This window comes from Cornus florida, unplaced genomic scaffold (genome assembly GCF_030987335.1).
Source record: "Cornus florida cultivar Cherokee Brave unplaced genomic scaffold, ASM3098733v1 CherokeeBrave_3.0.0_Hap2_Chr03, whole genome shotgun sequence".
Lineage (NCBI taxonomy): Eukaryota > Viridiplantae > Streptophyta > Magnoliopsida > Cornales > Cornaceae > Cornus > Cornus florida.
In genome coordinates this window covers 46,313,662-46,385,750 of record NW_026775573.1, presented here as the reverse complement: position 1 = coordinate 46,385,750, position 72,089 = coordinate 46,313,662, and the positions used below count along the sequence as shown (strand labels likewise).

The window sequence follows — 72,089 nt, the reverse complement described above, 5'->3', positions numbered from 1 at the left end:
CAAAACAGGGCAAAGAGGCCCAAACCAATATCGGGAATGTTTTGTACGAGGTAAGCAATGAGCATCATCTTCATTCGGAACAACCTGCTTGGTAATCCTTCACCACATGGGCATAGGCGCCTTGATCAAGATACAAGGGCGGATGGGGTACTATAGTAATAGAATTTTTTATTATTATTATTATTTTGGGTGGGGCCCTTGCCTAGATATCAATTTTCCCTTATTGCTTGAGTGATTTTGTTGAGGACAATTGTAATGGGTGGCGGTCTTTCGAGTCGGGCGCTTGACGTGTCATAGGATGAAGGATTGAGTCTCGAGCCGGGCGCGACATGTCATAGGATGAATGATTGAGTCTGATTCTGATACCAACTATAACGGATAGGTGAATATTTGCTCATTTACTTAAAAGTTTAAATTATTGGGTAGTACTATGTACCCACTCATTTATACTCATACATTATTCTATCCTAATCTGATGTGAGACAAATTCCCACTTGTAACAAGTGCATTATGGGTTGAGGTTTTCTGTCAGAAGATGCAAACCATTCCTCCCAAATAATAATAATAACACTAATAATCTCTTTCCAACCATAGAAAGTACCATAAAACATGTTAGAAAACACCAATAAAACTCCAACTTGAAAATTTGAAATTGTAATTTATTGCAATAAAGTTCTTGCATAAACAAACTGAAACAAAAAAAACTACAAAAACATTGATACTATGTTTAGCAGTATCAAATTGACACTTTGGATTTGGAATTGGAGGAATTTCAGTACAAACTTTGTATTAAAATTCTCTCAATCCCAAATACAATGCACCAATTCGATACTTCTAAATATAACATTAATAATCTCGCTAAATTCTTCCAATTTCAAAAATAAATACAAGACACCAATTCGGTGTTCCCAAACATAACATTAGCAATGTTGTCATTTACATCTCTTTCAACGGATATAAACACTCCACATGCTTGGTGATGCGTCTTGTATCACAGGGTAAGGTTGACCAATACGGAGCACTCCTCAATGTTTTCCTTTCCACATTATAATAAAACAATTTTGATGTTTGAGATCGAAATACAATATCACCCGTATAAATGGTACCATCCGGTATAAAACCGCCACGACTTGGAAGTAGTAGGCTCTTCCTATTCCATAGTTGCTTCTTGTGGTCTTCCAGTATCCAAATTGCTGACATCTTATGATCTATTAAAGCCTAATGTTCTTTGACTTGTATCAATCAACAATTCTCAGTATTAGCACTAACAGGAAATCGAATGATCTGAAACTTCTCGCATCCTACTTCGAAAGCTATTATCATGTCCTTCGAGTCATGCTTAGATATAATATATATAACATCAGTAATGCAATAAGCCCTGGAATAATCCGTATTCAGAATTCGGGGCAGGCCTAATTGAAGCTCAAAAGTATCAATCTCTCTCCACAAGTTAGTGCCGAGCGTCAGAATCTTGAACTCAATCTTTAACTCAACTTGAGAATCTTCACTAATAAGATTAGGCAAAAATCCGCATATGGCGAGAACCTTGTATTTATTGGTGGAAGGGTCCAATCCTAACAAGTATTTTTCAACACGATAAGGTACACTGGTTCTTATAGGTGGAAGAGCTTTGATTTGTCTGGTGCTAGGATTGTATATGCGGTTATTGATACAGACCAAGCCATTAATGGATTGAAACGGAATATACAAATCCACTGTACGGGGTAGTGGTAGAAGGAAAGAGGTCGGGCCTCCCTCTGGATTACTAGACCCAAGTTGAAGAAGGAGGTTGAGACCTCCGGGACGAGTATGGGATCGAATATGGTGTTTTTGAACGAAAAGTGGATCGTCAATTATGGAGCACCAGAGCTTCGAAACGCACCTTAATCTCAGTAAAGTTTTCACAGAAAGCAATATGAGTATTTCGAAGAGAAGATCTTTTGTAACTAACAGCACCACATCAACCTTTTGCCTTTTCCACATCTCATCGCAAAACACATCACCCTTTCGCCTTTTCCCCATCGTATTACGAAACTTCCTACCTTGTCGCGGTTGATTTGTTAAAGTCTACAGAGCTAGGGTTTCTATCGGACCTACTTTACAAAGGGACCCGTGAAAACCTAGATTTGAGTTTTGTGAAAGGCAAGTAAAATTGGAAGGGAATTAATTTATTTTCACCTATTACTAATGAAAAATGTCCGCCAAAAAAAAATTACGGAATGGATCGAGAGTTTTTGGGATGGATTTTTTAACTAACTTTGTGATTCATTCACATAAGAAAAATGTAGAAAAAAAAAAAAGGAATCCCATTTAATTAAGAGATAAAAAAGCGTTGAGCATCTCAAAATACCTATAAGCCTAACAAATCCTATCCAAGAATTTTTTCACGAGACAAGAGAAAGAGAGTATTAGGCAGTTAGCTAATAATTAAACCAAGCCAAAATGTGTCCAATTACCAAGGACATATTTCATTTGGGGGCACAATGTAGTTGATTGAAAAAATAATAATAATAATAAAAAAGATTAGTGATGTGAACATTTGTAGTGGATTGTTTAATCGAATAATTTTTAATTGACTATTTATACAAAATATAATTAAGTGAAGGATTTTACTTACTTATTTGTTGCATAATTGACCAATTAAAAGAGTAGGTCAATCAATTCAGCAAGAATCATTTTCTAAAAAATTTCTAACTAGCATGACAAATGTAGATTATTTAATTCAAAAGGCAATGAAGTCAAAAATTATTACATACTTGATACATATAAGAATCATAACATTGATCGGTTATATTCCCAATATTGACTACAATTACAACTCTCTCACCGGTTTTTTGAATTTTGTCTTTATCTACCATTATTATTATTATTTTTTTTTCATAAGTGAAGTTACTAACATGACAAATATAGATTGTTTAATTCAAAAGGCAATCAAGTAAAAAAATCATTGCAAAATAATAAATACTTGACAGATGTACGAATCATAACATTGATTGGTAATATTTCCATTGATTATAATTACAACGTCTCAATAGGGTTTTTGAATTTTGCCTTTTATCTATCATTGATTTATTTATTTCTTACTATTATTATTTTTGGATAGGGTATATTCTCCCTGTACATTTTTATTTTATTTTTCTTTAAAACAAGTGTATTGACCTTATAGTACAGCATCATTTAAGTTAGGGGTGCGATTTGAAAGTGAGATCTCAAAGAACTTACTTTCCGAATTCCTGTCGACATCGCTTTGCCCCTGAGGACTACTCTCATGTACATTACACTATAATTAAAGTGCAAAGACCATTACCATGATTTAATTACCTTCAATTAGTGTAACAATGCATCATACCGTTAATAAAAAATGTGACAGAGCCATGAATATGAGGGGAGGCATATTGAACATGATAAGTGAAGTTAAATTTTTTTTTTCCAACAAACATGGCCACCAACAGTGTAGCAATACGGTAATACAAAAATAGGTGTAATAACGGTGCATTAATCAAGATTCAAATAGTAATTTAAGAATAGAAAGAGAAAAAAAAAATTACAATAACAAATTTAAATACAAAGAGGAAATGAAAAGAATAGGAAGAGGAAAAAAAAAAAAAAAAAAAAAAGGTTGCTGTATACATAAGAGCAAAAAAAACATAAAATTTTAAGAAGTAAAAAAAATAAAATAAAAGAAGAAGCCGAAGAAAAGAAAAATTGTAGAACGTACTTTGAAGGAAAAAACAGTCCGGTCTTTGCCAATTAGCATAAGACTCATATATATATATATATATAGAATCAGACTTAAAATCATAAAATTGCAATATCTTGAATATTTCAGAAACTGACAATAATCTCAGTTTTCACTTGAAGTTCTTTTACCTCAAAAAGAATCTGTAGTGGAAGCCTTTCCATTTGGGGAGGAGATCGAGCATGTACCATTTGGGCCAGTGTCCATTGGTATAAGAAAGTATATTGACACACAATCTTTAATGCCGTGAAACTATATATATAATATATACATTAGTGCAATAGAGATTAGAGAGCAAGAGTTGGTTATGAAAATATAAAAATAAAATATCACAACTTCTACCTTTAAATTCAAACGGCCATAAAACTCCAACTTGTCTATGCTATCTACAACAAAAGGGTCCAACTTGAAATTTTGAAATTTTAATTTATTGCAATAAAGCTCTTGTTTTTATCTCATTATTTTTGGCGTAATGGAAAGGCGACATATGGCGAGTTTCAATGAGCTTACCACATTAGATTGGTACTTAAAATATCCAAAAGAAGAAGATATGATGAGGAATTATTGAAAATAGATTATATATGATCCACCAATAAAGAAGAAGTACGTGGTGAGTTCCAGTGGAACTTGCTACACTGGATCACAACTCTGTTAGAATTGTGTTCAGAATATTAAAATTACGTGATTCATATCGGGATAAGTGATCCAATTAAAACACACCAAGTGGAGTCTTTTATTAAAAGGAAAGTGGCGAGTCCTATTAGAACTTGTCAACTTTAAATAAATATCCACAATGTTCTGGAAGGATTGCTTTGAGATATTTATGTAGATTCAACCTCATGCAATTATGTTATACAAGACTCATCCAACCGATCAATTTCTGACACATTGATAAACCAATACAAAAGAGCCACATGGCGAGTTCTATGGAACTTAATTAGCATGAGATATATATTTAAGGGATTGGGATCTTCTGCTGTAAACGGGTCGTGATGTACCCATGTTGTAGTGAAAAAACAAATTGTTTTTAAATTGGTAACTGTGGAGTCCAACGGAAAAATGACGTTAAAAAAATAAAATAGAAAGTAAAAAGGAAAAAGGAAAAAAGGAAAATAAAATATCCTTTCTGCCGCATCCCTACCAAAAAAAACAAATAGAGAAAAAAAAAGGAAAACAAACTTCAGAGCCTCCCTCCCTCGTCACTGTACGTCATCTCCCTCCCTCGTCACGGTGTATCTCAAAATAGCATACTGGGTACTGGGTTTTTTAGGCATCACTTTGTCCCTGTCTTGTGGCTGTATTTTTAGGTACTTACCCTTTCTTTCTCTCTTTCCCTCTTCATAAACCCTAACTCTCTCCCTCTAAAAATCACACTTATTTCTGCACAATATATCATTATACTGTAAAAGACAAATCATTTAGAATAAAAAATTCAACATATAAATTTTGTATGATGATTTTTTCTTTTTAATTTTCACGTTATTTTGGAAAGATAACTCGGTTCTTCCATATAAACTTCCCTCGTTTTTGTTGTCAAGAAGGCAGAGGAGAATGATAGGAAACCAAATTTTGGGTTCTAATCTAAATTTAATTTCCTCCCATATATCAATTTATAATGTTTAATATTCATACTGAAAATAAAGCAAATATAGATAATTGATAATCCATAAAGTAAATTAATATGCGGAATGTGAATAATTTATATATATTTTAGTTGTCATACATTTATCATCGTTATGTTTCCTGCAATTGCAATGACAAAACTAATGCAACTTGAGTGTAGTAAGAATTAGAGAAATTAGGTAATTAACAATTAGCACTTGTACTTGCGAAGATTTGTCCTAATATCATAGAACTAGAGATTAAACAAAACTAAAATTAGAATTAACCTTCAGTTTGATTGCTGGTAAAACGTGGGAAGAGAAAACAAAATCAAAATCTGAATCAATTGGAATTTCATTGTTTAATACCTTCCAGAATTAACATATCTTAATTCACGCTTCTGGCTTGAATTGAGTGAAGTTATTCAAATACTGGTTACCCAATCGACATCAGAATGAAATTTTTAATTCATTTTCCCCTCCATTTTCTCGACAAACAAACGTAGTAAAAGTATTCAATTATAGATTAGTCTAAATTATTAAAGAACGTAAAACATAATTTTAAAAAAAAACTTGTACTTTCACCAAAAATGAAGTTCCATAAATTTCTAATTGGCTCGATTATTCCCGTCAAATTCAAATACTGGAAAAGGCAAATCATTTAGAATAAACCATTCAACATATAAATTTTGTATGCAGATTTTTTCTTTTTAATTTTCACGCTATTTCGGAAAGAAAACTCGGTTCTTCTGTATAAACCTCTTTTTTGTTGTCGAGAAGGTAGAGGAGAAGGATAGGAAACCAAAATTTGGGTTCTTCTTAGATCCATTTACTTACATCTCCTATGAACCTATGAATACACTATGACTTAGACAGATTGAACACCTTTAACAAAAGGTAGTTAATGAAGTGGGGTTCTGTAGCTGAAAAGAATTCAATGTTTGATTATGGCTAACAATATAGTTAAGGCAAGTTATTTAAATTTTTAGCTAGCATTTAAAAATTGTAATTGTATCGTATCAATTAAGAACACAATTGAATTTTTTGATTGTGTTATTAATTATGTGTAGTCATCAATTTTAAAGACTTATGAGCTTGTTGGTAGTACGCGGAGAGGTTTCTTGAAAGATGTATGGAGGAATAGCTTGATGTTGTTTAAATTAAATGAAGATGAAATTTTAAAATGTAGACAGGTATGTATGATTCATTTAACTATTGATGTTTCATTTCATTATCCGTGTTCTATTTTTTATATTTATAATTATGATGTGTTCCAGTTCTTTTTCCCTACATCAAATGACAATCATTGGCTCCTCTACGTTGTTGATATTAACAAATTAACAATTTATTACCTAGACTCCCTTGATAACAAGATTAGAAGAAAATATGCTTACGTATTGGTAATGAGGTTTTAATGAACTCCTGATTAGAAGTTTCAATTTGTTTTTTTATGTTAGTTTTGAAGTTTCAATGTTATTAACTAACGTGTTTGAATATATCATTTATAATTGCAAAAGGAATTTGATCGAAGACTGTACTATCAATTATAATTCAACCCTTTTGTAATAACACAAATCATTGTAAAATAGGGCTATTGGTCGGGTAAGTCGAACCACTGGAACTGCTAGTTTATGACAACCTAGGTGTTTAGAATCATTTTTAGAATGATGAAGAGGTATAGAGATTTGTTGGTATGTCACTAAAATTATGAATTAAAAAATGCATAAAACAATAATGCTAAGAAGTAAAGAGGCAAAGACAATTAAAAAGGGAACTAGGGAAGTGAATCCACACTAAACCCTAAACACATGCTAGATCAAGACTAAATTGGGGATAGACAATATAAATGATGGTCAAGAATTATATAGCAACACATGGTTGCCCTATAATCATCGAGAAGTTCATCAAATCAAAACAAGAATGATCCATCAAAAGTTTATACATTCGAACTACCTAAACTAGGGTGTAGCATCAAATATACTATCTTAAGCAAAAGATCATCAAGCCTTTAATCAAATGATAAAGCACATGAAGCTAGGAATCAAGTATAAACCATCAAAGGGAATACCTAAGCAATGGACTATCAAGTTTCTCTATCAACATGCCATGAAAACCATTCATAATCTTATTTCCATTGTCACCATGAAAATGCAAGCATTATGATTAATATAAAAAACCATCTAAGATAAGATAATTAACTTACAAAAATCATTTATAAACATTAGAATTCATTACAAGAGGTAATATGCTCTAGATTATGAAAAGACCAAAAATTATACATTATTATCCCCAAAATAGAGCTCAATCTAGAACATGATTACGAGGGAAGGCTTCATCACCTTCCTAGATGGGGGTTTAGTTACCCATCACTGCAAGGAATGAAGAGGAAGAAGCAAGTCCACCCTCCATTTTTGTACCTCAAGGAAGCTAGAACCCAAGACCTCAAGAACACCTCTCTTCCTCTCTAGAACTTAGCTAAAAATGTGTTAGCTCTCATATGAGATCACCTTCCCCCCCTTTATCCATCCAAAACCTACTCCCCATACTCACCATCCCGAGCTCCCCCCTCTGCATGAAGCTAGACCACACAAAAGAAGGATAAGGGGACCAATATACTGAAAATCAGGGGCAGTTGAACTGCCTTCTGCAGTTCCGCAGGCACCCGCGAGGCACCGGAGGGTGCCTGCGAGGACTTAGCTTCGCGAGGGCTGTACTGGTGTGTTTGGCGGGCACCCGTGGTGGCGCGGCGGGCGCCTGAGGTGGCTCGCAGGGGCTTCTGCGGGAGCTAAATAAGGGCCCACGAAACCTGGCAGAGAGTAGAGGGATTTGGCAGGCGCCCGCGGTGGCGCGGTGGGCGCTCGCAGGAGCTTGCCACTGCAGCTTTGACAATGCTTCTTGCATGTCTCATCAAACCGGATCGTGGACATGCTTCCATCTTAGAAGCACAATGAACACTAAGCCATGGCTTCACAAAAACTGCAACATAAGAGGTTCAGTCCAAAAGATGACTCCCCAGCACGGCGCACGTGTTTCAACACAAATGATGACAAAACCGCTTCTTTGATCATTCTCCGGGATAAATACCTGAAATCAGAAAGAAATACACAAATGAATTAAAACTGTACATTATCCTCTAATAATGGACTTAACTAATGCAAGAAAGGGTGCTTGAATATGTAATATACGGCGCTTATCACACCCCCAAACTTACATTTTGCTAGTCCCTTAGCAAAACAAGATAAAGAGCTTAATGAAAATGACGACCAATGAGATGCTAACACATGCATCAATCATGAAACAAAAATATCGACGAAGCTCAACTATGATTTGGAGCACAGAAAATTCGAAGATAGACATTAGGCAGACTACCTTGTATATATGAAGCCTTAACCCACAAAATGGCACAACAAGATCAACTTTAAAACATCAATTATCAAGTTCTATATAAAAACTTCAATTGTCATCTCTTGAATAACATGAACTCTGACTTCAGTGAAAGTAAGCCAGCTTCCTAATATGTGGCTTTTACCCTCTTTTTCCAATCTCAAGAACACATTTTCACATCCTTAAATCTCTTTCTAAATGAGGTCTCCAAGGCATAACTTTATTAACTGAACAACTTTTGTTGCTTATTGACAATTTTATTGATCAACTCAAAAGATCACCTACTATGGTCGTGCAATGTCGAGAATTCATTAAGCTTTCTAACCAACCCATGTAGCAAGTGTTGGGCCAATAACTCCCAAGCTAGATGGCTTTAGGGCGCTAAGTGTAAAGACACTCCTAGGGCTTAATAACTCGAATTGGAAATGCTACGAATTTTGACAAACCATTTTTATTTATTTTTGAACAACCGTGCAATGTCTACGTTCTTTAAGTTTTCTAACCAACCCATGTAACAAGTGTTATGCCAACAACTCCCAAGCCAGATAGCTTTAGGGTGCTAAATGTAGAAACACTCCTAGGGCTTAATAACTCGAGTTGGAAAGGCTACGAACTTCAACTGGTCATTGATTTGATTTTTTTTTTTTTTTTATATGCCAAGGATATCCATTTATTAGGGTCATTAATTCAGATCACTGAGTCCCGATCAGGGTCAATTTGGGTTGCGTGCCTCACAATTAGGTTTTCGGTGTGCAAATGTGCAATGTGAAGGATAACAGAGTATGAAATCCGACGAAAATTTAATTGAAATCTTTATACAAACCGATTATAAATCAACATGCTTATTTCAAAAGTTTCTTTATTTTCAAAAATTGTCTTGGCTTCTATGCACAAAGTATTAAGCACATGCTTCACCTTCAAAAAGTTCCATGATTGCATTATCATTGCTTTAAATAATATGATTTTATTAACTTACAAGCATAAAAAATGAGCAAAAATCATTAAAACTGCAATAACATGCACATGCACCAAAAATGTAATAGCGTGCACATGCACCAAAAATGTAATAGCATGGACATGCACCCCCAAACTTGAATGTTACATTGTCCCCAATATGAGAAGACAAGGGACAAGCAAAGAGAATGAACAAAAGGGGGAAAGGAACAATAGTACCAAGTTGAGAGGATTGGAGTGGCGGTGCAAAAATAGGCCAGCTCGTGAATTCCATGAGCATGCCCCCAAACTTGGTTTCAAAAACCTATCAAAAGATATCTATATAAAGTAAGAATCATATGAATCCAAATTCAATGAAAATAACTGCAATTTATTCCACTAAAAACTATAATCCATGCAAAGTAGCAAAAGTGATGCAGTTATAAGTGCAAAAGAAAAACTAAAAACAAATGCCAAACGCGGTCCAAAATAAGTCTAAAAAGTACTACTGAAAAGGGAAATAAAATGAAAAACATGAAATCACTCCACCATTGGAGTAGAGGAGGAAGCACCAGGTGGGCCAGGTGCACGGTTAATCAATGACTAGAGCATAGCCTACAGAATCTCTTGATTCTCTTAAGTCTTCTAGACGGCACCCTCTATGGCGTCAAAGCGGAAGGAAAAGGCATCGAGACGAGCATTCAAGGCAAGATAGTCGGCGTGAGTCATGACATCCGGTGGCGGGACAAAAGGGGCAGCTGGAGAAGCGGGGGCATCAGGAGCAGGAGCCACGGGGGGGGGGGGGGGGGCCGGAGCACCCCAATCCAACTCATCACCAATGCGGGCCTGACGGGACGTCTGAAGCTGAGCTGTGCTGGACTTCCAGACCCCAAGGTTGAAGTTCAACACATCTTTCTCTTTCTGCTCACCACGGGAAGCTTGGAACCCCGCATTTTTGAGCAACCTTGTAATAAGGTATGGAAATGGGAATGCCTAGATGGTGGTGGTGCGCGACCGAACCAAGATTAATTCATTGTAGATTTTTAGCAATTGGTCCCAAGCTGTGGGACACAAAACCAACACTCATTTTCAGCATAGTAGAGGGTTTTCAGAAAATCCCCTTTGCGCTCGGAATGGCCTGGCACGGGTAGGACGTTCTTGGCCAGGACCGAATTAAGAAACCATAGCGGGCATGGTAAAAAAGATTTATTGGTGCTTGTGGTTTTGTTGCCGGTGAATTGACCATGACAGATTTCTCCTACAATGTCCGCTAAGGTAAGTTGATCGGGACCTTCAGCATAAAGGGCGAGGCCCGCCTCATCCACCGGCGAAACTAAGGGGCAATCTATAGCCATAGCAAGGTCATCCAGGTCGAACTCATAATCATAGCCATCAATGGTGGTTTTGAGTTTGTCTGGTTCCTCACATAAGTAGAACATGTTAGCGTAGAATAGACGGACCACACGCGAGTAGTTACAATGAGCGCATGGTTTGAAAAGCGAGGCAGGGCCACGGGCCCTCAATTCTCGGACGGACCATGCGGTCTCCAAATTGTTCTCGAAAGTATTTGCAATGTCGAATCGGGCTTCGGTTTCAATTGGCCATTTAGCCCAATTTGGGGTCATAGGAACATTAGAAGGGCCCTCAGATGAACGAGCACGCTTGGAAATAACCCTAGGAGCCATTGAAATGAACAAAACTGGTTCGGGAATTTCTACGAACACTTGGTGTGCAAAAGAATTGAGAAGAGAGCAAAAATAAGGTTAGAAATGCAAAAACCCCAAAATTTTAACCTGTAATGGACATTCAATCACAACCCAACAATCACTAATCCCTCAGAACAAGAATCCCATCCTTCTTAGTGCAAAAATTTAAAGAAAAAGAAAGGTAGAAACACTTACCCAAAGTGTAGGACTCAATCCCCTCAAGCTTGAATGATGGATGATGAGGATGGAGATTGGAAGATGATGATGGGAGAGATGAATGAATGAGAAGATTGGGAGGAATTCGGAGAGAGAGTGGGATGGTTTGAGGGTTTGAGAGGGATGGGGGCGAGAGTAGAGAGGGAGAAGGGTTGAAGGGAGAATAAAAGAGGGAAAAATGGGCTTGAAAGCCCATTTAAAACCCTACCAGCGAAGGCGGCGGGAGCTTGCAGAACGGATGACGGGGGTCCACGCGGCTCGGCGGGGCCCTGCGGAGGTTGGTTCGCCACTACCCACTTTGGCGGGCGCCTGCAGTGGCACGGCGGGCGCCCGCGGGGCCTCTCTACAGTTGCCTTGTGCAGCTTAAGCTTCGGCCTACAAAGGCCGGGCCAGGGTCGAAGAATATCGGATTTGAAAATTTAAGTGTCTAAGGCTCCGTGACACCTCGTAGAACCTACGGAACAGGAATTGAAGCGCATTTTCAAAAACACTAGACTTAAGGTCCGAATCTCCCGTTATCTTTGGATTTGTCGAGAAAATTACCGGAATGACCTTGCAAAAGTCCAAAAATTGCACCGAGACCTTAAAATGACTAAGAAAACCGTATGTGACTTTTGGAATGCAATTCGAGACAATTTTGTAAGAGGTCACATTTTGGCTAAACTTAGCGAATTCCCGGAATATTTGTGGAACGAGGCACTTGGAAGAAGAGAGCCCGGAAAATAGAAGAATTTCTTCCATGAATGCTAAATTTAATGTCGATAGCTTGACGAACCGGGCGTTGCATGGAGCACTAATCCTCGTAGATTGGGTCCGTCAATAAGACTTTCTCAACTTTTCGAAAAGGGACTATGCCATCGATGTAAGGTTTAAGCCGTTGGCCATTAACCTTGAAGAGAGATCCATTGGTAGGATCTTAGAGTTCGACTGCACCATGAGGAAAGAAGGCGGTGATGACATATGGACCATCCTATCGTGAACGGAGTTTACCGGGAAAGAGTCTCAATCTAGAATTGAAAAGCCAAAATTTTTGTCCAAGGGCAAAAGACTTTTTGACAATGTGATTGTCATGAAAAGCTTTAGTCTTTACCTTATAGATTTCGGCGCTTTCATATGCATCATTTTGAAGTTCCTCAAGTTCATTGAGTTGCAATTTACGAGTAGCGCCGGCTTGTTTGAGATCAAAGTTGAGCCTTTTTATGGCCCAATAAACACGGTGCTCTAGTTCAACGAGGAGATGACACGACTTACCAAAGATAAGTCGATATGGCGACATGCCAATGGGTGTCTTATAAGCTGTCCGGTAAGCCCAAAGCGCATCGTTTAGTCTTAATGACCAATCTTTGCGGTCCGGTCGAACCGTTTTTTCCAAGATGTGCTTAATCTCCCGATTAGATACTTCCACTTGACCACTCGTTTGAGGATGGTAAGGTGTGGCAACCTTGTGAAGGATGGAGTACTTGGAGAGAACGGATTTAAAGTAACGATTTCGGAAATGAGATCCACAGTCACTAATGATTGCTTGGGGCGTACCAAAATGACTAAAAATGTTGGACTGAATGAAGTTGATCACTACTTTATGATCACTGGTTTTAGTAGCTTCGGCTTCAACCCACTTGGAAACATAATCCACCGCTACAAGGATGTACTCATAGCCATAAGAAGATGGAAAAGGTCCCATGAAGTTGATCCCCCACACATAAAAAATTTCTATGATTAAGTTGAGAGTGAGGGGCATCATGTCCCTCTGGGACATGGATCCGAGCTGTTGACATCGCTCACAAGATTTACAGAAATTATATGCATCCCGAAACAAAGATGGCCAATAAAATTCGCTTTAAAGGACTTTGTCGGCGGTCTTTTTAGCACTAAAGTGTCCCCCACAAGCAAGAGTGTGGCAGAAATTTAGGACACTTGTGGCTTCATTGTCGGGAATGCATCTCTAGATGATTTGATCCGGGCAATATTTGAACAACTCCAGATCTTCCCAAAAGAAATGCTTAACTTGGGAGAAGAACCTGTCTTTTTCTTGTTTGAACCAATTAGATGGAATTTTGCCTATCGCTAGATAGTTGACAATATCCGCATACCAAGGGAGACTGGAATGGGAAATCTAAAAAAGTTGCTCATCCGGAAAGGAATCACGGACTGCAGCAAATTCAGAAGATTTTTTAATGAGTAAACGAGAGAGATGGTCTGCGACAACATTGTCGGTCCCTTTTTTGTCCTGGATTTCAATGTCAAACTCTTGAAGTAAGAGTATCCATCGAATTAGACGGGGTTTGGTCTCTTTTTTAGCGAGCAAATGCCTAAGAGCAGCATGATCTGAGAAGACAATAACCTTGGATCCAAGAAGATAGGAACGGAATTTATCCAAGGCATACACCATAGCTAACAATTCTTTCTCAGTGGTGGTGTAATTTAACTGAGCATCGGAGAGAGTCTTGCTAGCATAATAGATGATGTATGGAAGTTTTTCCACACATTGGCCCAAAACCGCACCTAATGCATAATCGGATGCATCACACATGATCTCAAATGGAAGAGACCAATTAGGCGGTTTCATGATTGGGGCGGATGAGAGAAGAGTGCGTAGTTTCACGAAAGCTTCCATACAAGCTTTATCAAAATTAAATGGAATGTCCTTGGCAAGAAGAGATTACACAAGGGCCGAGAGATTTTGCTAAAATCTTTGATGAAGCGACGATAGAAACCGGCATGTCCAAGGAAGGAACGAATTTGACGGACCGAATTTGGAGGAGGGAGATTAGAGATTAACTCCACTTTGGCTTTGTCAACCTCAATTCCCCTTTTTGAAACGACATGTCCTAAAACAATGCCTTCTTGGACCATAAAGTGACTTTTCTCCCAACTTAGAATGAGATTTGTTTCCTTGCACCTTTGAAGTGCAAGAGATAGATTTTGGAGACACGAGTCAAAGGAGGATCTAAAGACGGAGAAGTCGTCCATGAATACCTCTAAGAATTTTTCAACCGTATCCGAAAATATGGACATCATACATCTTTGGAACGTGGCCGGTGCATTGTATAGCCCAAAAGGCATGCATCTATAAGCAAGGGTTCCGAAGGGGCATGTGAATGTGGTCTTCTCTTGATCTTGCGGATCAATTGCCACTTGGTTATAGCCAGAATAACCATCAAGGAAACAATAGAAGCTTTGGCCGGCTAACCTCTCTAGGATTTGATCAATGAATGGGAGTGGAAAATGATCCTTCCTAGTGGTAGAGTTAAGTTTCCGGTAGTCAACGCACACACGCCAACCAGTGGTGGTGCGTTGTGGCACGAGCTTTCCCGCGGAATTTTCAACAACGGTGAGGCTGGATTTCTTAGGAACAACTTGAGTGGGACTCACCCATTTGCTATCAGAGATAGGGTAGATGATTCCTACATCCAATAGCTTGGTCACTTCTTTCATGACCACTTCCTTCATGTTAGGATTCAACCGGCGCTGCACCTCTCTAGAAGGTTTAGCGTCCTCCTTTCAAATCAGCCACTGCCCAGCCAATAGCTTCTTTATGCTCTTGTAGCATCGCTAAAAGGCTAGTTTCTTAATCCTTTAAAAGGTCAAAAGTAATGATGACCGGAAGAGTTCGATTTGCACCAAGAAACACATACTTGAGGTGAGCCGGGAGCGGCTTTAGCTCAAGTTGTGGAGGAGGCTTCAAGGAAGGGACCGGAGGAGTAGAAGAAAGTTGAGGAAGTGGTTCTTTTGGAATTTTCCAAGGAGGAGTATCCATGACAGTATTAATGTCAAGCAAGGAGTTTACTTCTTGGATTGATTGGTCAATATCAAAGTTTGAGAAGTCGAAATGAGACATGCAAGTTTCCAAAGGATCTTTGCTTAGAATGAAGGGAAGAGATTCTTCGACCATTTCATCTACCACATTGATAAGGAAACAATCATCCTCATCGGAAGGATGTTGAGTTACATGGAAGATGTGGAGTTTGACTTGTATATTTCCAAAGGCGATATCCATCACCCCGGTTCGGCAATTAATTGAAGCGTTAGCTGTAGCTAAAAATGGCCTACCGAGGATCATAGGAATATACTTCTTTGGGTCATGGACCGGTTCCGTGTCAAGAACCATAAAGTCTACCGGGAAGTAGAATTTGTCCACTTTAATAATGACATCCTCAAGAATGCCTCGTGGGTGCTTGACCGATCTATCGGCAAGCTGTAAGACCACGGAGGTTGACTTTAGATCTCTCAACCCAAGCTGTAAGTAAACTGAATATGAAATCAAATTTACACTAGCTCCTAAGTCAAGGAGGGCCCTTTCTATCTTATTGTCACCAATGACACACGAGATAGTTGGGGCGCCCGGATCCTTATACTTTGGAGGAGCACTGTGTTGAATGATTGCACGCACATTTTCAGTTAATCTCACCTTCTTTGGCAAATGATTTTTGGAAGTGCGCTTTTGAGTGCACAAATCCTTGAGAAATTTTGCATAGGGAGGGATTTGCTTTATAGCATCCAAGAGAGGCAAGTTGATTTTTACTTGCTTGAAAACTTCCCACATGTCTTGAATTTTGCAATTCTTGTTCCCAATATGTGTCGACTCTTGGAGATGTTGAGGAAACAGAGCTTTAGGCTCATAAGAAGTTTCCACATTTGGGGTGACAAACTTGGGATTTTCATGAGTAGGATTTGGATTAGAAGAGCTGGTACTTAGATTTGGATTTTTCGAAGGAGAATTTTTTTCATCCTTGTTTCCATCAACCTTGTTGTCAACAACATGACCACTCCTAAGGGTTGTGATTGCTTGGACTTGTTCATGAGTTGGCCTACTCGGAGGAGGGGTTTCGTCAATCACATGTATCCCTCTAGGATTTTCAAATGGTTGAGTGGGAAGCTTACCCTTGTCCTTTTGGAGCAATTGATTCATGGAGTTAGCTATTTGGCCCATTTGATTCTCAAGCTTAGTTATGGACTGAGTATGAGAATGAACCATTTGGAGAGTGGGTTACAAAGATGTCAAGAGTTGCTTGTTGGAATCCATCATTTGCTTATTCAATGATTCCATCATTTGCTTGTTTGCAGCCACGATCTCATCAGTTGGGAACACATGGGGTTGATTGGAGACACTTGGATTGTATGAAGGACAATAGCTTGAGGAGGCCTGAAATTGCCTATTTTGAAATTGAGAAGAGGGCTGATTTTGTTGCCCTTGATTTTGAAAATTTGAGTTTTGTGGGGCTTGTTGCCACCACGAGAAATTCGGATGATCTCTCCATCCCGGATTGTAAGTATTGGAATATGGATTATTTCTGGGCCTTGAGAATATTGCATTTGCTTGCTCTTGATTGGAACTAGGAAATTGTTCCGGTATGGGACAATCTTCCGAGAGATGTAATGGACTAGTACATGATGCGCAAACTGTACTTGCCGAATTTTGAGACAAAGAAGGGGAGAGATGTGGTGCCATCAATTGATAGAATTTATGAGCTATGGCATCCACCTGGGAGGATTCCTCCCTCAGTGTTTTTGGTTGACAAGGGTTTGTGTTCTTTGTATTGGTTGAGGTTGGACCACTACGAGAGTTATGCTGCAATGAATTTTCACTCAAATTTTCAAGTAAGGTCCATGCCTCATCCGCACTTTTAGACATAAACATCCCTCCACAAGATGAATCAACCATGAATCTATGTGGGTTGGTTAACCCAGCATAGAAGGCTTGCACTAATTGCCATTTTGGAATTAAGTGGTGCGGACATGTCCTTAAGATGTCTTGAAATCGCTCCCAAGTCTCATGGAGTTGTTCCCCCTCGCTTTGTGAAAAGCTAAGAATGGAACGCCTCATTAAATTGGTTTTACTCACTGGATAATATTTCTTTAAGAATTCTTGCTGCAGTTGAGCCCATGTGGTGATGGAATTAGCAGCAAGGGAGTTCAACCAATATTTTGCCCGTTCTTTTAATGAGAATGGGAAGAGATGCAATTGGAGAGCATTATCAGGAAAGCCCCTCAGCTTGATGGTAGAGTATATTTTAAGGAATTCAACAAGGTGCTTATAAGGGTCCTCATTTTCAAAGCCATGAAAAGATGGAAGCATTTGGATGGTGCTGGATTTGATTTCATATTGAGCGGCCTCAATATTTGGCATCACTATGCAAGAGGGAGAAGCATAAGTGGCAGGGATGAAATGGTCCCTAAGAGTCATGGGAACCACATTTGGAATTTCGACCCTATCATTCTTAATCCCCTCATTTCCGACATTTCTTACATTTTCATCCATTGTGTTAAATTCAGTTTCAAGCTCTCTTATATGAGAAGATTCCCTAAGGGTTCGTCTAAGAGTTCTTTCAAGAGAATTTATGTCAACTGGCGATTCTAGAGTTGGTAAGGAGAGTGATCTACGGCCAAACATCAACAACACACCCCACAATCAATACAATAATTCATCACCATCAACTCCACATACGATGTTCCCTTTCTCCTCAATTATCAAGATAGAAATTAAATGGCCACAACAAGGACCGATGCTTTGCAATTGAAAATGAACAAGACAATAGCCTCGACAAGGGCTTCACAACTTAACTATCACCAAATTTAACACATGCATAATATTAACAATTTCGAAACTAGAAGGCCAAGAGACTTACCTGGAGTCCTCTAGACTTACAAATTTGCTAGCGTTCCCTCAGTGAGCATCAAGTCCCTAGAATCTCACAAACAATTTCCAACACCAAGATGGTCAAAACCACACAAGAAATATTCACAAATCACAATATTGACAATCAAACCAAAATTAACCCTAGAACTTCGGTTGCTAAACCATGTGCAGTCCCCGGCAACGGCACCAAAAATTGATCGAAGGCTGTACTATCAATTATAATTCAACCCTTTTGCAATAGCACAAATCATTGTAAAATAGGGCTATTGGTCGGGTAAGTCAAACCACTGGGACTGCTAGTTTATGGCAACCTAGGTATCTAGAATCATTCTTAGAATGATGAAGAGGTATAGAGATTTGTTTGTTTGTCACTAAAATTATGAATTGAAAAATGCATAAAACAGTAATGCTAAGAAGTAAAGAGGCAAAGACAATTAAAAAGGGAATTAGGGAAGTGAATCCACACTAAACCTTAAACACATACTAGATCAAGACTAAATTGGGGATAGACAATATAAATGATGGTCAAGAATTATATAGCAACACATGGTTGCCCTATTATTATCGAGAAGTTCATCAAATCAAAACAAGAATGATCCATCAAAAGTTTATACATTCGAACTACCTAAACTAGGGTGTAGCATCAAACATACTATCTTAAGCAAAAGATCATCAAGCCTTTAATCAAATGATAAAGCACATGAAGCTAGGAATCAAGTATAAACCATCAAAGGGAATACCTAAGCAATGCACTATCAAGTTTCTCTATCAACATGCCATGAAAACCATTCATAATCTTATTTCCATTGTCACCATAAAAATGCAAGCATTATGATTAATATAAGAAACCATCTAAGATAAGATAATTAATTTACAAAAATCATTTATAAACATTAGAATTCATTACAAGAGGTAATATGCTCTAGATTATGAAAATACCAAAAATTATACATTATTATCCCCAAAATAGAGCTTAATCTAGAACATGATTACGAGGGAAGGCTTCATCACCTCCCTAGATGGGGGTTTAGTTTCCCATCACTGCAAGGAATGAAGAGGAAAAAGCAAGTCCACCCTCCATTTTTGTACCTCAAGGAAGCTAGAAACCAAGACCTCAAGAACACCTCTCTTCCTCTCTAAAACTTAGTAAAAATGTGTTAGCTCTCATATGAGATCACCTTCCCCCCCTTTATCCATCCAAAACCTACTCCCCGTACTCACCATCCCGAGCTCCCCCCTCTGCATGAAGCTAGACCACACAAAAGAAGGATAAGGGGACCAAAATGCTGAAAATTAGGGGCAGTTGAACTGCCTTATGTAGTTCCGTGGGCGCCCGCGGGGACTTGGCTTCGCGAGGGCTGTACTGGTGTGTTTGGCGGGCGCCTGTGGTGGCGCGGCGGGCGCCTGAGGTGGCTTGCAGGTGCTTCTGCGGGAGCTAAACAAGGGCCCGCGAAACCTGGCAGAAAGTAGAGGGGTTTGGCGAGAGCCCGCGGTGGAGCAGCAGGCGCCCGCGGGAGCTTGCCATTGTAGCTTCGACAATGCTTCTTGCACGTCTCATTAAACTGGATCGTGGACATGCTTCCATCTCAGAAGCACAATGAACACTAAGCCATGGCTTCACAAAAACTGCAATATAAGAGGTTTGGGCCAAAAGATGACTTCCCGACACGGTGCACGTGTTTCAACACAATTGATGACAAAAGCGCTTCTTTGATCATTCTCCGGGAAAAATACCTGAAATCAAAAAGAAATACACAAATGAATTAAAACTATACATTATCCTTTAATAATGAACTTAACTAATGCAAGAAAGGGCGCTTGAATATGTAATATTCGGCGCTTATCAGAATTCATGGAAGTTTTATTTAACAAAAAATTCAAAAAATTCAAAACTGTTGATGTGAAAGTCCCAAAACAATCCAATGGGTATAAGTTTGTTTATTTATTTATTTTTTTTTAAAAGAAAATTAACTTGGGAGTATTTATTTTGCATTGCGTTAAGTCGGTTACAGGCGTTTGGGGCCCTAAATTAGCTGTTTTAAGTGATTAAGTGGGAAGCGGGACCCGTGGTTTGACCTTTAGCATAAAAGGATGACTTAATGGATTTTTTGGACCACAAACTCATTTTTCTTTCTTCTTTTCCTAGCCAGCCATGACTTTCTCTCTCTCTCCATTTGTTTTTCTTTTATTTCACTATTCATTTTATATGCTTTGAACAAGGTTTCGATCTAGCTTAGGTAAGATTTTGACGACGTCGTAGAAGGGAAGCTCGACGACCACGAGGAAAGTTTCAAACCCATGGTTTTGGATTTTGATTTGGAGCATTTTAGAGTTTTTGGGTGAGGCCCGAGTTTAGATTTTGGAGGTGCCATAGAAGGATTATTCACTTTCCTTTGCTTCCTATTTCATCCTACAGAGCCGGTTTTGTAAGGGGTGCATGTCGGTTTCGGTGGAAATTAGTATTTTCATTCTAATTTGAGGTAGGGGTGTCTAATTCATGGAGTCCTTGGTGATTTGTGAGTATTTTTGTGTTGATTTCATGATACAACATGCTATGTATCCTTGATGTAGTAATTTGATTTACTATATGAGAATTCATGTCATAACATGGTTAATGATGTTAAATACATGCCATCTTTGTGAAAGGGATTATTATTATGCTTAGCATAAAGAATCGTATCAAATTGTAGACTAAGATGATTATATGAATGAATTGCTAGCATGACTTATATGATGAGAATGTGCCAATCTTGTATGCAAAGATGGTTATGTGAATGTTTTGTGAGCATGCTTAAGAAGTGGAAGTTAAGCTAGTTTAAGTGCTAAATGTTAACTCTTGAGAAAATGGTAAATATTATAATATGGCATTGGTAATGTTTATGGGTAACATGAATTGAATGTATCTTTATAGACTATAAGCATGCTTGATGTTGACAACTTGACAATGTGAAGTAAATTGTTGAAATTTGTGTTAAAGAAGCTTGGTTTTGTAACATGGTTATGATGGTATTTGATGATATATTCATTTCATGATACTAGCCCGGTGCATTCATGGAAGTATTTTTTGCTCATGCATTGGGTAGAGAATATGTGAATGAAAGGGTGATGTGAGAAGGATGAAATTCAAGTTCAGGAAAGTTTGTGATGGTTGCAAAATAAGCGGTAGTCTTATTTCCAAGATTTCGGTAGCTAGGCCCCAAATGGTGATGAGCGGTGGTCTTATGCCAGGGATAGCTAGCCGTTAAGCCACATGGTGGACAAGTGGTGGATTTGTGCCATTTGGACTTTGTAGACTTCGGCGAGGATGGGTATGAGGATTTTGGTTTGATTGAGATGGTGCAAGTGTGCCTAGAAAGAGGTTATGGGATTGGCTAGGATGAAGTCGATCATGGCATTAAGCTTGAAACATAAGCATTAATTGTATTAATAATGTTATAATGGACTTGTGTATATGAATGTGGTTACGACTATATATTATTGCTAATGCCATGTGTTGATTTTATTATTTTCCCCGTAAAAGCATGAGCCCTTGTCTTGACCTCCTTTTTTTATGTGTTTGCTCACTTGGCTTTAGGATACATGCCGGCATACTCTACTGAGCGGTGGTGCTCACCCCTTTATTTTAAACATTTTCAGGACTTGAAGTGACGAAGAGGATGAAACACCTTCACTTGCTTAGACATAGTTAGGAAGTTTAATCTTTGTTGTCTTATGTATTCATTTTGCTGCAATATACTTTTTTTTACCTATTTGCTTGTATTTTTTTTATGGATGAAAATAGTCTTGAGACCATGTTTTTACCTTTTGTGGTCTCATTATGATTCCAATCCTTTGCAATATTCTATAATCATTTAATGATGTAAACATAACTATTTTGACAATTTTTGAAGTAATAGAGCTTACCTTGTACATGAATGACGTAACTGTAACTAAATTAATGTATGGAGAATGTTTGTTGTTGTATATATATACTATAATCCATGTTTTGGCGAAGGTTTACTACACATTCAAGCACACAAATGAGCCATGAGGGTGTCCAAGGCTTTAAGTACCCCAAAAAGGCCCATTTTTCAGCTCCTAGGGAGTTTCGGCCGGCTGGTGATATAAGCCATCCAACCAACAGTGTAATTTTTGTCCGAATAAAATGTTCGCATGCTGAAACATCATTTCAGCCAGCTGACCATCACTGTCAACTTGCTAATCATTTAGTTTCAGCCAACTGAAGCCATCAGCGCACCAACTTTCTTGACCTAACTTCAAACAGTTATATCTCCTTCATTTCTTAACCAAATTAGGTCAAATATAAGTCTAAATTCAAGGATTTTGAGTCATCTTTCCAATGGTACCAATCTCATTCCAAAATTCCAACTGTAGAGGAATTTATGATCATTTTAGTGAGGATTGCTCTGGAAATCTTCTAAACCGTAAGGGCCTAATTAAGTGAGATCATTGTCTTTGTATTTAGAATTGCACCAAATGAGTTTATATGGCTATGATGACTTAAATGGACTCCCCTTGACTCATTTAGAGTCAAAATCATTATTTCCTTCACCTTGTAATGACCTTATTACCCTTGGGCAGTGCTGGGTCGGGATATGACTCGGATAGTGTTTTGGACCCTCCGGTTTGGGTCATTACAATTTTGGTATTAGAGACTCAGGTTTGAAAACCTAAGGACGATGGGTAGGGTTGACCTAGGTGCAAATTGGAATTTGAATTGATGCTATTACATGCTTAAGTGCTAAATGTTTATTAAGTTGAATGCATGCCAAATTGCTATGTGTTATATGCAAAATAGTTATGAAATTAATGAAATGGTTATCGAATTTAAGCATACTTAATTGTGATTGGTTTATGTACAAGTTAGTTATGTGTATAGCAAGGTGATTGATGTTCTAAAGCATGTTTTGGTTTGGCTAAGTGTGCACTCGTTAAATGAACATGATATATATGATATATTTTTTTTTAGACATGTTTATACGTTGAGGTGTATATTATGGTTATTTGTTCATCAGTATGTTGTTTTTTTCATAGCGAGCTCGTTATTGTTGTTGTCGGGATTATATATATTTAGGCCGATGTGGTGTATTAGTATGTGTAAGGTTGTGACCTAAGGAAGTGAGGATTTTATTCATTTTTGAGTTGGCATGTGTTTTAGTCCCTATTAGACGAGTAGTGTGAGTATCTTCGCTCGTGGATTTAGCTATTTAATGTGATCTCACTTTGACCATTTTCTTGCTTTTATCGTACCATGCTTGAGGACAGCGTAAAGAGATGGATCCGAGTAGAGTTGGAGAGAGATTAAATTAGGGCAGTCCCTACAAGATGGGATTCCATTGGGACAAGGCCAATATGTAGAAGTGGATGTTAATCCACAAGTACCGGTAGATGAGGCTTTGTTAACGAGAGCTTTGACCTCAATTTTTCAGAGCTTGGCACGTACCATTTTTCCACAAGTGGTACAATGGCAAATTCCTCAACCATAGGAGACGGATATGGAGAGGAACCTTCGTTACATCATTCATTTTGATAAGCTTATGAAAGAGTGGCTTGAAGGAGGTTCAGACCCATGCATTGGTTGCGGATAATTGGTTAGAGCAGGTCGAGAAGCATTTTGGGACAATAGTTGTGCCCAATGATTGATTAAAGATTACCTTAGTCATGTATAAGTTCACCAAAGATGCAAGGATATGGTGGAATACCATGACTAGTGCCCATGACATTGACGGTATGAGTTGGAATACTTTCAAGGACCTATTCTTTATGAAGTATTTTCCAATGACAAAAATGAGGGAATTGAGAATAAGTTCACTTCTCTTTCACGCTTTGCTATAGAAGTGGTAAGGGATGAAAAGGAGAAGACAATACAGCTAATTGTGTTAGTTTTGTAACAGTGTTTTTTTTTTAAAAAATTAAATTTGTATACCTTAACAGTATAATGGGTAAAATTGCCATTTTTAAAATACAGCATGGGTCACACAGACAAATCCAACCGGAACAGTGTCACCTGGTTTTTTTTGCAAAAAATTGAATAGTTTAGGGGGTTTTCTATAAAAATAAAAGTTCGGGTTTCTTAAGAGAAAGTAAAGCTCAGGGGTATTTTTTGTACTTAACCGAATTTTTATTATTTTATATAATGAGGGTATATTGGTGAAAAATATATAAAAACTAAACAAAAAAAATTATCTCCACGTACATCCTATTTACTATTCATTCTATTCAATTTCAACCAAACATAAAATGGGAAAGAAACCTCCCTTTCTCTAAGAATTTTTTATCCATTCATTTTTCCATTCTGCAACGAAATGAAACGTAAGGTACAAAAGAATGACCAAGCTATAATTTTTTTCTTATATTTTCTATTACCAGGATTGAAGTTTGAGAACTCGCAAAGTGAAAAGTTCAATTCACACGTGACCTCTCTAGTCACCCAATTGAGTTTTTCATTGAAACAATCGTGTTTCATTTTGGAGTCGTTTTGTCAAAAGATCTATAATTTGGTTAGTGGAAAAGCTTTCCAATCTCCACCTCAACCATTGACAATTCCCAACAACTAACTTGTTTGTCTGGGTCTTAGTACGTCACTCGTAACGAATGATAGACAATTTTGTTGAAAATTTACAAAGTGACAAAATGGTAATAGAATCGTCAATTCTTATTTAGTCCTACAAAGTGACAAAATGGTCCTAGAATCGTTTAGTGTTACACGGCACGAAGGAGCCGCCAATGCAGACTACATATATATATAGGACAGCGTTCTGTGGACCCCACGCTCATACCTCCCAATTCTAAGAGACTTCCAAAGCCAAAAGTGTTTTAACATTATCCATCTATCTATTTTGTGTGTATATAATATATATATATATATATATAGTATAATATAGCAAAGATCTCTGAACTCTCACACAATTAATTTGGCGGAGAGAGAAAGATGAGCAACAAGAAGCAGTGGCAATGACAGAGTCATATCCGATGAATGGTGGAGATGGCACTTACAGCTACACCAAGAACTCCACCTACCAGGTACTAGATTACATGTATATATGTGTGTTTATCAGCATCTGATTATTTTGTTGAATAGGTACTCTTGTTCTATAAATTATTAGATTTGCCAAGGCTTATGGTGGTGATGAATTTAACATTTCACTCAATTGGGTGACTTATTCACTCCAATAAACATAATTCTTTCAGTAATTCGTAAGGGAAAAGAATTCTATATTTTTTTTGACATAAAAGTATTCAAATTCCAAAAACAGGGAAAAAAATATATATTCAGAAATTTGTATCCATACAGTTTGCCCCCTAACTGGAAAATGTAAAACAGATACTGATAAACCAAATAAACTGATGGCTGAAGTATAAATCTTGAATTTTGGTTTTTATTTTTTTTTTTTATTTTTGTTTTTTTATGATTAGTGTGTGGAGGTTGTTGAAATTACTAAATCAGTTCGTGAGTTAGTACTGTTCTTTGTTGTCTATCAGTTCATGTTTTGCTAAACCTAGCAATGGGATACTTTGATTTTTGTTTTTGTTTTTTTTTTTTTTTTTTCTTTTTTCTATTATTTCTTAGTTGGTACTCTCACACATGTCCACACATGTCCCTTCAAGCTTAAACCTTTGACCTTCTTTTGGGAGATAACGCTAGGCTACTGACTCGTTGGTTTGGCAATGGGATACTTGAATATGTTATATCCTTTATTTTCCATCTTCTACGGAATATACTTGAATAAGCTATAAAAACGATAACTGTTGCTTGAAACATGAGGTATACATACATTACAGAATCAATTCAACCATAATTTGCAAATTAGTTGGTTCTCTACCATGTTAAAGGCTATATTGGTATGTTCAGCCATCAGATACACTAACCTAAAGATATTGGAATGCAACTAAATATGCACAAATTTTTATACTAATCGATTATTTCCAAGGATACGATGGTATTCTATCATACAGAGTCCAATATGAGTATTTCATTTGTTTTTGGATAATCCATATTAAAACAAACATAAAAGAATGGTTTTATGAATAATTATATAGAGAATGTGAATTTTAGATATATATGTGGATGTCCAACAGATATGTCAAACGCATATTCAATATTATACCCAGGTTTTCAGCCTCATTTTAAAATAGTTCTATTATGGATGCCCTTCTCTCAATTTGAATAGCATATTTCAAGAACTATAGCATAAATGAGCTCATATATTGAAAGGGGGAGGGAGGGGGGTTAATTTCTCAGTTCACTTGTATAATATTTAGGCTATAGTAATACCATCCGGTATAACAGATTCAGTCATGACATATAACTAGGTTTCGCCATCTCTGAAGTGGATCAAGTAGTTTTTACTATTCCATGCACTAATTGGATTTGTTAATGATGATCAAAGCATTCCGAATCTGATAGCAGTGACAATGATGATTATAGCAACAAGAGCAGTAACATCTTTTTTTGATTTTACAGATAGAAACTATAAATTATGCTCAAGAAATGATCGATGAAGCAATTGCAAAGAAGCTCGACATAAAAAGCCTCATTTCTAATTCAAACACATTGCGCATAGCAGATTTGGGATGTTCAGTTGGGACAAATACCTTCATTGCCATGCAAAATGTACTAGAAGCCATGGAAAAAAAAGTGTCTTTCCCAAGGCAATGTTTCTAAAGCGCCCGAATTCCAAGTGTTCATCAACGATCATGCAGCCAATGATTTCACTACTCTTTTCGCATCCCTTCCTCATGATAGGCAATACTTTGCTGCTGGAGTGCCAGGTTCTTTCTATGGCCGCTTATTCCCGGAGTCCTCTCTCCATTTTGTGTATTCCTCCACTGCACTCCACTGGCTCTCTAAGTTGCCTGAAGAGTTGCTTGACAAAAAATCACGAGCATGGAACAAGGGAAGAATTTACTACCCAAGTGCGTCGGAGGAAGTAGCGAATGCTTATGCAGCTCAATTTACAAAAGACATGAAGAACTTTCTGAATGCTAGAGCTAAAGAGATTGTGGCTGGAGGGATGATGGTAGTGTTCATGCCTGGTCTTTCGGATGATATCCATTATTCTCAGCTCTCGGCAGGTCGGCAGTTTGATTGCATTGGGTCTACACTCATGGATATGGTGAATGAGGTAAGTCAATGTTCAGCAGGAATATCCATTCTGCATTACATTTTGATAAATATATGTTGCACTTGAATCATATTTCCATTGTAATTCTGTGTAACATCTTAATGCAAACCGCTATTATAGGGATTAGTAAGTGAAGCTCAAGTGGATTCATTTAACATTCCTGTGTATTGTCCCTCCCCCAAGGAGATTGCACAACTTGTAGAAGAAAACGGGTGTTTCAGCATTGAGAGAATGCAGATGATGGATTCGAGGTCAATGATGAATGCCCCACTTGATGCGCACACATTTATAATGCACCTAAGAGCTGGCATGGAAGGAGTTTTCACCAAACATTTTGGAAGTCAGATTGTTGGTGAAATGTTTGACAGAGTTTCTCAAAAAAGTGCAGAGTTTTCCTGCCTGCTGGACAAAGGCTACAATGAAATAAATCAAGTATTTTTTGTTTTGAAGCATAAATGATGTGAGTTGTGATGGTATTGGCCTCATTATAAGGGTAATTTACATGCTGTTGCTATCTTATCCCCCTCTCCTTTTTTTTATTTTTTATTTTTTTATTGTACTTGGATAAATAATATAATGTTATTCAGGAAAAAAAAAAAAGAAAAAGAAAATAAATAATCAATAAGAAAATGGTTTAAACTCAAGCATGGGACTTATTTATTGTCAACAATCAATAAGAAATTTAGATTTTGTGCTGAAATCCAGAAATTGGCAGATTTTGAATTTGATTCTGACAATATCATAGTTATGCTGACTGATGAATTGAATACATTGTGATGCGATTTGAGTTCAAATGGAAAACTACATTGTGATGTACTTCTGCAGTGACAATCATCACCAAGATAAATCATATTTGCTTTCTCGGCAGTTACATCCTGGTTATCATAATTCGACCTGCCTTTTTTATATAGATTATGGGACTAGAAGACCTAATAGATATGTAAAATAAGCCTATCTAGGAAAATGAATTGATATTGGCACTCTAAGAGGAGTCTTAGGCACAAACTATGATATTTGGATTTAAGCAGTGGAGTGTCTCAGAATGTTTCCTTGGAGCACCCATATATCTTCTGTAAATAAATGCTTTGAACGCAATTAAAAAAATAAGTTTTGGAGTGTGGGTGAAAAATGGACCAAACTTAAGGAAGTGTGAGTGAAAAATGGACCAACCCTAACGGGAATGTCACTGAAATTAACCTTAAAAATAATTAAGTCAGCTTCGGCCAACTAACTTGGAAATTTACATAATACAACCTTAACAAAGTGCTTTTATTTTCTTAAATTTGGCCCTACCGATTAACTAAATTGTAGTACTCTTAACCATGAGGTGGCCACATAATTAGACCTTAGAGTACACAGAAACTGTACGTAACCTTCTTTTAGTTTAATTCAATAAATTACTTATTTTCATGTTGTTTACACCCTTTTTCTCCCAATGAAAAAGTAGACACGTGGAAGGAATTTTTGACTGAGCCGGTTTGTGACATGTGAAAGGAGTATGGGTAAAGACTAAACTCAAGGAATTTTAATTAGAAGTGGTTGATGGTTTTTGCTTAAAACAACTTCTCCAATTGAAATAGGACACGTGGCGCATGGGTATGGATTTATTTGACAGTTGAATTGATATGGAAGTCTATCACTGGAGAAGCTACGTAAGAGCAAGATGACATGGTCAAAGGAACGTGTTAATTGTTGAATTTTCAGACGTTGAATTCTAGTGCCTAAAAATATGAAAGTTGATTTCTTCAAAAAAAACCACAATATAACAGAAGAGTTTTTAACGTAGGCCATTACCACCACCATCAGGAGTAATGGCCATTGTTCAGACAAAGAAAATTGTGCGATTTGTTTTTAAGATAACGACATCAAAGGACACGATTGCATGATTCACTACAACATATTAGACTTTTATCAGCTTTCTTTAGAAGAACGAGGTGTAGAGCACTGGTATAAGTGCAATTGTCCCAGCAACCTAAGGTCTTTAGTACCAGCGCTCCTAAAAGCTGGTAATAGTCCTTCCATTCCCTCCAATATTTCCCTTCCCTCCAGTTTTTCCCACTGCTTGATCTGCATTTCTCAGCTGAAGTCCTTGATTGATGTTTACTAACCGGTCTCTCTTTCGGCTTTATCTCATCTGAGATTACAAAGTTGAAGCCCTAGGTTTCTCTTCAGGCTGTCTCTTCACGTTCTCACTAAAGCCTCTCTCAGGTACCTCTCTGTTTCATTTTAATTTCTTCGCGCAATTCTAGGGTTAGTCGTGCTTGTTTTTGATTCAGCAGACCCCATAGAATGATGGGCCTATTTTAGTTTTACAGGAGGATGGGTCTTTTTTAGTTTTACAAAATTCAATCTGTTGGATTGTCAGACAATTGAATTTTATTGTGGTTCATCAAATTAGGGTTTATAAAATTTTCATCTCAGTAGTAAGCAATATGATTGTTCAAGATTATTTCCATTTCTAAGCTGAAGACCTTGATTGATCAGGCCGTTTCTCAGCTGCAAGGCTAACCCGTCTCTCTTTGGGTATTTCATCTGAGAGTACGAAGTTGAAGCCCTTGGTTTCTCTTCAAGCTGTCTCGCCTTTGCTTGTTCTCCATAACTCTCAGGTAACTTTTTTTTGCTTGTGATGGTTGGGGAATTTTCTGCCCCTCACTCTCTATATGTATATATAGTTACTTTAGAGAAGTTTTATTAGTCAAAGTCTTTAAATTTTTATATTTCAAAACTATATTAGGAGTCATAGTCCTAAAAGCTGTATGAAATTTCTAGCAAATTTACACACACTTAGATTCTCTTTTAATTTCAGTAAAGATAAGTTTATTGAATTTTCAGAAGCTATTTTAGTTCTTCTAACCTTCGTTGTGATGCCTAACTTATTTATTTATTTTGTTATCATTATTATTATTTTTGTTAAAGTTTCTGCACTTTTTTTTAGCCCTTGCAAGAGATAATCAGACTTGTTTACCCTTAAGATCCTATCTTACAAGGCCTAACCCTTCCATAGTCAATTATTCAACTGCTGTGCACATAAAAGCTAATATTTTCTTGTGGGTTACTAGTCTCAGTCCTTTAACTCTCCCTTTTTCATCCCCAAACTCTTTTGTACCAGCTCAAAATCAATTTTAACCCTTTTTCTTATCTTTAGGCCTTCAAAATTATACTTAAATTCCACAATCTGTCCAGAATTTCCTGCAACCTTCGCCTCTTGAACCAAGTGATTTTCAACAGCTCTTCATGAAAACTTCCTATTTTTCAACAAACTAAAGCCATAAATATATAAGATTTCCACGAATTAAGCCCACAGTAAAATCAATTATTCGGGGTTCTATTACTACTTTTACAGTGCTGTTCTATATCAACTTTGCTGTCATAGTTTGTAGGATAGTATTCTCTACACTTTACAACAAAACTATTTGGTAGAAGCAAATCTTAGTCTTGCATAGAAATATATAAATGTTAATTAATTTATCCTCACTATTTTTAGTGGGATGAAGTTTTGTAGATGTGACATGAAAATGTGATTATGAATATTCTTTTTTTTGGAAATTGAAGCAAGGGGATTTTGAATATTTTGTATATAACCTTGTAGTCTTATTGCAACAATTATTTACTAATGTTAATCTATTACTGTACGCTTTCCTCGTATGTTTATAAGCTTGATACAGCATAAGACTATTGATAGTGTCCTTGCACGTGGTGAGAAGCTGGACAGTTTAATTGAGAAGAGTTCAGATCTCAGTGCTGCTTCAAAGGTACATACTTGTAATTTGTGCATACTTGCACTAGCACAACATCTGTTTGTTCAAACTTCTGTTCACCATAGAGCATTTACATAGCATATGTCTTTTTGGTTTACTTATATTCTTTATTAATGATCACAATGTGTCCATGTTGAACCTTATTGAAGTTTATAATATACTGCATCCATGTCAACTGTTAGTTGTAAGATTATCAACGCAACTGATCAGTGTGTGGGGTTGCATCGTTATTGTGCTTTTTTTTTTTACTTGTTTCAAATGTCCTTTATTCTTGCAATTTGGGTCATGGCTTCGATCTATAACTGAATGAATGCTTGCCTGCATCAGAAGTTCCAATTATTGGGATATAAGCTTTCTTTAATTACTATTAGTAGTATAGGAAAAAATCATTGATTTCACTTGGTGGAACACTGGATGCATAACATTTTTAATCTAGTTTATGATATGAAAGGGTTTTCTGCAAGAGGTTATCGTTGGTCTAAATTTTTGGGATTTGGAGTTGCTTATTGGTCTTCTTTGAGCACTATGAAATTTATTATTATCAGCCCTTATTTTTTGGAGTTCTCTAGGTAGTGATTGAGATATTACTGTAGGTTTTAGTTTCAGAGAGTTTCGGTTTTAGTTTCAGAGAGTTTCAAGTACAAGGTCTGATAGTTTTAGTTATGTTTAGGAGGAGTTATATTGTGATTAGGAGAGGTATGTAGTTTGATTTGTTATATCCTTTTCTTTCTTTCTATATTTTATTGTTTTCTCTTTATTTCTCCTATTTTGAGATATTTTACTGGAATTTTCTTTTACAAAAAATAAAATATAAATATCATTGAAAACTCTACAAAATATCATATATTTTACAATTTATCCACAAAACAGAACCTTCAATTTGTGATGTAAAAAGGAACCGGTTCATTCTTAGGAACCCTAGCTACATTTTGTTGAGGAATTTGTTTTTATGGAGTAGTCATGATTAATTTTGCTGTTCCTTTTTTGTTCTTTTTAAATACATTGACTAAATTGTTATCATGTTTACCAATAATATATTTTTTGTCCATATATTATATTTAGGTTATCATGGCTAGAAGTTGGATAACTTAATCAAGGTACTTCAGATTGTAGTTTGATTAGGTTACTTAATCTAATAACTACAGTTTACTCAATTTGATTTTTTATATGCATTACCATGCAACTAGGTTAAGTTCAGCATACTTGTGTGGAGTTGAAGAGTTTGAGTTGGGAAGGATGGGCGTATATATTGTCTTTGTACTGATTGTGGCAATTGTATAAAAAAAACACGTTCTGAGGTGAGAGATGATTTGGTATGCAATAAGTTTATTCAGTCATACACAACTTGGTTTTATCACGGGGAAGAAGTGCCGCCATCTTCTCAGCAAACTGATGTACACACAACACATGAGGATATCAATGCAAACAAAAATGATGATATGCATGGACTCTTACATGAGGGTTTTGGTGTTCCAACTGAAGGGAAGGAAGAGACCAATGGAGAAAATGATCAGCATCGAAGGGTGTCAAATGAAGAGTTAGATAAATTTTATAGGCTATTGGAAGATGCAAACCAAGAGTTATATCGTGGGTGTAAAAAGTTTTCAAAGTTATCCTGTGTAGTGAAGCTATATTTAGTCTTCACTAAATATAATTGGAGTGACAAATCATTCACTGATCTGTTAAAAGTGATAAAAGATGGATTACCAGATAACGAGCCATTACCAAAAACCTTCAATGAAACAAAGAAGATGATTGGTGACCTGGGTCTTAAATATGATAAGATTCATGCATGTCCCTCTGATTGTATGTTGTATTGGAAGGAGCACTCTAATGATGAAATGTGTCATAATTGTGGCAAGTCAGGGTGGAAAGTTTTTGATTCAGAAGATTCAAAATGAGAAAATATAAATAACGGAAGAAACGGCGTCAAAAACTGAGTTCTGAGCAAAAAGTTATGCCCCGAACAAGTTCGGCGGCAACTAGGCCAGAAACCCTGAAACTGAGGGAAAACGACCAGAAGACAATTCTAAGAGTACACGACTCAACGAAATGTGAAAATGAATCCCGTACAAGGATCCAGGCTCAAAACAAAGCATTTTTGCAATAACTTTTATTAATTGCACTAATGACCTAAAATGAAAATATCTTCAAAAAATATTTTCTTAAAAACTCCTGAAATAAAATATCTTCAAAAGATATTTACGAAAAATACCCCAAGAAAAGAAAAAGATTCTGAAAAACTAAGTATCCATGCCCCTATGGACACCGGGAGCAACCTGAGGGCAATGCGAGTACATCATCCTCATCAACAAATAAAAAAATTCTTGCTAAAGTTATACGATATTTTCCTTTGAAGCCAAGACTCCAAAGATTGTTCATGTCAAGTAAGACAGCTTCTTCTATGAGATGGCATGCCGAAGAGCGAATCAAGGATGGATTGATGAGACATCCCGTTGACTCCCCAGTGTGGGATAGCTTTGATAAAAGATACCCAACATTTTCTAGTGATCCTCGAAATTTCAGGCTTGCATTAGCAACTGATGGGTTCAATCCATTCAAGACCATGAGTGTTGCACACAGTACATGGCCTGTTTTGATACTCGTGTATAACCTACCCTTATGGATGTGCATGAAATAATCTTATTTTATTCTATCAACCTTGATACTTGGCCCTAAGGGACCTGGAAATGATATTGATGTCTATTTGCAGCCTTTGATAGAGGAATTAAAAGAGTTGTGGGTTGATGGGGTGGAAACTTATGATGCTTCAAGAAATGAGATGTTCCGCATGCATGCAACATTGTTTTGGACTCTTTCTGACTTTCCTGGTTATGCAATGGTATCCGGTTGGAGTACAAAAGGATATTTGGCTTGTCCTACTTGTAACAAAGACACTTGCTCTCATTTCTTAGATCATAGTAAGAAAATATGTTATGATGGGCATCGTTGTTTTCTTGAAAAAGATCATAAATATAGGCGTTGTAAATCAGCATTTGATGGCACTGAAGAGGTAAGGTGTGCACCGCCTATGTTATCTGGAACACAATTGTTACATGAATGAAGAGTGAAGATCGGACGCGTCCGCTGCACAATTGGAGAAAGAAGAGTATATTCTTTCAATTACCATATTGGAAGTATAATCTTCTGGGTCATAATCTAGATGTGATGCATATTGGAAAAAAATATATGTGATAATATACTTCACACATTGATGAATGAGTGGAAAGGGAATGATGGATTAAAAGCAAGACTTGACCTACATGATATGGGAGTAAGGCTTTCACTTCACCCACAAGAACGTGGTTCAAATAAATTTTATTTGCCTCCTGCAAGTTTCACGCTATCTTCACTTGAAAAGAGCACATTATGTCGAGTGTTGAAAAATGTTAAAAGTTCCAGATGGGTATGCATCTAACATTTCACGTTGTGTGAAATTGAAAGAGCGTAAAATTAGTGGGTTGAAGAGTTATGATTGTCATATCTTGATGCAACAACTTCTAGCCATAGCCATTCGTAGGATATTGCCTAAGAATGTTTGCTCAGTACTTGTTGAGCGCAGTAACTTTTATCGAGAGCTGTGTTCAAAGACTCTTCGGCCTGAGGACTTGGATAAATTGGAACACCGGATTGTTTTAATACTACGTTAGTTGGAAATGATATTCCCACCTGCCTTCTTTACCATAATGGTACATTTATCTGTTCACTTGGCTCAAAAGGCAAGGATTGCAGGACCAGTGCAATACCGTTGGATGTATCCAATTGAGAGGTCAAGATTTTTAATGAATTTTCATTTATAGCTTGTTTGTTTTTCAATAATTCTGATATTATTAAATTTCATACTTTATATTTAGGTACCCTATGACTTTGAAAAATTACGTGTGATATAGAAGTCATCCCGAGGGTTCAATAGCAGAAGGTTATTTAGCGGAAGAATGCTTGACTTTTTGTTCACATTATTTGACAAATATTGAGACGAGATTTGATAGGCCCCAAAGGAATTCCGATAATGTGCTTGATGGAGAGGAAGTGAATAATTTTGGTGCACAAGGTTGTGCCTTGGGAAAACAAGAGTTCATTAATCTAGATGGGATGACTTTGGTGCAAGCTCATCGGTGTGTTTTGTTCAATTATAATGGAGCAGAACCATTCATTGAGTAAGATTAAGTTCCCCAATATATTACATGATTATATTCGTGTCAAACTTCATTTAGTTTAATAGGCAATATGTTTGACATTATATTTTCACAATGCAGAAAACATAAGAGATTTCTTAAGATGAGGCAGCGCTATTTAAAACCAAGACAATTAGAGAAGACGTCTCATGATTTATTTCACAAATGGTTTAATGAACGTGTAAGTATTTGACTTTTGTATACGTGTTGGTGTATTATAGGTTTATGAAAAATTACCTTATTATATAAGTTATATCTTTATGAATATAGTTGCGAGATACTGAGGATCCAATTCCTAATGAGCTGAGGTGGCTAGCACAAGGTCCAAACCCTGTCGCGAAACGGTTTAAGAAGTTTGTGATCAATGGTTTGAAGTTTCATGTTAGAGATGTTAAGAGACAGAGAAAGACTCAGAATAGTGGAGTTGTCATAAAGGCAGTGACATCTAGTTATGCAAGAGCCACCAATTAAAATCCCGTTACAGGAGATATTCAGTACTATGGTGTGTTGACTGATATCATTGAGTTAAATTGCATTGTAAATAGGAGGTGGTATTGTTTAAGTGTGATTGGTTTGATGTTTTATCCAAGGGTAGAGGAATAAAGGAGGATGATTTTCGATTTAAGCTTGTTAATTCGTCACGATCGTTGGGAACAGATGAGTCTTTCATTTTAGCATCTCAAGCTGTACAAGTATTCTATGTTGATGATCCCATTGACAATGAGTGGAAAGTGGTTGTTGGCACAAAACCGCGAGACCTTTATGATATGCCAGAGCACGATATTGAATCTTATCAAGTTCAGGAGCCATTTCATGCACAACATGTGGATAACGACTTGGATGTACCTGATGATAGCACGTTTTGGACAAGAGCTGATTTGCTTAGAACAACTATAGAAGAAGATGATGATGTTGATGAAGATGAGATTTAGGATGATTCCATATCTACTACTCAATGGATGTGAAACGCCTTTTTTGGATGTCAAATGTCTTTTTTGGATATTATAAGCTTTGATTGATTATATATATATATATATATATATATATGCAGCTTTGACAATAATATTGCAGTATCATATTTTGTAGCATGCACATGTACGCTTCCCATGAAAATTGATTTAGTGTTTTTGTGCTTATATATTTTTAATATGTTTTGATCTATTCTTGGCACATTATTGTATAAGTGCAATCAAGGATTTTACCAAAAACAGAATGGTTTTATATAATTTCCATTGGACAACCAAAAATATCCTAAAGTTTTGAGGTATTTATTATTTCTTTTTATTGGTTTTACCTGGATTGTGCACCGCCTTTTTTTAACAATTTGATTACATTCTCTTAAATGAATTCTCACTTTTTTGTTTGCTTTTCCAGGAAGGATAAATAATAAGCTGACAATGAAACGAACGGTTAGTGAAGTCGAAAAAGTGAGTGAACAAAATACCGAAGCTTCAACTTCAAAATCATCCCATCGCCGAAGAAGAGACGGGGCCTGACCGATGCAAAAATGTCGTAAACACGACAACCTTATTACCATTAAGGTACATATATATAGAGATCATCTTATATAGTTTACATAATTAGACTATATTCAATATGAAGGAGAAAAAAGGATATCTATCTTTATTTTTGTACTAAACATTTATAATTGTTAATTTTTGTTTAAGGTTAAGTGGACAGCCGATCGGCCTTGGAAGTGGTACATATACTAATTATTTGGCAACACTTGCTCGGAATGGTATATTAGCTCCTTTGTGCTACAAAACTTGGTGGGAGATGCCTAAATGGCTTAAAGAGGATGTGGAACATTGTAAAGGTAAAACCCTTCAATGACATTAAAATAATTTTTATAGAAAAAGTGGATTAATATGCAGCAATTATCACATTTTCAGGGAAAGTATGATGTGAGAATCATGTCAAAACAGTGGACATTATCCTCCATCGAAAAAAAATGGAGGGGGCATAAGTGTGAATTAAAAAGTGAATACTACTCGGTTAGGGATACAAATGCAGAAAGATTGACAAACCCACCACCTAATGTTGAAAAGGAGCATTGAGAGTTTTTGGTTAGGCATTGGGGTATGCCTATTGCGAAGGTAATCCTCCATCTATCAATTTTGTTTAAAGTCAATGAGTTCAATTTATAGTTTACTTACTTTCAGTCATTATTTTAGGTGGAATGTTCTTTACTCAAAGAACGTTTACTTTTTCTCACTTTTTGTAGGAGGTCAGCGAAAAAAACAAAGAACGTCGTGGGAAGCAGACAATGATGCATACTACAAGGACAAAAAGCTTTGCACGTGTTTCTGCTGAGGTTAGTTGAAGTTTTGGTAATATAAATTATTTCAATTCCTATATCGTTGAATGATTATAAATGTTAGTGGTAAATAATATATATCACAATGTCTATGTTTCTTTTATAGATTGAGGAAAAAGAAGGTATTTAGCTTTCTCGTGCAGATTTATTCATTCGCACACATATAAATAAGGATGACAATGCTACTGATGCTACTTTGGAGATGATTGTAAGTTTTCATGCTTCCATTTTGTAAAAAGGGGGTCATGTGCCTTGAAGTGACCAATTTTTAAACTCTTTGCGGTGTAGTAGGGGGTCACATGCCTTGAAGTGACCAATTTTTAAATCATCAGCCCATGTGGAGGCATTTTAATTTCATTGTTTATCATCGGCCCATGTGGAAGCAATTTACTTTCTTGTATTTGTTGAAAAGCATGGGAGTATGGGATCAATGTATGTAGAGGCTTCTTGTTGATTGATTTGTGTTGCGGAGGAGAAGTATTTGCTATTTGTTGTTTGTTGTTTGTATTAATTTCTTACTCATACCAGTGCAATAGTCTTTTGAATGTAGGCAACTTCAAATAGTAGGAATAAGGCTTTGTTGAGTTAAGCTGAATAAGAGTTTTTGGTTATGCAACATATTCTTATGTTTTGCACAAAAGAGGCAGTTATTATTCACATCTGGCTTTCTCCACTTCCCATTCAACTGTTATGTGTGTCTACAACCCAATATATCACTGCTTTGAATCAATCACACTTTGTCTTGGAACCCATTCTAGCCCTTGTTATTCCATTAATTAATCTTGAAACCCTTTTCTTTCTCTCTTCAGTTATGAAATTTCATCTCAAGGATCTAAATCAGCTTTTTATTTAAGAATTTACTTGAACTTTAGGTAGAGCAGTGAGATTGAAAAAACAAAGCAAGTTGAAAAACGAACTTAGTAAAACTGACCGGAACTAAAGATTTAGCAGATTTGAGAGGTGACTTGCCCAGAGAATACTTGTATCACTTTACAAACTTTGTTCTCTCAGTTGTGAGGAAACAGGTATTACAATTTTGTGTGACACACAACTATATATTTAGAAATATGTAGTTAAAAAAAATTCTCTAGCAAAAACTAATGTAACCTTGCTATATGGAACAAGAGCTTTGTATCAGGTGTCTTCAGGCCTTAAGAGTCATTGAATGGTAGAAATCATATATAGGAACACATTCAAATTAAAATGTACAGAGACTTGGAATCTTAGTAACTTTCATTCATATGACCCCTTCATATTTAAGTACAGGGTGGTAGAACATCATTGTTTATAATAACTTGGACCATAGTCAGCACATTACATGATTTGGTTCCAAATGTCCGAGTGTCAGCTGTACGTAAGGTGTGGCTCAGCTGAAATCCTTATGCAAGGTGTGCCCTTCGGCCTTCTGAACAGTTGCACCTTGTGCTCGAACCTGTTTATATCTTGATTATTATTCCTCTATGATCCAGGGTAACTACAAAATGTTGTACTTTATGCTTACATTTCCTCATTCTCCTTGTATCATTATGTTGTTTCATTCCATTATGCCCATGTTTTGAAACTCAAGGAAAGCCATGTTATGAGTGTCTCACCAACATTGTTCTTTCCAAGTGACTATACTGAGACCATACTGAGGAGAGACCAGGAGGCAAGGGAAAGTGATCAATTATTTTATTTTATTTTATTTTATATTTGCACTGAAGACTTACCCTAGTTTGAGTGGTTCTTTTCTCTTCCCCCTTCTGTCCCCAAAAATCCTTGTCAGCCCGCGCCCACGATTGGACAAGTAGCTAGATTTATGTTGCCTAAATCCTTAGTCTTGTAAAAATAGAGTAATTAACTTTGGACTTTAACCTTTTATATAGCTAGAAAATCTCAATTTCTTGCATTTGGACTAGAAATTTAAAAAATTGAGTCCATTTTTCACCGCTGCTCTTTCACATTACTCCAGAATCTCCCTCCATTCTAAAAGTTAGGTATACTACCCAAATTTCATTTATGGAAACTTGATACAGCTGAACAATTTGACATAATCTTTGATTTACTTAGTTACCTGGAGCTGAAACTAGATTAAAAAGCAAAGAGCCAAAAAAAAAAAAAAAAAAAAAAAAAAAAAGGAAAAAAGAAGAAAAGGAAATCAATGTTTTCGGATTGTTGCAGTTTTGTTGTTAATACTTATTTCAACAATTTTAATGTTGTACGAACCTACTTGTGTAACTAAATCAATAATGAAATATTTGAAATATCTATATTTTCTAGCTGATATAGTTAATTTATTTTACAATTACAAATGTTGGATATGAAGCATTTTGTTTAATTTATTTTCTATACATTCATTATTATTATTATTATTATTATTATTATTTTTGCAGGAAAACATAAAAGATCTTCAAAAAAGTTACTCTGACTTGCCTATTGGCAGTTCTAATGATTTGTTCTCTATTGTGAGGGGAGAAGAGAGAACTGGTCATGCGGGGATGCTTGGCTTGGGGCTTATGCCAAGTGATGTTTGGGGGCCTTTCTTGGTAAAGCTGAACTGATTAATAATGTCAAAAAATCTGATGAGGAGGCATGTGCTGCACGTGTAGAGTTGCAGGAGACCATTTCAAAAATGCAAGCCAACTATGACAAGAAGTTGGAAAATTTACGAGCCAACTATGACGACAAGTTGGAAAATTTACAACAACAGGTGGCTATGCTAATGTAGATGCAATAGCAAAATTGTAGTGGACATGTATATTTATTATTAGTTTTACTCTTTACGAAATATATGTTTACTTATGCCAATATTTCATGTATTTTGTTTTGTTATTTTGAAGGGTTTTGATTCTTTAAATGCTCCTCCTAGAGTATTCCCAAATTCATTTTTTAGTCATGATGCCAATTTAGTTAAAGTTATGAACTTTTAATTTCTCTTATATATTAAATTTCCATTTATTATAATGTGCGCTTAATGAATTTATAAAAAATGTAAGGTAATTCAAATCAAATGGGCAAGAAGACTTGTTGAAGTTGAAGTTGAAGCTGAAGATGGGGTCGTGGCTATGCTTTCTGAATTTCCTTTGCCTTGGTTCTTTTTGAAAAACTTGTACTACATTTGTCAAAAATTCTTTTTTTTTTTTTTTGTGACATTTAATAGCTTTATCTAGACAATTTGGATGGTATTTTCATATTGGCAGGTTAACTTGTGGTTGTATTAGTATACATTTTGGCGCTTTGGTTGACATTTACTAGCTTTATCTTTTAGTAGTCAATTTCAATAATATTTTTCATATTGGCAGCAGATTAACTTGTGGTTGTATTATGTTAAAACAATTTGGATGGTATTTTTATATTAACTTGTGTTATATTGGATGACATTTAGTAATCGTAAAGATATTTTTTTCCAAAAACAATAAAGGGGGAAATATATATATATATATATATATATATATATATATATATATATAATGACACCTTACTAGCGCTCTTTTAAGAAGCGCTAGTATAGGGGGGAAAAAAAAAATTCAAATGACCCTTTGCTAGTGCTTTTTCAGAAAGCGCTGGTAAATACCCTATGTCAGCGCTTCTGAAAAAGCGGTGGTAAAGGGTATTTACCATCACTTTTGAAAAAGCACTAGCAAAGGGTCTTTACCAGTGTTTCCGAAAAAGTGCTGGTAAAGGCCTACTGACGCTGGATTCACCAGCGCTTTTTCAAAAGCGCTGGTAAAGCGCTAGTAATTACTAGCGCTTTTTAAGACTTTTTACCAGCATTTTTGAGAGCTGGTGAAAGCCATAACTGTTGTAGTGATTGATTGTATGAAATGCTGGTGAAAGCCATAACTATTGTAGTGATTGATTGCATGTTTGGAACGTGGGAGCTTTAACGGCATCAAGGGGCATGAGTGCATGATTGATGGCACGTTTGGAACGTTGAAGATCCAAGGAAAATCAAGACACGATTCTATGTTTGTAACGTGGAAGTTCCAGAAAATCAAAGCACGATTGCATGGTTGGGACTCTAGGAGAATCAGGGAAAGCACGATTGTATGGCTTGGACACTTGGAAGCATTTGGAAGCATCAATGGAACTGTTCACAACTGTTATTGTAACTAATTATATTTTCATTCTATAAATAGGTCATTATGTAGGCCTGCTCAATGCCAAATAAAACACGCATTTCAATACAATTTTACTTTTAATTGAAATACACTTTTAATTTAATTAGTTTCAATCCTGCACTTTACTTTCCATTAGATAATTCCTTTACTTTCATAAGTAATTTTATAGTTCTTCCTAGCCATTTAACCATCCCGAAGTCCTTTATCAAAGGTAAAAAGAACCTAGAGGTGTTTATTCTAAACCTCTTCACAATCGCTTGGTTTCGCAGTCTTCCTTCTAGAATATTGTTTGGATCTCTCTTTGAAACTGCTGCAGTTCCTGGCACGCCTATCCGGTTCTATCAGAACCAGCGTCCATTTTTTTCAGGCCAAACATAGTGGCACGCCCGGCAGGACATTCTGAACGGAGTGTTTCTATGGCGGGAGGAAAAAGACACGGCAAATCTGTTCAAGATCCTGCCAAAATTGAAGAGGAACAAGCTATTGGACTTTCTGATGAAAGTTCATGTTCCGTTCCTAAAGAAGGAAAAAATATGATTGCAATGATCGTCGAAGCAATGACGAATGGACCAATCTTGGATATGACACGTTTGATGAGTCGTAATCACGATGAGGCCATTCGAGCACAAGACAAAATGACCAGCAGACTGGAAACTATGTTTAAAAGGTCTTCTACAAATATGGCCAGTCTTCCTCAAAGCATTGCCAATCTAACTCAAAGCATGGCCGGTCTTCCTCAGAGTATGGTCAGTCTTTCTAAAAGCATGGCCAACGTTCCTCAAATTTTGGCCAGTCTTTCTCAGAGCATGGCCGATAGGCCAAGTAATTTAGAAAGTTCTCAGCAATCGGCCATTCCAATGAACAGACCAAGTACTTTTTCTTTAGGGAAGTCCATCTTATCAACCTGTGAGTACCATACCACAGGCACAGACAGTGCAGGTGCCACCTGTACAATTGATGTCCATTCCAGTGACCCAGTAAATTCAGAATTCAGCTCCAGTGATTACGCCTCAACAGGTATGTCATGAAGTTTTTACTAACAATTTGCATCAATTTAGGTCTTCTTAGGGTATAGCTTAGGCAGGTCAATTAGGAATTCAATCGTATTTTCCACCCAATGTTGGCCAGTAGAATGTTCAGACACCTTTTACCATCCCTCAAAAACCACCTCAGGTTTTTCCTGTAGCAGGTGGGTGGTAGAACATTCAAAGGGAGCATCCTGAAGAAGGAGGCAATAGAGGTCACTGAAGGAATAACCTAGACCCAAACACATTTCCAGTGACGTTTGGGGGGCAACCCATGGCCAACCAACCACAAAGATGGCCAGAGAATTACCAACCACAAGTCCAGTTACCTGAGATGTGGGATAGATACCAACTTACTGAATTCTTTCAGCATGAATTTGGTTTGACGAGAAGGGGTGGAAGACCTGTCTATAGGAAACCATACCTTGAGTTCGTAGATAATGTTGAATATCCAGGGAATTTCAGAATTCCTGAATTTGCCACTTTCAGTGGCGAAGGCAATCAATCCACCGTAGAACACATAAGCCGATTTACGGTTCAATGCGGCGAAGCAGGAGGCAATCAATGGTTAAAAATATGGTTGTTTCCTAATACCTTGACCGGATATGCCTTCAAATGGTATACTAATTTGCCTACAAATTTTATTAATAGTTGGCATCAGTTTTAAGAAATGTTCCATGCACATTTCTATCGAATTAAGCCAGAAGTTTCCATGGCCGATCTTTCTAGGCTTAACCAGTTGCCAGGAGAATCTGCAGAAACTTTTCTATCCAGATTCAGAAAGGCAAAGCACAAGTGTCATGTAGATCTTCTAAAAATCGAGTATGTCAAAATGGCTGTTAATGGTCTAGACCTTGAATTGTGCAATAAATTCGAAGGGATAGAATTCTGTGATCTCTTTGACTTGGTGAGTAGAGTTGCCAAGTATGAAGGGTTACTTTATGAGGAAAAGGATAGGAAAGCTTCCTCAAAAGGAACTTACTATCGCAACCCAAATTATGAAGTCTTTGCTGCTGACCTTAACAGTGATTTTGAGGTCCATATGGTAGACTTAAACGTCAAAAAGCTATATATTTGTGAGGCACTTGTAAAGTCAAAATCTGTAGCTACTACTAGTGCCCAAGCCACTTCCACTTCAAATAAGAAAGGGATACCTGATTCCACCAAAGGATATTCCTTTGACATTACCAAGGCTGAGCAAATATTCGACTTGTTGATGGTCGACAAGCAGCTAATTCTAACTCTTGGGCATAAACTCCCAATTCCTTACGATTTACTTGGGGAATATTGTAGGTATCACAATTCATGGAGACATTCAACTAATAATTGTGTTATTTTTCGTAATATTATGCAGAAAGCGATCAAGGAGGGGAAGATGAAATTTCTAGAGAAAAATGAAGCAATGGAAGTAGATGGGAATCCTTTTCTAGCAGTGGTCACTACTAATGTAATTAGTATCACTGTTGACCATCCTAGAAAGAAGGTGGACTTGGACGAAGGAAAGGCTAAAAGAAAAACAGCTGTTGTGCCAGAGTCAATTCCATTGGAAAAATCTGTGGCAGAACTGGAGAGGCAACTCTGAAAAGCTTAAATTGCCCTCATTCAGCAAGGGTGTTGTCCTCAGTGCAATCGATGGGCAAGAACAAGGAGGAGTAGACACCAAGTGAGGAGCGTGGTCAGAAAAGAAAGGTTCATGACAGATTGGCTTTTCGACAGCTGGTAGAATCGTTTATTGTAACCATTCCAGCCAGAGAAAGGCATGTTGACAGAAGGCCTATTAATCAAAAGAGACCTGAATATGTAGAAAACTTTAGGTTTTGACCACGAAACCTGGAAGCAAGGGATTATGAGAAAAGAAGCTTTCTTCCACCAAAGAAAAAAGATTCCAAATTTCATGAAAGAAAGGTGGAAAAACCTACCAGAAAAGATAAGGAGTTCGTTAATGCTTCTCATGGAAAACCCAGGGTCACTTCAGAAGTTTGGGTAAAGAAAGAAACTAAAACCCTTAATCTAAGGATGGTCAAGCCCCCAATTCCTCATTCAAAAAGGTGGAAAAGGGTGGACCATCCTAAGTTTCCCAAATATAGAGATGCAGCTTACACGCGAACACAAAAACGTCGTTTCCAGAGGAGAAGAGCAAAAGGAAGAAAGCTGTGGGAGGAGGATCATGGTTAGAAAACTAAAAGTGAAGTAAGAAAGCCCATAGACCTGACCGAGAAATTGGCAAGGGGAAGAGATAGAGTCCCAGATTGTTTAGAAAACTTTGCTTCTGAGCTAGAAGAGTCCCTTGTGGAAGAGGGCAAGAAGCAAGAAGCAATCCCAATAAAGGAACTAGAGAGTTCTTAGAGCTCATTCAGTTTGAAGAAAATCCGTTTTGGGAGCTTTCCAAAGGAAATGCCATGCAATATGGTTGTTATCCTTCCATTGGTTTTTGAATCCAAACCAAATCATCCATCTTCAATGATAGGTGATGTTGCTGATGATGAGTCAATTCTAGAAGAAATAGAAATTGCTGAATTAGATTTAGCTCCAGAGAAAAGGATTGATGGTATACACATAGAAGAAATTACGGAGGAATTTTCAGAAGAAGAAGCCGAGGCTTTCCAAGAGCCTTATGAAATTAAAATTCAAGATGATGTACTTCCAACTCCAAAGAAGGTGGTTTTGGAGAAACCCCTTGTTGGAATAACTCAGTAGTTGAAGCCACTCTATATAAAGATATTAATTGAGGGTCGTCCACATTTAAGAGTCTTGGTGAATAATGACTCAGTTCTGAATATTGTTCTTATTAATGTCATAAGGAAATTGGGCAAGACAGCTGAGGATGTAATTCCTAGTGATGTGGCTGTCAACGGTTTTATTGGAGGTTCGGTGGAAACATAAGGAATCCTTCCATTAGAATTGACTGTTGGAGATGTTACAACCATGACATCATTCTTTATTGTGGAATCCACAGCGGCCTATAATTTATTATTAGGCTGCGAATGGATACATCCCAATTTTTGCATTCCATCCACGTTGCATAAAATGCTAATTTTTTGGGATGGCGATGAAGTCAAGATTATAGAGGTGAACAACAAACCATTTATTGCTAAATTGTATCATGCAGATGCTGAGCTTTACAATGGAGAGTTCGTGCCAGTGAGGTTCATTGGAAAAAATAACAAGGGCCGAACCAAGTCGGCGACAATACGGAAAACTCTTACAGAAGAAGAAGCTAATGAGTTGTTCCATGAGATGTTAAGGCCAACAATCCTCTCATAGGCTGACGTCCAATGCCTTACACTTTGAATGGTTTAATAGAAGATGCTCACAATAAAGAGAGGGCAAGAAGCCAGGCGGTGAAAGCCTAGCAAGATTAAAAGCACACCTGGCCGAATTACGGCTAAAATGAAGTAGATGATGTACCGAGGTACTTTCCAGTAACTTGGTAGAAACTACACTAAAAGAAAAAAAGGGCTTCTACGAGGGGGCAAAAGCGCCGTGAAAACTTATTCACGGCGCATTGTAGGCCCTCGTGTATGAGGGTTTCGTAAATACTTAATTTTTTTTACTAGAAAAAATCAATCTCGTAGAAAAATAATAGAATCGCCGTAGAAAACAATTTTGTCTATATATTAAATTTATTTACGATAGGGATATTTTCCCGTTAATAATTAATTTATGAGATTAATGCATTTGAATATTCACGAGGCAACGATGCATGTCGTAGCGGCGGATTTTAACTACCGTAAATAATATAAACATTTTCACGAGGTGTTGTGTATGCCGTAGAAAAGTTTTTTATGGCAGATTGTAACTACCGTAAATAATATAAACATTCTCACAAGGTATCGTGTATGCCATAAAAAAGTTTTTTATGGCAGATTTTAACTACCGTAAATAATATAAACATTCTCGCGAGGTGCTGTGTATACCGTAGAAAAGTTTTTTACGAGGATTTTCACTACACGTAAATAATATAAACCATGCATGGACTTTTATTTACAGGGTTTCAAGCTCCCCGTAAATAATATATATATATATATATAAAATAAATAAATCACCCTTAAATGCCAGTTAATCACTCATCCACGACCTATAATTGACATCACTTTAAGTTATCATTCAATTCAAAAAACATATCAACACATCCTATATGGTAATGCTAATTGCTATAACCAAAACAATCTCTTGAAATACCCCATTAAACATATCAAAAGAGTTAAAACATTTTTACAATTCATCATTTATCAATGTGCTAAAACAATTCAACATTTATCTATGTTCTAAAACAAGAACTAAATCCACTTTTCAAGAAAATCATCAGTTTCCTAACACTTCTGTTAAAAAATTGATAAATCTTCTAGTACTTGAGTTTCAGTCTGCGCTTGTCAAAAAACCACCTCACTATCCATGGTACAAAATCCAAGCAAATAGCTGCATCACACAAGTCTTAAATTCATAATGCTAATAACAAAAGGAAACAACAAGATTATCATTTATGAATCAAACACAAACAAAATGCAGCCAAAAACTACTACCAAAAAGTACTAACAAAATAACATACAGAAATAAACAACTGACCTGAAGATTAGATATCAAAAAGCCATGCAACAATTAATAGACATGAAAAAAAAAGTAGTAATATCAACAAAAATTTAATGGGAATGACATATATTTACATGAGTAACAATATCAACGGAAATTCAAATCTTCAAACTAAAAATATTAGGTCTTACATCATCAGGGGTTTTACACTCTTAATTTGGGCATAATTGTATACCATCCACCTTTTTATTTTATTTTATTTTATTTTATTTTTTTCTTTTTCCAAAAGAACAACAGAGCAATGAACTCCTATTGTTTTTAGGTTGGTGTCCAAATATAGGGTCTCAAAGTAAGCAAGAAATTTTGCAATAAAAATATAATGAAACTAATGAAAATTTTCTTCTTAACCATTTATCAGATTTCTAAGTTAGGTCATGATTCATTTACATATTTGGCCATTACATGAAGAATCAAATAGTAGGTCATAATACTCAGAATCATGATTTTTAATTATTGTTACTTAATGTGTATGTGTGTGAGAGAGAGTATATGAAAAGACTATGTTGCAGAGTTAGTTCATAGCAAAGAGAGATGAATTTTATGCACTGTGTCTGGATAATGCCTCACTTATCTAGATGGGAAGAATATTGATACAATTATATACATTTTGACTTTTTTAATGATCCAATGAATATATTATGCTTGACTCCTAGTTGAATATCCAACTGGCATGGAGTTGAATGATTTTGAAGCTTAACTGAAAAAGTGAGTGAATTTGGTAGACATCATGGCATTTGAAATACTACTAAATGTGAACTTAGAATTAGAAGAGAGTTGAACTCAAAGCTATATTAACTAGGCATTAATTGGATAGTTTTTTCTTTTTCTTTTTCTTTTTTCTTATGTAAAATGAAGGAAAGTCATTTTTTATTGTAAAAAACAATGTAGTCGACAAATGCAATAATCAAGTACACAATCAAGATACAAAAATTTACTTAATTTAGTGTAAGAAATTATAAACTTTTTAATCTTAATTTAGTGTAAGAAATTATAAATTTACTCGCGTGATTCACGCAATCCAATTGAAATAATCATAGTATTGATATTAGAGTTGACTGTGATTGAGCATGCTACACGGTCTTTATTGTGCTGTTCATTCTTAAAAATTAAAACACAGACAGCAAGTGATGATATGATACATTCATTATATTAATCTTACCAAATTTAGCACACTTATCCAACTAGTGTAGGCTGTTATTAATTTATACAAATTAATACCTGAAAACCTTATTATAATCCTTATTTTGAAAAAAAACCCTATTTCACTTTTATCAAATCAAAGCTTTAGAGGGCAGATATGTGCATAACTTTACCCATATCCTCCGCACAAGGCGCATGTTAGCCATCTCTGTTGTTGTATCACCGCCATTGACCCCCTCTGCTTAACCTAACCAGCCTCATCTTTGTTTCAAATTCCCAAATTTCTCTCTCACACACATACACACATAAAACAACAGAAAAAAATAAAGTTTAGTTGGGAACCCTCAAACAAAAGATCCATCAACTACACAGAGCATCAACATTTTTCAAAGCTTCAAATACAGTAATCAAATAGCAAAATAAATAGTAAAACTATAAAAGTGCTTAATTAATCAGAAAGTAGCAAAAATGGTCACTTAAGGCACGTGACCACCCCATACACCGTAATATGTGATGAATGAAAACCAAACTCCATCCGCAACAATTTTCCGACCTCCATTTATGCACAATAATAATAATAAAAATGGTCACTTAAGGCACGTGACCCCCTAAAACAATCAATTAAGCATATAATGCATTGCCATGGTGATAATGAAAATGAAGAAGCATAGTATTTGACCTTTGTTGTAGACTGGAATCATAGAAATTCTGATTCTTCTGCTCCTAATGAACTGGTGATAATCAATTATGTTAGAAAGAATATTTAAAAAATGTCATGCCAACAAATACATTAAAAATCAAATCGTATGACTAATTTAAAAATAATAATAGTAAGTTAGTGAATGAGTAATTGACCTCTGTAATTTTCACATATTTCTTAGGCCATACAATCGAGCTTGTGATAGCATCACGAAGATAAAAATTTCCATGTTGATACGGGCAAATCAACCCTTTAAGCCATTACAAACTTGTCAAAACTAATTTCATGTTGATGCGGGCAAATCATAGATCCCTTACCTTGATGGAGTAGTCCTTTTAATTCAATATCAAGGGAGATAGCAAATTTTATAGGGATGACTAGAAAATTATTATATTTTAATTTTTACAACGAAAATTCACAAATACTATTTCCTATGTGAACATAAAATCATTTTACATCTTTCGAGTAGTTTTCAATCCTTTTACAAAAATACACAACTTGTATATATATCACTATATTAACTAATAGACAAAAAAATCTATTACTATTTGCTTACTATAGTACTTTTCATTGTTAACATATTTCTTACTACGGCAAGACAATGACCCAACAGAAAAGTCAGCCTCACCACTATAACTTATAAGGATAACAACAATTTATATTTTTTATACTGTATTAATTTGCCTTTGTATTCATGTAAGGGCCATTTTTTTTTTTTTTTTTCCTTCAAAAAACTAAGAAATAAAAATGCTTGGCACCAATAATACTAAAAACCTTATAAACGTGGCATTATATAGAAAATTAACATGTCAACTTCTTTTCCATTTTAATAATTTGAAAGAGAAATTGACATTTTCTTAATCAACTACAAAGGGGCGCAATTTAAATCCTGATTAGTGATTACAAACAATAGAAGTTGATTTTTCCAGCATATATATATATGCATGTTGCACTCTATCAATGAATATTGGTGATGACCTCTCCGTTTTCTTCTACAATATTTTAGTTGTGTTATACGAGTATGAAACTATCTTAAATTATTTTTTCTTTTAAACACAGTTGCATAGCTCCCATCTCAAACAGTCACTTCTCTCTCTCTCTATATATAAATCTATATATATCATGCATAATTACTTCTAGCTAAAGTTAGTTCATTACCCTTATCATTTTCTCTTTTACAAAGGAGTTGCATTTACCAATACCAGTATAGGTGGTGCTGTGATACTTTAACCACTTTCTACAGAGCCATGCTGTTCCTTCTCAACACTTTAAAGAAAGGTCATTTTCAATGCTGACCCCAATATGCAGAGTGATTAGGAACTTTATTCAAAATATATATTTTTATTTTTTTAAAAAAGAAATAAACTCCTAAAATTTACTTAATTTAGGAAGAAAAGGGTCTTTTCAAAGAGTAAGTTGGTAATGAAATAATCATTTGCATATAGTTATGCTCTTTGGTCTTCTTAGAAGGCTGCTTGCATTCATGTGTGTGTGTGTTAGTGTGTGGAGGCATACATGCATGAATTTTTATATTCTATGCCAGTTTATTTTTACCTTCTTAATATAACATTTAAGGGCCATATTGGATTATTAAGGTAGCCAATGTGACACCCAATACTAAATTTAAAATTTAAAATAATACCATGCAGAAAACAAAGAATTTAAACTAAGACTTACCTACATGAGGAGACCTATTCCATTTCACAAGTTTTACAACTGCCCCGAGATCTTGGAAATGCTGAGCAAAATTGCAAATGACTGAAATTTTAGCAAGATTGTCACTTTCTGAGCATAGAATGAGATATTGTGCCCCAAACTCTACAAGGAGAAAGAAAAGGAAAATTCACATTAACCAAGAAGAAATAGACTTTCAAAAACTTTTGAGGCACTACAGACCATAGAACTCACAACTGAGTAGAGAGCCTCCTAATAATCAGTACCCCCGGGATCCAAAACTTGTGAGAAATAGGGCATCCAGAACAGAAGCAACACGTTTTGCAACCAATGACACTTGTTTGGCTGAACCAGGCATTCTGAAAATAGTGGGGTGTAGAGCAAAACGGGCACCAAAGTCACTGGTAAAATTGACTGGACCAGAATCATATATGTGAGCGGAGATGCAGTTCTTCACCAAACGATTATCATCCTTCAAAAGAAAAGGAAAAATAAAGGATGGAAAAATGTTGCAAAGCATGGACTATAAAAAAGATCATATGCATTGACCAACAAATAAGATTACAGTATTCTGCATTTACAAATATATATATATATATATATATATATATATATATATATATTGACTCACTAAATCATAAGCAGCATTCACGAATAACAAAGCATACCAGATTGAGCTGTGCTTCACATGCGCCCTCAATAATCTGCATCAGGTGTAGGCAAATTATGTTATATATACACACACACACACATTTGACATAGCTGAAACAGAAGATTTCATATTCCCGAATCATTAGAACTATGCATTTTTTTCATAGGAAAACTTTCAATTAACAGCTAACACCCCTATGGAAGCAGTTTGTGCCTATCCAAAATTTTAATTAACTCCTTATAAGCTCTATTGGTGAGCTCTTGCAAATTTAAGCATGATTACTTTGTTTTCTTATTCTTTACTGAAACCGTTTCTTTTAGCAGCCTCAATTCCTTTTTTTTTTTTTTTTGGCAAATTCCCAAAGATTTTGTTATATAATAGTGAGAATATAAGCTATAACGTCATAATAAATAAATTTCTGATACGAGCTACAATAATAAAGAAAAATGGCAACATAAAATCTATTATTTTTCCATCCACTGATAAATACAATAAGAAGAAGTACTGTTCTTTTTAATTATTCCTGTCTTGAAGAGACATGATTTGTAATGACCCCGTTATTTTCCTCCCTTTCTTTTTCGGTGATTTTCTTTTTTCGTCTTTTTACTATTTTGTCTTTTCCCTATTTCGTCTTTTTCCCATTTATCATTTTTCTTTGCATAACCTCACTTTTTGTGTTCAGATTTGATTCCGGCTTTGCATGCATTCATGATATTTGATTTCCATAACATTTGAATTTTTACTTTTGTAGAATATACGTTCTAATTGTTTACTTTTTCGTAAAAGGCATGGATGCATACTTTCTTAAAAATATTTTGACTTTTAGGGTTTTATTGTAATTATGTAAAGTAATTATTTTTCGTCTTAAGGATCTTTTTACAATTTAATTTGGAAGATATTTTGAAAAATGATCTTTTTGCAATTTTTGAAAAATGTGACAAGTGTCACATTCTCATGATGCCACTTGTTGGCATTGGGGTGGAGTGACTTGGATGCATAATCTCTTGACATTTAGAGGGTGGAGATTCACCCACTTGTTGGCCTAGGATAGGTGCACTTGTTAGTTTGGATGGTTGACAAGTGTAGGTGTGGGATTAAGCCTAAGAAGGAGCCATTGATTTGTGACAAGTGTAAGCTCACATTTTAGTCTTGCATTGTGTGTGAGAGGTAGTGTAAGAGCACATAGTGAATAGAGGAATACTAGATCCTTTACTTACCATTTTTCACTTCATCTATTTCATTACACTTGTTCTTCAAAACCCTAACCTAGCCACCATTGAAGAAAAACTTGGTTAATAGTTTATTTCTTCATTTTGGCCTCCTTCCACACACCTTAGACCATTAACCTTGGTAGACAAAAGTTTCCTCTTGCTCTCCTCTACAAAACCCTAGAATTGTTTTCCATTTTTAAGCTTGGTTGCTTAGATTATAGAGATTCAATTTTCTATTGAGGTAGGTTTGGTAGTATATTTATGTTTTAAGTGTTTTATAGTCCTTTGGGGTTTAATATATATTGTATATATACTTTAAATATGATAGTCTTGCATATTTATAGGAAACCCTCACTTCTTAACTTAGGGTTTATTGATTTAAGTATGTATGATATGTATATACCATGCATAGAAGGATTATATAATTTAGTAGTATGCTAAATTCTAGTATTTTCACATATGGTAGTGATATAGAACTCTTGTAGAATTATTAATGTTATATACAATTTCTATTGACTTGAATTACTATATTTATGGTACTGATAATTCTATAATCGTGTTGATGATTAATAGTGATTATTTTAAAAGCTTATTGTTAAAATGTTAAGATTTAATATATAAAGTTTATTGTTGAGGCATGATTTAAATTGATAAGTTGGTAGTATTTTATTATGCATAATATCATGATGAGGACTTGTCATTTGGTATGTCATTTTAGACTTGGAACCTTAAGACATGGTTTGTGTGGTTTCAAAATACTTGTGCATTGAAGGTGGTTTATATGCTTTAATTATAGTGTATGAGTTTTGAACTTGATTTTTGGATTCTCTTGGGACATTGTTACAAGTAACATGGCTAGAGTTTGCCTCTAGTGCGGGAGGTATGAGGTCTCGCCAATTGAGATAGTGCGCATTAGGGTGGTCTACCCAACGGGTTAATGCCCGGAATAACCGTTTTGATCTTGGTTTAGTCCGAGACGTGATGTCCAAGTCTTCCACTAATTGATTTCGCATTCAATTCCAAGTTGACAACCAATGCTTAATTGTAACTTGTAATTTTTGTTATTGGCGAATTGATGTTGTTAAGTGCATTGATATTGATATGTGTTGTTAAAGAATCATTTAAGTTAGCTTAAGATGATCCCTTAGAACACCTTGAACATAGACGTTAAGTGGAATGATCCCTTGTATTCGTCTATATTGATCTTGCAATGATATTAGAACTTTAGGGTATACGCATATGTTTCTTCATACGAGTAACTTGATTACTCACCCTAGTGGTTTGGGTTGTTTTACAGGTAAGGAGACTATGTTCTTAGATGCTCATCATCCTTAGAAGCTTATGAGCAATTTGAAGCATTTTTGTATATTGATATGCAAGTGTTTAGCATGCCTTACTTTTGATGTCATATTTTGTATACCATGGGTGTATGGTATTTTAGAAGCTAATGTAACTTCCTTGATGTGTAATGATACTTAAGTACTTACTTTAGACACTATAAGCATGTATGTAATGAAGCCAAGGGCTAAGCATGTTCACTTTAGTACTTGTATCCAATTGGTATCAAATTTTGCTTCAAAAGTGTATTTTAACCAACTTTGGAGGTTTGGCATATGAAAATTTTATAAATGAACATGTATAAGGCTATAAGTTGTTGTAATCCATTCAATTATTCATTTTGAGGTTGTTGACATGTCCACATATTCACATCTCCTTGAAAATCAGCTTGAAACCCTTGTTTTCGAACCAATGTATGATGGGAATCGAGGCTTGGGTTAAGCCTTAACACTTTTGGTGCATAACAGGCCATTTAGCAGTTTTTCGAGTCATTTCAGTCGTTCGAAATGCTAGTTCGGTCGATCGATGGCTATTGGAAACTTCAATGAACAGTAAAACACTCATTCCAGTAGCCATTTTTGCTTTTTGGGTTTATTTCGGTCGACCGATGGCCCATTTCGGTCTACCGAAACAACCTCCCCTCAAAAATATGTTTTCAGAAAAGTTTCTGTACATTTGGGTAGTCCAAAACTCCATTTCGGTAGACCGAAATAGCCCTCATGCACCAGCCTTCCAAGTTTTGTTTCAGCTTTGATGTTCCAACTTCAAAGGGTCATAACTCCTTCATTTCTAATCAAAATGGGGTGAATCTTGAGCCTAAACTCAAGCATTTTGAGTCAAATTTTCAAAATTGTGAAATGATTAGATTAGGTTGTATTCACCTTGTTTGACTTGTTTAGAGTCAATTCTCTCTTTTTATTTGTGAATTGACCATTTTGCCCTTAATTACGGATTTTGCCTGTTTTGACACTAGTTTTCTCTTTTGCTCTCTTTAACTTTCATGACTTAATGGAATGTCACATTGGTGTCTTAGAGATAATTTATATCTCAAAGGATTATGGTTTTATCTTTTGCTTCCGCATTTCGGATCCGTTATCGGGTCAATTTTTGGGTCATCATTGACGCACCAGGTTGAAAAACTTGGGCCGTCACATGATTAAGTATTTCCAATCATGCAAACTATTGTAACAACTAACCCACTAAATAATGAGGCAAATTCAATTACCCACATTATGAACTAACCTTACTGGTAATTTTAAGTTTGTAACTTTGTATAGATCTGGGTTTTTAATTCAAATTAAGATTGATCATTTGGATGCAGAGAAAATAATAAAAAAAAAAGAAGCAAACTTCATGCATCAAATGAAACTAATAAAGCAATATATGTTAAGAATTCGAAGATAAATTTTCATAAAAAAAAACCCTAACCTGTTCTTTAACTCCTCGCTTAGCTCTAACCTCAAAATCGCATCAGAGTCTTGTATTCCTCTCACAAACACACAAACATACACACACACACACACACACACACATATACAAACATATGTGCATAAAAATGTATAGAGATAGAAAAAAAATTGTGAAAAAGACTAGACTGATAATGGTCAGGGTTATTCCCTAATTCTCAGATCAAAGAGATGAAACATTCTGAAAATAAGACTAAAAAGTATTGAAAAACAAGATAAAAAAGTGTTGAGAATAAGATTAAGTTAAAGGTGTTGATAAAAAGATTAAAAAGTGTGAAGAACAAGATTAAAAAGTGTTGATAAAAAGATTAAAAAGTGTGAAGAACAAGATTAAAAAGTGTTGAGAATAAGATTAAAAAGTGTTGAGAAAAAAAGATTAAAGGTGTTGAGAAAAAAGATTAAAAAATCTTGAGAACAAGATCAAAGGTGTTGAGAAAAAATACTAAAAAGTGTTGAGAACAAGATTAAAAGGTGTTGAGAATAAGATTAAAAGGTGTTGAGTTAGAGATTAAAAAGTGTTCAGTTAAAGATTAAAAGTGTTGAGAATAAAATTTAAGGTGTTGAAAATAGGATTAAAAGTGTTGAAAATAAGATTTAAGGTGTTCACAATAAGAATAAAAAGCATTGAGAACAAGATTAAAAGTATTGAGAAAAAGATTTAAGGTGTTAAGAATAAGATTAAAAGGTGTTGAGAATAAGATTAAAAAGTGTTGAGTTAGAGATTAAAAAGTATTGAGAATAAGATTAAAAAGTGTTGAGAATAAAATTAAAAAGTGTTGAGAATAAGATTAAAAGTTGTTTAGAACAACATTAAAAAGTGTTGAAAAAAAGATTAAAAAGTGTTGAGTTAGAGATTAAAAAGTGTTGAGAATAAGATTAAAAGTGTTGAAATTAAGATTAAAAGTTGTTGAGAATAACATTAAAAAGTGTTGAGAAAAAGATTAAAAAGTATTGAGTTAGAGATTAAAAAGTATTGAGAACAACATTAAAAAGTGTTGAAAATAAGATTAAAAAGTGTTGAGAAAAATATAAAAAAGTGTTGAGTTAGAGATTAAAAAGTGTTGAGAACAAGATTAAAAGTGTTGAGAATAAGATTAAAAGTTGAGAATAACATTAAAAAGTGTTGAGAACAAGATTAAAAAGTGTTGAGAAAAATATTAAAAGTGTTGAGACTAAGTTTAAAAGTTGTTGAAAATAACATTAAAAAGTGTTGAGAATAAGATTAAAAAGTGTTGTGAAAAAGATTAAAAAATGTTGAGTTAGTGATTAAAAAGTATTGAGAACAAGATTAAAAGTGTTGAGAATAAAATTAAAATTGTTGAGAACAATATTAAAAAATGTTGAGGATAAGATTAAAAAGTGTTGAGAAAAGATTAAAAGTGTTGAGCATAAGATTAAAAGTTGTTGAGAACAAATTAAAAAGTATTGAAAATAAGATTAAAAGTGTTGAGAATAAGATTAAAAACTGTTGAGAACAAGATTAAATATATTGAAAATAAGTTTAAAAAGTGTTAAACTAGAGATTAAAAAGTGTTGAGAACAAGATTTAAGGTGTTGAGAATAAGATTAAAAGTGTTGAGAATAAGAATTAAAAAATTTTGAGTTAGAGATTAAAAAGTGTTGAGAACAAGATTAAAAGTGTTGAGAATAAGATTAAAAGTAGTTGAGAACAAGATTAAAAAATGTTGAGAATAAGATTAAAAGTGTTGAGAACAAGATTTAAATTATTGAGAAAAAGATTGAAATGTGTTGAAAACAAGATTAAAAAGTGTTGAGAACAAGATTGAAGGTGTTGAGAATAAGATTAAAAAGTGTTGAGAATAATATTAAAAGTGTAGAGAACAAGATTTAAGGTATTGAGAACAAGATTAAAAGGTGTTGAGAAGAAGATTAAAATGTGTTGAGTTAGAGATTAAAAAGTATTGAAAAACAAGATTAAAAAGTGTTGAGAATAAGATTAAAAGGTGTTGAGTTAGAGATTAAAAAGTGTTGAAAAACAAGATTAAAAAGTGTTGAGAATAAGATCAAAGGTGTTGAGAATAAGATTAAATTAAAGGTGTTAGTAAAAAGATTAAAAAGTGTGAAGAACAAGATTAAAAAGTGTTGAGAACAAGATTTAAAATGTTGAGAAAAAGATTAAAAAGTGTTGAGAATAAGATCAAATGTGTTGAGAGTAATATTAAATTAAAGGTGTTGATAAAATCATTAAAAATTGTTGAAAAAAAGATTAAAGGTGTTGAGAAAAAAGATAAAAAAATGTTGAGAACAAGATCAAGATCAAAGGTGTTGAGAAAAAAATACTAAAAAGTATTGAGAACGAGATGAAAATATGTTGAGAATAAGATTAAAATGTGTTGAGCTAGATATTAAAAAGTGTTGAGTTAAAGATTAAAAGTGTTGAGAATAAGATTTAAGGTGTTGAGAAGATTATAAGTTGTTTAGAACAAGATTAAAATGTGTTAAGTTAGAAATTAAAAAGTGTTGATAACAAAATTAAAAGGTGTTGAATAAAATTACAAGGTGTTGAGTTAGAGATTAAAAAGTGTTGAGAAAAAAGATTTAAGGTGTTGAGAACAAGATCTAAAGGTGTTAAGAATAATATTAAATAGTGTTGAGTTAGAGATTAAAAAGTGTTGAGAACAAGATTAAAAGGTGTTGAGAATAAGATTAAAAGGTGTTGAGTTATAGATTAAAAAGTGTTGAGAATAAGAAGAAAGATGTTGAGAATAAAATTAAATTAAAGGTGCTGATAAAAAGATTAAAAAGTGTGAAGAACAAGATTAAAAAGTGTTGAGAATAAGATTTAAAGTATTGAGAAAAAGATTAAAAAGTGTTGAGAACAAAATCAAATTTGTTGAGAATAATATTAAATTAAAGGTGTTGATAAAACAATTAGCAAATGTTGAGAACAAGATTAAATATGTTAGAGAAAAAAAGATTAAAGGTGTAGAGAAAAAAGATTAAAAAATGTTGAGAAGAAGATTAAAGGTGTTGAAGAAAAAGATTAAAATGTATTAAGAATAAGATTAAAATGTGTTGAGTTAGGGATTAAAAGTGTTGAGAATAAGATTACGGTTTTGAGAATAAGATTATAAGGTGTTGAGAACAAGATTAAAAGGTGTTGAGTTAGAGATTAACATGTATTGAGTTAGAGATTAAAAAGTGTTGATAACAAGATTAAAAGGTATATTGGACAATTAATTGTATGTATATGGCTTTATGAATTTTAAATTTCTCACATATTTTAAGACTTGCCAAAACTGCCTTGATTGCTCTTTACAATGGGCAAAGATTCCATCAAAAGTAGCACATTCAAATGAACTAAAAACTAAAAATTCATCACATTTTAATGTGCTTCCATACAATATCAATATTCAGTTACATCAGTTAGTTCCCATTCCATCAAAAGTAACACATTCAAATGAACGAAAAACTGAAAATTCATCACATTGAAAATTTGCAACCATTAACAATAATGAGAGCAATACTAAGAAAATGAGGAGAATAGCAGTAGGTCATCCCGTAGAAGTCCAAGCACAGATCTTAATTCCAAAACGTCCAATCAATGAAGGAATGATCTCAAAAACCTGCAAATCAATACAGAAAATTAAATAAATTTTCTTAACATAAATCAGAAATCCATATTACAAAAAAATCCTTAGAGCAAAAATAGTCATGAAGCAAAAATCTTTTATCGTTTTAGAGTTTATCCCAAAGGTGAAGCTGCAGGTAAATAGATATTATATTTTCAATATCCTTGGAATTAGAAATACAAATGTCGGTAGCAACAAGTAATCCAATCCCATTTCAATAGTTTCAATATATGGGACACTTGCTGAAGCAATGGGACAGAATTGGTTATTAGCATTTTGTGCCTAAGATGAAAAAAATAAAGTAAAAATTATAACAGAGAATTCTTTATAAAAATAAAGAGAGAGCATTTTTATTTCACTTACCCACCGTACCATCTACTTCATCTACAAAATTATTGCCCGGGGGGGGGGGGGGGGGGGTGTAGAGCAAAGGCCTGGCAGATACAAAAAAGAACGCCATATATGTTTTCTCAACTACAACTTCAAGAGTTTAGATGAAAGGGTTGCATTTTAAAAAAAACACAATAAATAAAAATAAAATATGTATTACCATAAATAAATAGCCAATTACGATTATAAAAAATAAATAAATAAAAGGATAGACTTACCCAATCACCGTTTAGATTTTCTGATGTAGTATCTTTTAGCATAATTGGTTCTCTCATTAACCTAGCCACAAGAGTGTTGTATAAATAATTGTCATAACTGTTTAAACAAACAATAAAAATTACAATATAACAATTGAGAAATAGGTAATAACCTGCTTGATAAATGGACAATGAGATGATTAAGAAGCAATATTCACTTCTATGGTGGCTTGTGACAAATCACAGTTCAATATTTCTGTGCTTGTTACACTATCTTTATCACACTGATTAAGAAATTGAAGCCTCTAGTAGTCGTAACTCCTTTGCAAGTTAGGGCTTGGGGGTAGACTGGGTGGTATGGACATCCATGCATATTTGCTTAGAATTTCAGCACCCTAAAAAAAATAAAAATAAAAATGAAAATCCAATTGTAGTTAAACCGGTATGTTTTAAACATTTGTAACATATTAGAGTGCTACTCACCTTATGCTTCACGTATGATTGAACGGGTTGTTTCAAAGATTTCTTTCCCTTTTTTGTAGGAATTTCAAATGTTGATTTGAGTCTTTTTTTCCCTCTTGAAGTGTCCTATTTTTTTAAACCATTTACAGTAATGTCATGGCCACTTTGCTCGTAAGTGACATGAATTTGATGCCCATTGCCAGCCTTAGATGAGTATTCATCATTACGTTGCACCCGCTTTTGCCTTCTCATTTTTTTCAGAAGCTTAAGCAAATGTTCCCCGTGCATAATGGATAAATTAAAAAAAATCTTCACCCTATGATGCAAATGAACTAACGCGAGTGAATAGATAACACATGTCTCTATATCTTTGTCGTTACTGAAATTTAGGATCCGTTTGCACTTCATGGCCAATGAAATCCAACGTTACCCCATCTCTTGCCTCTCGCGTCCACCGTTTCAGTACGTATTCCTTAGGTAATTCAGTTTTGTGTAGCACTCTCTCATGACCTTTAACATGTGTGAACATGGAATACCATCTATTCCAAACATCCAACAACTGCATGTTAAAAAGTCATTTGTTTTCCTTCTTACACACCATTCTTGATTATGTTTTTCAAGCGAGACCACTTTGTATGTAACTTCTCCATCCTGCTGAATTGATTCTTTGAAATAGAATTCAACTGTACCTTGAATTTCTTTTTGAAATAACTGAAATATTTTTTTCGTGTAAATCTCACCAACTTTGACTACCATCGTGCACGAAATTTTAACATTCGGCTCTTGGTGAGTCAAATCGTACTCTGCCTTTAGCTTAATATACCTTTTCTCAGTGACCATCCTATCAAAGTGTTTAAAAAAATCAGGAATATTATGGTCAGGCTTAGCGAATTTTTTCAATCCGAAATTGAAGCTTTCACTAAGTTGAGTGCTATGTATACCAGTACACCAGTGATTTTTCACAAATGCCTTTGCCCATTTAGTCCTTTAATTATACGTTTCAGATAACCATTTGTTGTTATGAACACCACATTCGGTTAGCATGGACTCCCAACATATTTCAAAATCATCTTCGTCCTCATGTTTTTTCATAAACTCAGATAAAATTCCTGTTATACCCACCGGACCATTGATAACATTACCTAAATGCTTCGTACCATTTTGCATATGGTGGTGTGTCTTGGGCATCACCAATGCTAATGCCTTTGTAATAGCCGCATCTTGGTCACTTATAATTGTCTTCAGAAATTTATGAGACATTGCCTTTAGAAATGTTTCAAACAACCATACAAATGAATCAGATGTCTCATTATACATCAAAGCACCTCCAAATATAACTGTTTCTCTATGATGATTCAGACCAACAAAAGCGGCAAATGGTCAATTCACATTATTCACCTTGTATGTTGTGTCGAACGACACAATATCTCCAAAATGACCATAGTCAATAATCATCCTTGCATCAGCCCAAAATATATTGGTTATAAAGTCATCTTTGTCTAACTGAACCGCATGAAAAAATGAGGGATTTTCTAACATCTGGGATTGAAAATACTCAAATATGGATCCAGCCTCTCTATATTGTAATTGTTTTTGTCTCTTGGTTCTCAAATAATTTTTTTGGTCTACTTTTGTAAACCCAAGCGCTTCTCTTGCCCCGGATTGTCATCCCATTAGTTCATATGAAGAACTAACTGGTAGTCCAGAATCATCAGCCAAGTTGACGTCAATTGCTTGAGGTATAGAGATGTTTCGTTGTGAAGGTATCAAATAAGTGCAATCTTTTCTAATAAGTTTATGGTTGTGTTTCTCTTCAAATCTGTTTATGAAATAGATTTTTCCCCCCCTTTCAAATTTTATATGCATGAATGCACCACATTCGACCCTTGTTTCCGCCCTAGCTTCTTTTGTAAGATGGCCTCTCTTGTCATTTACTCTGTAACCCTCCTTGCAACATACAAATTGGGCAGAAGTAATTTCTCCAGTTTAAATGTTTTTATTAGAATAATCTATTCTCACACTAAATCTAACTTCAAGTCCGTATGCATTGTAAAAGCCGTATGCATTTTCAAAGGACTTTAACATCATTCCAATTTTGGGTTTATGTCCTCCTTCACCTAATGGACTATCCATTTAAAACCACCACCTATAATAAGATAACAAAGTGTCTTAGAGAATGCATGAAACCTCTTGTTTACATGTCTATTTGTTTGTGTGTCTATTTATTGTTCACAAAAACACACATATATGAAGAAATCTCAAACTTTCATTACAATATCCCAAGCAGAATACAACAAAGGGGTTTATGGCCTCCTTCACCTAATGGACTATCCATTTGAAAATTGGAGAAAAAAAAGAAAAGAAAAGAAAAGAGCACAAATGATAAGAACTATCTTACCTTTAAAGTTCAAATCATGACATTTAAACCCTAAAACCATTAGGATACCAAAACTTTGTTTCAATTCAAAGCTCTTTCAGGTCATAATTAATAACATAATAAAAAAATTCAATTTTGTTTCTTAAATGATACGATACAATTTCAAATTTTAATGCTAGCTAAAAATTTAAATAACTTGCCTTGACTATATTGTTAGCCATAATCAAACATTGAATTCTTTTCAGCTACAGAACCCCACTTCACCAACTACCTTTTGTTAAAGGTGTTCAATCTGCCTAAGTCATAGTGTATTCATAGGAGGTGTAAGTAAATGGATCTAAGAAAACCCAAATTTTGGTTTCCTATCCTTCTCATCTGCCTTCTCGACAACAAAAAAGAGGTTTATACAGAAGAACCGAGTTTTCTTTCCGAAATAGCGTGAAAATTAAAAAGGAAAAATCAGCATACAAAATTTATATGTTGAATTTTTTTATTCTAAATGACAGGAATAATCGAGCCAATTAGAAATTTATGGAACTTCATTTTTGGTGAAAGTACGAGTTTTTTTTTTTAAAATTATGTGTTGCGTTCTTTAATAATTTAGACTAATCTATAATTAAATACTTTTACTATGTTTGTTTGTTGAGAAAATGGAGGGGAAAAGGAATTAAAAATTTCATTCTGATGTCGATTGGGTAACCAATATTTGAATAACTTCACTCAATTCAAGCCAGAAGCATGAATTAAGATATGTTAATTCTGGAAGGTATTAAACAATTAAATTCCAATTGATTCAGATTTTGATTTTGTTTTCCCTTCCCACGTTTTACCAGCAATCAAACTGAAGGTTAATTCTAATTTTAGTTTTGTTTAATCTCTAGTTCTATGATATTAGGACAAATTTTCGCAAGTACAAGTGCTAATTGTTAATTACCTAATTTCTCTAATTCTCACTACACTCAAGTTGCATGAGTTTTGACACTGCAATTGCATGAAACATAACGATGATAAATGTGTGACAACTAAAATATATATAAATTATTCACATTCCACATATTAATTTACTTTATGGATTATCAATTATCTATATTTGCTTTATTTTCAGTATGAATATTATACATTGTAAATTGATATATGGGAGGAAATTAAATTTAGATTAAAATTACCCAAAATTTGGTTTCCTATCTTTCTCCTCTGCCTTCTTGACAACAAAAAAGAGGGAGATTTATACGGAAGAACCGAGTTTTCTTTCCAAAATAGCGTGAAAATTAAAAAGGAAAAATCAGCGTACAAAATTTATATGTTGAATTTTTTATTCTAAATGATTTGTCTTTTCCTGTATAATGATATACTGTGCAGAAATAAGTGTGATTTGTAGAGAGAGAGTTAGGGTTTATGAGGAGGGAAAGAGAGAAAGAAAGGGTGAGTACCTAAAAATACAGCCGCAAGATAAGGACAAAGTGACGCTTGAAAAACCCAATACTCAGTATGCTATTTTGAGATACACCGTGACGAGGGAGGGAGATGGCGTACGATGACGAGGGAGGGAGGCTCTGAAGTTTGTTTTCCTTTTTTTTTTTTCTATTTGTTTTTTTTTTTTTTGGTAGGGATGCGGCAGAAAGGATATTTTATTTTCCTTTTTCTTTTTTACTTTCTATTTTATTTTTTTAACATTGTTCCTTTTTCCGTTGGACTCTACAGTTACCAATTTAAAAACAATATCTTTTTTCACTACAGTATGGGTACAGCACGACCCATTTACAGCAGAGGATTCCAGTCTATATTTAAGAATTGTTTGTTTGTTATAAAGATTTCTGGGCCAAACATCGTGTATTCCTCAAGAGAAGGAGTTGACCAAGCCAGAAAAAGGAGAACGTGGGGGCTGGATTTTCTCCTAAATTTAAGGAGGCTTCAACTAGCTATTTTTGGATAATTCAATGTGGCTAAGAAGAGGGAAGTTGGTTGAAGGTTCAAAATAGAAAAAATATATTTCTGGATATATATATATATATATATATATATATATATATATATATATATATATATATATATATATATATATCAGACATAACCTATGACGAGAAGTCGCTGAAATTAAGGAGGCCGGTGCCATGATTATAAAGGAAAGTCCAACAAGCAGAGTTTACTTGAAATCAAGGAGACGTGGGTCTACAGAATAACATATAAACATATATGCATGTATATATGAAATTATAGGGTGTGCACACTAACATATAAACATATATGCATGTATATATGGAATTATAGGGAAAGAATGATTCTACAGAAGGAAGAAGAGATTACAAGAATTGTGGGATACTTAGCTTAACACAAATAAGTGAGTTAAAAGTGGTGCTACTTCATATGGTAACTGCCACTAACTGAGGGAAGTTGTTAGAGATCATGGATGACAAGGCTAATCGTGTCTAAAAGAAATCTATGGCAGAAGAAGAAAAACATGGAGACGTGGGACACATGTCAATTTGTGAAGAGTACATAAGCTTAAAATCATGGAGGACGCAGAAACAAAGAGAAAGAAGAAGATGGAAAAAAGGAAGTTACAACCGCCAGGACACTTGGCAGTCTGAAGTCTAACGAAGTGGAAGCTGCCAAGGCTGCCACACACTAAATTATTGCATAGAAAAAAGTCTATAAATAAAGCACTTAGGCTTAGTTTGCAAATCCTGTTCAAATCACACAGCAATACAGCACTTTCAATTACTTTATTTCATATATCTTTACATTCCTGTAATGTATTTACATTATGTTTAATTCAAGTCTAGCACTTATCTTTCTTACTTTCCAGCAAGTAGTCCCTGACTTTATTTCAAAGTCCTGCACTTTCAATACCGGTTTTCTTTCTACTAGGTATTGAACAGTCCCAAAATCATTTTTCAAGGCAAAAGGAACCTCCGAAGGTGGTCATTCCAGTCTTGCGTTTAATCGCCTGATCCCTACAATCTCCTACTAGAATATTGTTCGGATATCCATTTTGAACGACAGCAGTTCCTGGCACGCAATCCACTCTCCTTTCCACATTTGAAAAGGACTGCGCTTTTTGAGAGCCGAACATCTTGCATAACTAAGAGCAACAAAAAAAACTGATAAAAATATTTAGCAGTCTTGTTATTTACATTTCTTTCAACCAATATATATAAACACTCCACATGCTTCGTGATGTGTCTAATTGATGTATCATAAGGTAAGTTTGAACACTTCCTGGTCCATAGTTGCTTATTTTAGGATGAAATCGACATACGGCGAGAACCTTGTATGTGTAGGTGGAGGGATCAAATCCTTATGGGTGGAAGAGTTAATGTATACACAAGACCAAAAAAAAAAGAAAAGAAATAGGGAAACAATAAAAGAAGAAATCGATGAAAAGAAAAGAAAAATGAGAAAATTTTAAAAATAATAATAAAAGAAGGTTCGGTCCTTGCCAATTAGAATAAGACTCCAATATATATATAGAATCAATCTTACAATTATAAAATTGCAATACCTTGAATATTTCAAAAACTAAGAATAATTTCCTTTCACATGAAGTTGGTATAATGCCACAAAATGAATCTTTCATGGTAGCTTATGCCATATGGACTTACTCGCCTCCGGTCGTCATGATATTATTGCCCCATGTCCTGAAATTATTTAAAAATTCTTTATTGCTCCCTCTCACATGAGTTTTTGTTCGGTTCCTGCCCCTTAGTGTAAGAAAGTAAATTTACACAAAATCTTTAATGTCATCAAACTATATGTACATGAGTGCACTAGAGATCAAGAGTTTTTTATGAAAAATAAAAATATCACAACCAACCATTAAATTCAAATGGCCATAAACTCCAACTTCTGTCTATGTTTTCTACAACAAAAGGGTTCAACTTGAAAATTTAAAATTGTAAGTTATTGCAATAAAGTTCTTGCATAACAAAGAGGAACAAAAAACTGATAAAAATATTTCGCAATCTTATTATTTACATGTCTTTGAACCTATATAAACACTCCACATGCGTGGTGATGCGTCTTGTCTCATAGGTTTAGTTTGAACGCTCGGACCAGCCCAATGCTCTACTTTTCACATTATAATAACCCAAGTTTGGTGAAGCAAATTGAAATATAATTTTACCGGTATGAATGGTACCGTCGGGTACAAAATTGGCACACGGTGGAAGGATCAAACTCTCCCTGCCCCATAACTGTTTCTCGTAGTCTTCCAATATCCAAATTGCTGACATCCGAAGATCCATTATAGCCAGACGTTCTTCGACTTGTATCAATGAACAATTTGCAGTATTAGCACCATCCGGAAATGGAATGATCTGGAACTTCTCGCTTCCTACTTCGAAAGCCATTATCACATCTTTAGAGTCACACTTGGATATAATATATATAACATCAGTCATGCAATAAGCCTTGGCATAATCTATATTTAGAATTTGGGGTACGCCGAATTGAAGCTCGGAAGTATCAATCTCTCTCCACAAGTTTGTGCCGAGAGTCAGAATCTTGAACTTATAAACTCGAAAAAATCCAAATATCACAAGAACCTTGTATTTATTGGTGGAAGGGTCAAATCCTAGGGAGTATTTTTCATCATAGTAAGGTACACTATAACTCGTCCTTACAGGTGGAAGAGTTATGAGTTCTCTGGTGCTAGGATTCAATATGAAGTTATTGATACAGAGCAAGCGGGTGTTGGCTGTAGTTTCAACCAACTAAATAATTTCTAAGTGAAGAGAGGAGAAGAATGAAGAAATAAATATTTTTGTGTATTGGATTGAATTCTTTGTTGTGTTGATATCTTAACAAATCCCTTACACTATACATACTATTCTCTTATAGACCTTTGAACTTTTCAAGACAATTTTCAACCACATACATAATACATGCACTCACTTAATACATGTATATATTTGATACATGTACCCACTTGATACATGAATAAACTCAAGATGCATAATGAACATGGCATTAATTTATTTTTAACATAACCCTCTTAATGCCATGTTGTGACACCCAACAATTCTCTAAAGTATTCAAACTTACATCTTGGAAGTGCTTTGGTGAAGATGTCCGCATCTTGGTCTTTAGTCTTGCAATACTTGAGTTGAATCTCATCATCTTCCTCTTCTTCTTGAATTTCTTCCTTGCCACTTCTTTAATTGCATTTTCAAACTTCTTCGGCTCAATAACACAAAAATTGCAACTTGCATACACATTACAAAAACTTTTCATTCTTCTTAGAGTTGAACTTGGAGATAAGGAATTTGAGTTTGATGGAGAAGTTGGGATTGATTGTAAGCTAGATACGGGAGACATTTCTTGTTTGAAATTTCAAAAAAAATCTTCATTTTCATTTTCTTGATTTCTAGATTCTTCATTGAAAATGGGGATTTGATCTTGAACTTTCTTCTCTTTCCAATCCCAAGCAGCCTTCTTATTAAAGAGAACATCTTTACAAATAATCAACTTATTCTTCTTCAAATTAAAGAGTCTATAGACCTTTGATTTTGAGCTATAAAAGATGCATTTTTCACTAGCTTCATCAAGTTTGTGCCTTACTTCTCTTGGAAAATAAGCAAAACAAATACACCCAAAAACCTTCAAGTGGTTTAATGATGGCTTCCTTCCACTCCATGCTTCAAATGGAGTTTTATCCTCCACCGCTTTTGTTGGACTCCTATTTATCAAGTAAATAGCCGTATACACGGTTTCACCCCAAAAATGATTTAGGTAGCCCTTTCTCATGAAGCATTGATTTTCCCATCTCAATTATTGTTCTATTTTTTCTTTCTGCCACTTCATTTTGTTGTGGAGTGTACCCAACCGTTAATTGCCTCTCCAAGCCAATATCTTCACAAAACTTTTCAAACTCATTTGAGTTGTACTCTCCACCTCTATCACTTCTTAATACTTTGATAAGATGGCCACTTTGCCTTTCAACAAGCTTCTGAAATTTTTTGAAAATAGAGAACACGTCTGATTTTTGTCTTATGAAATAAATCCATGTTATTCTTGAAAAATCATCAACAAAAATAATAAAATACTTGTTAACCGCTTGAGTTGGTGTTGTCATCAATCCACACACATCGGTATGAACAAGCTCCAATGGTGCTTTAGCCCTCCATGTTGATGAGTACTGAAAAGTGCGTATTTAAACCCCTTAAGCTTATGTATTCTAGGACCTTTATCTATCTTATTTTCCCGTCTTAAATTGATTTCGTGTTATTTCGATTTTCAGGTACTTATCCCCAAAATAAGCTAACTCAGCCAAATAAGAGCAGAAATGAAGCAATTCTGGGATGAATCAAAGAGAGGAGCAAAGTAGAGCAAAAGGAAGCACAAAGGTGGAAATTCAGCAAACTTCAATCGATCTCACCTCAAGTTCGATCAATTGAACTCCCATCGATCTCAACACTTCAAGATATATCTAAGCTATGACGCCATTTTCAAAGATCCCAAAAGTTTGATTGATCCAACATTATTCTTCGATCGATCGAACCTTCTTGTCCTTATCCAGATGCTAAATCTTATCCAGCTATACCACCCTACCAACCGCTTTTATTCTTTTACCAAAAATATGTTCAAAATATCTCAGATTTGTTTTTATCAAAAAAGGCGCCGCTATTCATGATCGATCCAACTTCAGTTCGATAGATCTCAGCCATGTTCGATCGATCCAACCTCAAGTTCGATCAATTGAACTTTCTAAATCCCGAGAAAATCTAAATTCCAACTCACTAAAAGTTGTCTCCTATCCAATCATTGAGGAATTTTTGTTGTACGAGCCTAGCTCATTTTGGGTGATTTTTGACCTACTTATATAAGGAATATGAGCCACTTTTTGAGGGGAATTCACATACTCATTCTTAGACACACTTAGAGGCTTAGAGGAGGAGGAGGCTAGAGACACCATTGGAAACTCTTCATCAACCAAGGAACAAATCTCTACCATGGAGTTAGCCCTTGAGGGTTGGAAGACACCATCCATGAGTGACTAGACATCCTCTTGGGGCTAGAGTTAGCCCTAAGCATGCTTTCTACATCTTGATTTATGTATTTTTGAGGGGATTTGTATTATGATACTTGTTTTGACATATTTATATATATATGGTTTAATGCTTCCAATTGATCATTTCATTCTATCCATATGTCTATGTATGCTAGAATAGATGTTCATGTGTTTTTCTCTATTTCTTGTGTTGTTGATGCATGTCTATGTGTATTAATGCTATATATCTAGAGATTGCCAAGACATAGTGCTTAATGGAATGGTCTTGTGGTTTATTTGATGGTTAATACTTATTTCTTGATGGATTGTGCCTCTCCCTTAGTTTAATTAGTTAAATTTCATGTCATTAGCTTAGTTGTAGTGTAGTGGTAGCTAGATGTTAAATGGGAGGACAATCCATGCTTGTTGTTTGATGATCCATACTCATGAATGCAAGTGGCATATTTCTCTAATTTTGTGATGTGTTGGTTGTGAGCTTAAAGAAATGATTAATGGCTTAATTTGATATGTTGTGCTATCCACTATGTTGCTTAGACAATATATGCTTAATTTGTCATCCATGCTTGTTGAAACAACCACACACACACACCATTGTTCCAATACATGCCTTTCCACTCATTAATCATTCATTAAAGGTGTAGAAGAGTTGTGCTTAGTGGTGATCTCTAAACCCCAAGATCTCTCTCTCTATCTTATTTTACCTCTATTGCATTATTGTTTACTCTAGTTAAATAGCATTTTAGCTTAATTCAACCACCAACCAATCTATTGATCACTCGACCTACTAACCCTAATCTTGATTCCACAACCTTTTGCGACCCTCACAATCCCTTGGGATGATCCCTATTTGCCCTAACTATATTTTTTGTGAAAGGTAGTAGTGACAAATTATAAATGTGGAACTTAGCCACACTTATCTTAGTCCTCTTTTGGACACAAACTTGGTTGAGGCAACGACACAACACCAAGTTTTTGGTGCCGTTACCGGGGATTGATTGATTGGCAACGTCATATTTGTGGAATCAATTAGAAATTAGTACTCTTTTGATCGTGTCTTTACTTTATTTTTTTTATTTTGGTTACTTATTGTGTTGGTTCTTGTTTGACTAGGAGCATTGAGCAAGAAGGTGAGCATAGAAGCATCCAAGCAAAGGAGCTAAGCAAAGCATGAAAAAAGGCTAAATCATAAAAAAAAAAAATTGCTAAGCTAAACTAAAAATTTTAGAGTTGAAGTGCTATAGGACCTTTCTGAGATCTTTCTGACTCAATCTCTAGTTAGATCGTTGGCCTGCGTGAAGGCTTATATTTCAATTCTTAGATAAATCGTGAGCCCGCGTGGAAGCAATTTTACTTTTCTTTGCATGTTGTTCAAGCATGGAGTATGGGATCAATGTATGTAGAGATTTGTTGATTGATTTGTTGCGGGGGCGAAGTGTTTGCTTAGTTATTTTCATTGTTGTTGTTCCTAGAATTGCATGCGGTCTTGACCAACCCCATCACAACCAATAGAAAATCTAGAGGGTCATTTAAGTCATTTAGACCCGAATCTCATGGAACATCCTCCTTTTTATTAATTCACTCCTGGAGTTCAAGCTCCAATTCCTCCAATGGTCCTTTGTGATCATTATAATCTCCATGCATACCATGCACCTACATGCATCATGGTTCCTAATTTTGAGGCCAATTAATATGAAATCAAGCCCGAGACCATTCAAATGTGTCCACTCTTTTATGGCTTAGATGGTGAGGAGCCATATAAACATCTTAATGAATTTCTTAAAATATGCTCCACCGTGAGGTACATGAATGTCCCGGAAGAAATCCTTAGACTACTTCTCTTTATTTTCACCCTTAAGAACAAAGCAAAGCATTGGTTTAACACTTTGGGGGCAAACTCAATAACTTCTTGGTTACAAATGCAAAATGAATTTTTAAAAAAAATTTACCCCATGAGTTTGACCAATATTATACGATCTTCTATTCGTGAATTTTCTCAAAGGGAAGGGGAGTTGTTGCATGAGGCTTGGGAGAGATTGAATGACTTGCTAAGAAAATGTCCACATCATGGTATTCCAAAGTGGCAAGTTGTCCAATATTTCTATGAAAGCCTATCCGACATGCACAAGGACATAGTTGATATATCATGTGGAGGTTCATATTTTGAAAAACATGAAAATGACATTTGGTACCTTTTTGAGAAAATAAGTGAAAATTCTTTGCACAAATATTACATTTCTCGGTTTGATCATGATTCTAATGAAAAAGAGAAAAGTGCAAAAGTGTGTCAAATTGAAGAATCAAAAGAAATTGTAGCCGAGGTTAAGACTCTTTCTAAAAAACTTGATTAATTCTTTTTAAGTCAAAGACCGGCTATCAATTCATCTCCTCTTCATCATTTTTCTCATTCTTGTGAGCCTTGCATAACATGTTCAAGTGTTCAACATACTACTTCCAATTGTAACCATGGACATGTGTTTAATGAACATTTTGAACAAGTCAATGCTATATTTGCTTATCCTTATTCAAGTGCATATGTTCCAATGTGGAATGAGAATTCAAGTCCTTACCAAATCA

The 72,089-nt window shown here is 35.2% G+C and overlaps 2 protein-coding genes, 2 long non-coding RNA genes and 1 pseudogene across 4 annotated transcripts; 3 read left to right on the top strand and 2 right to left on the bottom strand.

Annotated features, from left to right (window-relative positions):
• Positions 1 to 936: 936 nt before the first annotated feature.
• LOC132301556 (putative F-box protein At1g47790) lies at positions 937 to 2,022 on the bottom strand. The gene is made up of 2 exons (XM_059798799.1): positions 1,270 to 2,022; positions 937 to 1,218 (listed from the first exon to the last, which is right to left on the bottom strand). Exons 1-2 carry the CDS (start codon positions 2,020 to 2,022, stop codon positions 937 to 939), a joined length of 1,035 nt encoding a protein of 344 aa, XP_059654782.1.
• A 23,054-nt stretch (positions 2,023 to 25,076) lies between these two features.
• On the top strand, positions 25,077 to 27,860 carry LOC132300416 (loganic acid O-methyltransferase-like; annotated as a pseudogene).
• Positions 27,861 to 36,598: 8,738 nt separating this feature from the next.
• Positions 36,599 to 37,365, top strand: LOC132298781 (uncharacterized). Its single transcript, XR_009479952.1, has 3 exons — positions 36,599 to 36,815; positions 36,942 to 37,090; positions 37,167 to 37,365. It is a non-coding gene; the product is annotated as an uncharacterized LOC132298781 (long non-coding RNA).
• Positions 37,366 to 37,443: 78 nt separating this feature from the next.
• Positions 37,444 to 40,797, top strand: LOC132298780 (uncharacterized). Its single transcript, XR_009479951.1, has 2 exons — positions 37,444 to 37,588; positions 37,698 to 40,797. It is a non-coding gene; the product is annotated as an uncharacterized LOC132298780 (long non-coding RNA).
• A 6,264-nt stretch (positions 40,798 to 47,061) lies between these two features.
• LOC132301555 (uncharacterized) lies at positions 47,062 to 51,530 on the bottom strand. Its single transcript, XM_059798798.1, has 5 exons — positions 51,489 to 51,530; positions 51,087 to 51,292; positions 51,015 to 51,034; positions 50,824 to 50,964; positions 47,062 to 47,135 (listed from the first exon to the last, which is right to left on the bottom strand). The coding sequence occupies exons 1-5, from the start codon at positions 51,528 to 51,530 to the stop codon at positions 47,062 to 47,064; spliced, it is 483 nt and encodes a 160-aa protein (XP_059654781.1).
• Between the last annotated feature and the right edge of the window lie 20,559 nt (positions 51,531 to 72,089).

What these genes read in the sequence shown, in the direction of transcription:
- LOC132301556 (XM_059798799.1), bottom strand. Translation starts at nt 2,022, where the DNA reads ATGGGGAAAAGGCGAAAGGGTGATGTGTTTTGCGATGAGATGTGGAAA. An exon ending in TTCAGATCATTCGATTTCCT is followed by an intron (nt 1,219 to 1,269) that starts GTTAGTGCTAAT and finishes AAAGAACATTAG; the next exon opens with GCTTTAATAGATCATAAGAT.
- LOC132301555 (XM_059798798.1), bottom strand. Translation starts at nt 51,530, where the DNA reads ATGCAGATTATTGAGGGCGCATGTGAAGCACAGCTCAATCTG. An exon ending in GTGAAGCACAGCTCAATCTG is followed by an intron (nt 51,293 to 51,488) that starts GTATGCTTTGTT and finishes TTTCTTTTGAAG; the next exon opens with GATGATAATCGTTTGGTGAA. An exon ending in ACAAGTTTTGGATCCCGGGG is followed by an intron (nt 51,035 to 51,086) that starts GTACTGATTATT and finishes TATGGTCTGTAG; the next exon opens with TGCCTCAAAAGTTTTTGAAA.